General features: G+C 39.6%; 2 protein-coding genes across 2 annotated transcripts in view; one reads left to right on the forward strand and one right to left on the reverse strand.

Moving 5' to 3' along the window:
• Positions 1-33953: 33953 nt before the first annotated feature.
• On the reverse strand, positions 33954-52986 carry TMEM182 (transmembrane protein 182). The gene is made up of 5 exons (XM_064710409.1): positions 52846-52986; positions 52333-52432; positions 50858-50956; positions 42196-42333; positions 33954-34177 (listed from the first exon to the last, which is right to left on the reverse strand). The coding sequence occupies exons 1-5, from the start codon at positions 52984-52986 to the stop codon at positions 33954-33956; spliced, it is 702 nt and encodes a 233-aa protein (XP_064566479.1).
• Positions 52987-62870: 9884 nt separating this feature from the next.
• MFSD9 (major facilitator superfamily domain containing 9) overlaps positions 62871-70165 on the forward strand; it is a 10184-nt gene continuing 2889 nt past the window's right edge. The window contains exons 1-5 of the mRNA XM_064710395.1: positions 62871-63193; positions 65080-65167; positions 66442-66485; positions 69006-69135; positions 69508-69717. Of these exons, the coding sequence (XP_064566465.1) occupies positions 63089-63193; positions 65080-65167; positions 66442-66485; positions 69006-69135; positions 69508-69717 (577 nt within the window). The 5' untranslated portion in view covers positions 62871-63088. The remainder of the gene's footprint in view (positions 63194-65079; positions 65168-66441; positions 66486-69005; positions 69136-69507; positions 69718-70165) is intronic.

Raw genomic sequence — 70165 nt, forward strand, 5'->3', positions numbered from 1 at the left:
ATCCCAATAGCAGAGTTTCATTTGCAGCCGAAGCAGTGTTAATGACATGTTTAACAGCTGCTTGTTGAAGTTTGGAATCTGCATTAACCTGCAGAGCAGTGAACAGAGAAATGAGGGGAAGTATTGAAATCAAGCCCTCATTATGCCAGCAGCCCAGGGTAAGGGTAGCGAGGGGCTGGTGCAGCGGAGAGGCAGGGTCGGAGGGCTCGGCTGCAGACAGGGACACTGGAGGAGAGGGAGCATCCAGTCCGTGAACACAAAGGGCTGCACAAGGGAACTGGCGGGCTGAGGAAGGGGGAGATTTGACAGCTGGCATGAACAAAAAGGGAGAGGTGGAAAGAAGAGGACTGGCAATACAGCCTGTGAAGAGGTGAACCAACAGCACCATTCCTCGCAGGTTATCACAGTCCTCAGCCAGCCCCTTCCCCAGTCTGTAGCTGTTCTCTTTTAACCAGGGGCCTTTGTCTACCCTATAAAGGGGACTCATTTCACAGTTTTCAGTCTCCTGATAGCATTGCTTTAAAGATAGATGATATTCCCTAATGAAGAAACAAAGCCAAGACACTGAATGCCTTTCCCTGCCACACCGATACCCAGCAATCAGGAATTTAATATTCATCTGACTGCAATCCTCCTACACCAATGTACACCAGTGCACATGTTAAGAGCCTGATTTCACTTGAGCTGCCCATGGACTGCACTGTTCTACACCAATTCCCTCTTTCACACTGCTAATACTACTTTTCATACTGCTTTTCACAAAAGCAAAGGGCAAAGGCATGGAAGTGTCTGACTCCTATGTGCATGCTTCAAAATGTTGGCAGTGCCAGCAGGCATCTTTTGATGGACATGACAATACAGACATGTATACAGTACCTTCATAGGTCAAACAAAATGGCTCATTCTTATTCCAAGTATTGGATCAGCTATAGGGTTCCATTAAAAGTCATTTGAAGGCCTTCCCTCACACCAATTTTACTGAATTTTCTTGTCTGAGGCACTTCTTAGTCAGTGTTTTTCACTGGACTGGGATCCTCTCTGTTGCTTCCAGACAAGAGTGGAACACATTTAATCCTTTTAAAAATCATTTGATTTAGTCCATAAACTGTAGGTGAAAGGCACTGAACTTTCACCCAAGTCCCTAGATTGTCCTAGGCTTCCAAGTGTGTCAATTCAAGCACATTACAGCTTGAACTGAAGAGTTCCTTAAGCACCTGGCTTACTGTCTTCCCAAAGGCAGGCACGTGGAAAGATAGGTACATTCTTGGTAAAGTCTAGCTAGGCTAGACTTAGCAGACCCCTCAAAATACCTCTGATCTGCTACTACAGGAGCCCTTACCAAGTGACCAATCATGGGAACTGGAAAAGATTTTTGTCTTTAAGAATATTTGGAATTCAAAGCCAACACATTCCAAGGACGAGCAATGGCCAGGGAAAGCAAAAACAAAATTTAGAGGTGTGCAAGTCTGACACAAGTTCGGAGGTCACACTAGTGGCAAGGTCTACCATTCAAACCCCCCACAATTTTCTTATTGTGCCTGCGTATCCAGTATTTTGTTTTCTATCACTTTTTTATTTTTATTTCAAATGTCTTTGTCTCTAGTGAGGGTCAAAATCTCTGCTCTGGAACAACACTGTCTGGGAAGCAAGCCAAAACACAGTTGATGCTCTCTGAAAAAAAAACAGGAGAAAGCAGAACGACATTGAGCTGGCATGGTCCAGAGGCTAAAGCAGGAGTCAGGGACCTGTGTTATATAAATACCTTCACAGTGATTTACCATAGCACCAATGACAATATTTCTTGACATTCTTAGTCAGAAGAGGTTTTGTTTACAAAAAAATTTCAAAATTAGGCTTCTGTGGTCATTTTCTCTTGCCTGCTTGGTTTCATGTGGTGAATATATTTGACACCATTTTGTTTGCGAGTTTTTCCAATAAAATTTTTGCAGACAGCCTTCTAAAATCTTAAGGCACATAGCAACGCAAAAGCTGCATTAGAGCAAAACTGGAGGTAGATACATAAGGTAGACATACATATATGTCACTTCTGCCAGCTAAAATCTTCCACAACCTCAGAAAATGCATATGGCTTATCATTCTAGCCTCTTGTCCAGAAAAATCTTCAGATCCTGCAAAAAATTTCACTTACTTTCTTGATTGTTCTGTGGACTCAGGCATTAAAAATCAGATAAACTTTGGTAACATTTATTAATGTTTAAACAACCATTTTCTAACTCTGAATAATGTCAGATACTGCTTGTGGTTTTTGCCTTATGCATACCTGCTAGCTATTGCATTATCAAAGACTTAGATAGTATTGTTAATTTGTCCCCTAAAACATATGCGATGGATTTACACAGATCCTGATGGTTTTGACAGTAAAATCTACTCCTGGGACAGTCTTCTTAATCCGTGTTCCCAAACAAACCTCAGGGCAAAGACTGAATGATAGTAAGCTGTTGAACATGAAAATACCTAACAAACAAAAGGAAATGAGATATTTCTATGGAGCAATTTGGCAATGTGTTTAAACACTTCTGTTGTGATTTTCAGAGCTACTTTTTAAATAAAATTACTCTGTTAGATAAATAATTTTTTTCAGAAAGGGCTTAGGAAGCCTTATTTTTCTCAGCTCAGCCTTTAATTATGCAGTGGCCAGGAAGTTTATTACAAAGAATATAAGGTGAGAAGAAGGGTTAGTCTTTGAATATAAATACACAAAATTCAGTCACTAGAAGCAACTGAACCACATGTTCAGTTGCCACTTCATTCTCCTTCACAATATCAGAGGTCTGTAACTTCTGTTGAATTTTAGCATAATTTATGAATTTTAGTATTTTCTATAAGATAATAGTAATCACTGAGGGTGTTCCTAGCATTGTGTACTACTTGTGCTCTCCATATCTTACTTTGTCAAGTGCTTTATCTTCTCCCATTTGGCTTCTCTGCAATAACTACATTCTGGTGTTGCACTGCTAACAGTGAAAGCTCAATTTCATCTGGAAGGCAGAGTTTGGAAGGCAGGGATTTGCTACAGAGTTTGGAAGGCAGGGATTTGCTGAAACTTGGAGATGGAGTATGTAGGAGCCCCAAACTATGAGAGTTTCCTTGGAGATAAATATTTCCCACTGCAAGCAGTAGAACTTTGTTTGAGGATTACCTTTGGGAAACAATACCGCTGTTGCCATCTGCAGTGACCATGACTTTATACCAGGTCTAATTCATATTCTCCATTAATAGTATCCAGCTTTGCAAGTGCTTGAGAGAGACAGTAGAGTGCTTTAGTATCACAGTATCTGAAGCACGGAGAGTTGAAGGGACTCACCTGAAATCCCTCATCAGACCTTTTCCATCCCTCCGGTCACACAGCCTCCTTATGCAGAGTATTTTACAACCTGACAGTTGAACTAGCAAGTCTTTCAGCTTTGTAAAGGCAAGGTAAATAGTCAGCAGTGTTCCAGGAAACTGGGATAAACATGTAGAAATTATGAAGACACTGAATTGTCCACAAAGACAGCAGTTGGACTAAGATATGTATAATAAAGACATATTTTTGTTGGTTTTACTGACCAACGAATACCCTTACCAAAAACACCTTTGACACTAAAGATGCTTATCTGTGATTGTATTTAGGCTTCATCATGAAGAAGTGCCTCCACAGGCAGTAGGAACAACCCCTTACACAAGAAGGAATTGTGAAAACAGGGATTTCCCTGTAGGAAAATGGGTGTATGCACAAATAGAAAATATACTGATTTTCATTCTGTTTCAGTGTAAAAATATTACAATCATCCTGTGGCTTTTCTAAAGTTGTTTAAGTTGTTTAATTTCGGACCAAGAAAATTGAAATAAAATGAAAGGAAATGAAATTAAATTAAATGAAATAAAATAAAATATAAAATAAAATAAAATAATTCTTTTTTTAAGAGGAAAAACAGAAAAGAGACTCAGCTTTTGCCTACATACATGTACATTACACACTCACACACACACTAATTTGGTGTAAAGAAGCGAGAAGATTTTGACACCTTTTATTGGGAGCATATGCTATATTTGCCGTTAGCATTTCAGGACCTTTTTTTATAGCTGGATAAGAATGGGCTGGCAGAAACATAAATGAGAATCCAACTCCATACCTGTCTGAACAAATTTCTTGCACTAATGGGTTGAATTACAGGAGATGATCTTGTTGCCATATGTGCGTTTTGCTGCTCTTAACCATATGGCGTTACTGCTAAGCAAAATATTTCTAGATTTCTATTTTTTTCATCCTCAAGCTGGGACAAATGTCAGCTTTTTGAAATTTTTCCCACATTGAGAATCAAGGAAAAATTGTATTAAAGCAGTTAAAATATTTCCTTTATGTCTCAGACTTTCACAAAAGTTTACAGTAAATTACTCTAGCTTACTAAGCAATCAGTTATTTTGTGCTAGAAATAGTCACAGTTTTAATACAGATAAGTTCAGAACAGACTGATAATTTATCAGGTTTTTGAAAAATTTGAATGAATCAATATATTTAGCAAATAAGTGCCATTTCAGTTGAAAACTTTTTTGAGACATGTCAAATAAACATAATGCATGCTTCATGATTAGAAGGGAAGCCAATAAGCTTTTTCTTAGTGCAGGAAGTGACTTAGGGAAATATGAAAATGGGAGAGGGAAGGTAGCCAAAGGAAGATTTTTGTATAGGATCAGAGGTTTCAAACCAGGCATTGATCAGGACAAAATGAAAAAGCAAATAAAATGAGTGAACAAATCAGTAATGTCAAAGCAGAAAAACACTAAAGAAAAGGAACTTTGGTAAGGACTCTGACTTCACCTGTGGCTAAGAGAGAAAATATGAAGTCTTTACTTTGACACTAAGCTATTACTTAAGCAAATTGCTGCCCTTATTTTGGATTCCAGTCATAAACCATATGGTCATTAGAGAGCATTGTAAGGGCCCACATGGGTAGTAATGGCAACTAACTGCATACCTTGTGTGTCTCTCAGTTTAGTTTCAACCAAAAGGGTCCTTAGATCCTTAGTCTAGTCCCCCATGATTTGAGCCACACTGGTAAGAAGTGCCATGGACAGATCTGTTCCAGTAGCACACTTATGAACTGGGAGTGAAATGATGAAGCACCAATCCTTAACTATCTTTGTAGAGAATGATAGAAGCAGTCAGAGCATTTCCTCTTTGAAATTACTTCCTAAAAGGAGGGAGAAACAACAGAGAGCTAGATGGATGAGTGGCAGCCGTCTTTTAGCTTTTTCCCACCGATGTCCATCTCTCAACACAATAAGGAAATATAAGTGATCCTTCATCTTTCCCTTGATCATAGACAAAAAAAAAAGATCAAGACCACAGATTACCTGAAGGGGATGGTGAAAAAATGCAGAAATTATGTCCACCACATTGCAAGGCAGAAATACGGTTTCTCTAGCACATTTTGGGGCAGAGTGCAGCAAGAACTCCTCCTCTCCAGCGGCCATGGCTAGGAAGTATGTTCTCCAGCTACATGACCAAACACTGTGAACAATTTTCCTGATTTTTATTCCATGTTAAGATAGAAAACGCCTGGGATGCTCACTTTGCCAGAGCTAAAGCAGCAGAGAGGGCCTACTCCGTTTTTTAGCAAGTCTTACCTTTCCTGATAAGCCCTTAGACAACTCATAAAGAGACATCTTATTCTGCTTAAAAATGCAACATGGATCTAAAAGCAGATGGATTCTCTGGGAAGATATGGGCAATTATTGCTTATTTCATAAGCATTTTAGGCTTTAAGAAATCAATTAATGCAAAGCTAATGCACGTCTTCCCTGATGTTTTTAAAGGTCACCCACCCTTTTCTTTCAAAGATCAAAAGCATGAGCTAATACCATAGTAAATGTTCAAGCCTGCAAAGTGTCCCTCCTCCGTGACATGACTTAGGTGTTTGTTCCTTTCTGTGCTTTGATCTTTTCCCAGTAGCATGCAGGCACTGTAACCTTTAAGTCTGAATTGAACTTGCAAACTCCTAATGACTGAGCAGGTTCAAAACTGAACAGAAGTTGTCTTTTCCATTCATTGCTTCTAGGAATAGAGGAGTCTTTCAGACTTTACATTGTCAGCATGGAAGAAGTTGCCTATGAGAATTTACCTTCGAATTAAAGAGAATTTTCTACTGCTTCTGCTAAAGCTAAATTTTTCCCAGTATCATGATGAGGCTGCTCTCACAGAAAGCACAGTTTTAGTCAGTATCTGTCAGGAAAGAGAAATATTAGATGAATCCTTCAATGGCAACAGTAATTTACCCGCCTTTTTCTGCCTAGCATGGCAGTAAATATGCTCATGAAGCATCTCTTAAAAAAAGACCAGTGTTCTCCAAAACCATAAGCTAAGAATTTAGAGAAGAAATGAAAAGACATTTCTGGAGGCTAGGAGCTGATGCAATTTGGCCATTACTGCCTCTGCTGGATTTTGGAGCATTATAATCTCTAGTGAGGCTCTTGTGTCAGTCTGCTGCAATAGCACCAACCCCTGAATGCACAGCTGGTCTTCTTCTACACCAATTGACTCACACTGACCATTTGCTCACTACATACAAATCAAAATTTGTATTGGATGGAAAAAACCAAAACATTTATATTAGATGGTTTTTGCAAACAGCTGTATTTTCCTGCAGGGGTGGACTAAGATGTTTTACTCTTGCTTAGGATGAAAAATTACTGAATGATGACAACTTGAATGTCATTCTGCTCAAGTCATACTTTTAGTACGTGCTAAAGCCTGTTACAAACAGACCAGCAATTTCTCCTGGAATTTAGAAGTATGACATTACTTATGGTTCTGTGCAAAGACAGTGACTCAATTCCTAGGGTTTTTTTTATTATGTAGGTAGAAGGTTAGGTACTAAATATCCCCCTTTAAGTATAACATTACAGATTTAGTTAGTTAAGAGCAAAATAGTGAGCCACTAAAAAACCAGATTTCTCAGAGACTGGAATGAGCAGTAAATCACTGTTAAATTTAGCTTTCTTTTTCACAATTCTACCCATTATTAAAATCTCTTTTAAGTCTGTGAAGTGATTTGAAGCAGAACTCCGTGGATATCCGATATACTCTCTCCAGGGGAATTTAGAGATTGCAGCACGTTCTGAAAGAGCAATGAACTTACTGGCCTTTTCCATGATGTCAAAAGAAATTCCTGTCCTAGACAGATAGCAGCCATATCTCAGTAAGAGAAGAGATTGAGAACTGCTGTTTTGTTCTGGGATGGTTAATTTGGGTTTCTTATTCAATCTCCTTTTTAATGGAGATGAACTGTGCTCCTAGCCAAACTTTACAGACAAAAATTGGAAAAAAGCTTTTTATTTACTGCATGTATATTTCTGTACATAAAATCCACTTCTCATTAAATTTGTATATGTAATGTCAGACAAAAAGGACACTAAGACTGCAAGAATTGTTTTTTTTCTTGACACAAAATGAGTATGCAAGAAGTGCTTTTAGCATACTTCTTGCTTTGTTCAAATCTATTATGTTTTTGCATTTGTACTAATTATTTACCTCCAATATAAGAAATAGTAATTTTTTAAATAGTACTTTGCAAAGGGCACCAACATATGCAGAATTTACCGAGAAACAGTCTTACCAAAAGTGGCTGATAACCACAAATTGTTTTTCTGACTCTGAAGTATTATGGAAAAAATAACAGTCCTCCTGTTGCTCAGGCAGCCAGTGTGCTGCTCTAAAGCTAAAATATTACTTGAGGTTTGGTTATCAGAAAGGAGAAAACTTTGATTCTCAAAGTCAGGAGTAGATGAGTGCACATCATAACAATGTTATGACCATTTAATCGTTTTTCCATAGGAAAAGATTAAAATGCCTTAGTTATGCTAGATTAAATGCTCATTCAATAATTGCAATGGACAGTATGCTTTCAGAGTAGGAGAATTAAATTAAAAGAAAGACAACTACAGAAAATGTACTAGTGGTAGAATTAGACAATGTTTCATCAGTCCCTGATGTCTCTACAGTAATGAACCTGTCAAAAGATAATAATATTTTAGTGAAAGGTGTGATTGGATGAGTCACATTATTTATTAACTGTTACCCTAAAATATCACTTTTGTCTTATTATTAAAGAATGGTTAGAGGGCAGCAGGGATGCCTGACATAAAGCATTAAAACATGGATTATGGCTATAACAGGCCATGAAGTGTATATGCTGTGCTGTAAACTCTGTAGCACAACTGGCTAATACCTGATGCCTCAGAGCATTCCAGGAACCACAAACCAGCAGACTTTGTGCCAGGGCTTTGGATTGGTCTGCTAATTCAGCAGTGTATTTCGCTATCTTCCTGGAGCTACCTTTGTCAAAACATCCTAACCGTCCAGTGGACATGACCCTGGATTCTAGATTTGATTTTCAAGGAATTGCAATGAAACATTTTCTTCTTTTTTGTTTGGTTTGGGTTTTTTTAATTATGGAGGTAACAGTAGTAGGCAGGAGGGTGTTATGAAAAAAGGAACTACACAGCAGTAGCAAACTCAGCAGAAAGTCACTGGGCAGAGATCACAATAAGCTCTCTCGTACTCCCACACCACGTGCATTTTATTACAAATCCAGCCTAGGTCATCTACCAGTATGGTAAAGAGGGCATCTCTATAACTCCCCTATACTAGATAATTGAGAGGGAAAAATTCCACAATGGTATTATGGATGAGAGCAAAAGAGCTATTATGAGATGGGAAGGATGTGGCTCCCATAATGAGGAGGCCATTTCTAAATCACAGATAGTATGTACACTCAAAATTCTCCTTTCTTTGATTTTGTTAAAGCAACAGGAGTTGAGACTTCTGCAGCAATGCCTGACATTTTTACCAAAAAAAAGAAAAAAGGAAGGCAAAAATAATTTTGCCTTTTTTTAAATCCATATTTCCTTGACTCAACTCAGGATTAGCAATTACAAGTAAGATTCTGCCAAATCATATTGCCCTGTAGCAGTTGCTGGTTGCTCAGAATAGTCTTTCCTGTGGCTGTTAGACCCCATCACACAGATAAAATGCAAGACGTGGCATTGTATATAAAAGCAGCTTTTAAACACCAAATGCACAACCTTTAACTAAGCATATGAGCCTGCCTAAAACTGGGCCTCAACTTCATTCTCAAACAAAATGTATCTTGCTATTGGAATATGAGTCCCAATATAACCAGTTAGATTGTGCCTGGGTCAGTGTGACCCTCGCTGCTGAGCCAAAGGCGGCTTCTGTGGTGCTTTACCCCAGAGATACCTTGGCTGCCGGAGATTGCAGCGGGGCACTGGTGCAAGTCCAGGCTTGTCAGGAACTCCGTTTACCTCAGGGGAGAGAGCTTCTGGCGATAGTGAAGAGAAGAAGGAGAGGATTCTGCTGGAGGGTTGCCAGACGTTTATTCCATGGTTACAGAGGTCTGAACCGGGGCAACTGCTGCCAACAGAATGGAGGCCGCATGGTCTCATTAACCTTTTAAGCTCCGGGACAGGGGAAGGGGAGGGGACAGGTGAGCTACCAACCAGGTGAAAGGGGCAGGGTCTCAAGGGACTAGGGACACCTATCCAATGTCCCCCAGGCCTGAGGGACCAATCACACGACGCCTTGCTGGAATCTTAAGCCTGATTGACAGGACTCACTCAGCAAGGGGGTGAGGGGGAAGGGAGAGAGGCATAGGCACACCTGGGAAGGGACCCGGAAGTGTAAAACAGGACATTGCAACACACCGCAACATCTTGCACTTCCAGAAACTGTTCTGAGAGAAGACAAAAAGTTACCAATTATATACCAAGAAAAAGCTAGCCTTGTGGAAAGAGGAAAAGCTATTTAAAGTGAACCCATTCATTGATAAAAATGCAATTACCCCTGTTAGATGCAACCTGATCCAAAGTTAAGTGCAGGGTTAAATCCCTCATGTTCCTTGAAATACAAACCTTTCAATAAATCAGGGGCAGCAGCAAGGTTTTGACTTTGCCCATTACTGCCATAAGAACTTCTGTTAAATACATTAATTCGGAGCATAATAATGCAACAATAATGGACAACATCAAACTGGCAAAGTCCTGCAAGTACATCTCAATGTTTATGTTTTGCTAGAAAGGTCACTCATTAACAAACTAATGACACACTGGGCAGATACCAGGAGCGTGCACATCACCTGAGCTTCATCAGCATCATCGAACCTCAGCACACCCTCCTGCCAGCCTGCAGATGGGGCCTTCAGGGACATCTCCTAGAGACACACAGCACACGTGCATGCACATACACACCCATGTGGAGACATAAAATCCCACAGAGTGTATATTTACACACATAATTCTTATGCTTTAATTTTGAGCTAATTCCACAAGCTCTTTTGAAATGAATGTTATCAAGACCAAAGCAGATGCTGAGCTGCTGAGAAAACCCAAACACAGGAGCTAAAGCTACATCCTTTTTTGGTTAAATACACAAACCTTGTCCTGGTTTGCTTTGTGTGAAAAACTGAAATCCTGAAAGGATTCCTGAGCTGGTTCACACTTTTGAAATTGTAGCTGAATCAGTACCCTGGTACCAGGTTCCTGTCATACTCAGAATGATCGTGAAGATCTTTCCCATGACAAACCATTTCTCCATGCTGGAGAAATGATGTCAAATATTTTTTACTGTTTGACACTTTCAAGGATGATTACTGCCAACCTAATATGCAAATGTGAGTATCAGAAATATGCAGATTATACATATTTAAACTCTAATACAGGATTATATGAGAGCACTTACTGTTGCACTGTTTGCCATTGACACAACTTCATTGAGATAACTTGGCTGTAGCAACCAAGGACAACACTCCAGTTCCACAGGAGGGGAGGAGAATGGACACAAGCAAAGCAAATTTGTGATTTAATTGCAAAGCTGAATGAACTATTGTCCAGAACACACACCACAAAACACAAAGACAGTCAACATGCCCTGAGACGTCCCCAAATACACTGCAAATCACTCATGGCAGGAATTGGAGGTGTCTGAGGTGGTTTGTGCAAGGGCTGTTAAACACCTTATTTGCACCTTTATGGTTAGCAATTAGATGTTGTAAATATCTATTTAATACTGCCACACATACCTTTACACAATTACAAGAATGCTCTTGTCCCAAGGAAGACATGGACCACACAATATCCTTTGGAAACAGATGCTTCAATGGAAGAAAAGATAGCCCACTGTTCAGGTTTCTAGAAAAGCAGGTAAGAAAACAAGGCAGAGGAAAGATTTGTTTTCAGCTCACAATAGATGGACTATTTGTAAAATGGCAAAGCAAGAGTTAATCTAATTCCCTAAAGCTCCTTATAAAATGACAGCTCTTAAAAGGGTTGTACCTACACTTATAGCTAACCATGCAAGTTGCAAGGAAGTGAAGAATCAGGCCCACTTGAACTCTAATCCTACTGAGTAAAATATATATTTGTACATTAATCAGAGTGTGCACAGAAATACCTATATAACAATACATAAGGAAATGAACAGATTAAAGCACAGAAAACTCCAGATGCTGGAAAAGATTTTGCATCCTTATTTTTAGCAGTCAGCATCAGCAAGATTGTCTTTCAAAGGAAAAAGAGAAACTGACTTCACAAAGACACTTGCATTTCAGGTCAGGGGTACTTAGGCAGTATTTCTGTTCCCAGATGGCTTCCTGAGTATATTTATAAGATGCAGAAAAAAAGGACCTGCAAATATTTCCGCACTCACTGCATTTTAATCTGGACAAGGGATTAAAGGGAGGTGCTTCCCATTGCTTTTCCATTGCATAACAGTCCCTAACACGCTTCACATGCCCATGCCTGTCTGAACAATTTCCATTCCACAAGGACAGAAGATACTTGGCCCTTGAAGCCCTGCTACAGGAACCACAGAAAACCAAAGGATGCACATCAGTACTGAGGATCAGACACAAGTTATTGCCACTCGCTGTTATTTACTCCTGAAATTCTTTGCACAAGCAACAACAATGTACAATGATCTGATAAACAGTACTGCTTTTTTTTTCTTTCAAGGTCAGTTCCAAGAAACCCTTGCTAGAATCAGCTAATTAATTTCTGGCCTCTTTAACTACAGGGTATTTGAAGCCACATGTTATGAATCATTTTCAGTTGAGATATTAAAATCAGATTACAACAGAAAAGCCTTGTAAATATTTGCCTTCAAATGAGGCTAAGAATAAATATATATTCAGTAATTCATCCATATTTAGCAGATATTAAAGAGACAAAGCATAGCTTTAAATTCACTTATCATTTTATACAAAGAGGGGAAATATGAAACTTGGCTTGATTAGCTTGTTTCTTCCTATGCTTTGTAATACCTTATTAAAATTTGAACTTTGAAATTGATATTATCAGTCAAATAATGTCAGCAGAAATATTTAATCTGTGGTTAGAGCTTTATTAATAGAACTTTTATTTGAAGTGTTTTATATCCAAAGAGGAAAAAAAATAATAAAAGGAAAGCCTGAAATGGACTTGGATGGTTGATTTGACTTCACTGATCTCATTTGGAAACGCTACATAACTTCCTGCTAAAGAAAAATCTCTAAATCTAGCTTCCCTCATACACACACTTTAGACTTCCAAGACTACAGAGTCCTCACTGAGTGACCGGTTCCTTTTTGACTGGCAGGTATTCAGGTCTACATGTAACACAGGGTACAACTGGTCTTCCACACCAGGCAAAAAAAAAGACAGTTGAGCTCACTGGAAAGGACTCATAAAAGACATTTTCTCTCTTCCTCCCTCCTGATAATATTTTAACCATTAAAGAATGTCCATACAGTACAGAAGGGAAATAGGGAAATGATTACTTCTTGTCTGGTTTTGACAAATGAGTAGTATTAACTTATAAAATAAATTTTTAGACCTCTGATAGACCAAACCCCAAAATTAAATATAATTATTCTGACAAAAATGAGAATGACATTGCAGAGCCTCCAAGGGTGACATTAGAAATAAAAATCACTTCTGAATTTTGCTTATAGAGGAGCCACATTTATGGAAATCTGAGTGACTGTCATTCATAGTATTCCATTTTGTGCTATAGCAATGACATTGGAAATAGATTTCAGTTTCCCTGTAAAGTATCTTTTTATCTCCACTGACACATGCACCAAATACTGCAGAACACAACCTATAAAGAAACATATATGAGAAATAGAATCATTGAGTCTTGCTCTGTGTTATTGTTTTTCAGCAAATATTCTAGTTGTCAGCTCTGTCAGTTATAAATTTGCAAGGATGGGATTTATCTTGAAAATAGAGGAAAGAGAAAGGGACAGAGTGGAAAGGAAGAGAGAGGGAAAAAGAGAAGAGGAAGGAAAGATGAATGTGATAGGGAAGGAGAAGAAGGGGAAAGTGGAAAAGGGAAGGAAGGAAGGAAGGAAGGAAGGAAGGAAGGAAGGAAGGAAGGAAGGAAGGAAGGAAGGAAAGGAAGGAAGGAAGGAAGGAAGGAAGGAAGGAAGGAAGGAAGGAAGGAAGGAAGGAAGGAAGGAAGGAAGGAAGGAAGGAAGGAAGGAAGGAAGGAAGGAAGGAAGGAAGGAAGGAAGGAAGGAAGGAAAGGAAGGAAGGAAGAGGAAGGAAGGAAGAAGGAAGGAAGGAAGGAAGGAAGGAAGGAAGGAAGGAAGGAAGGAAGGAAGGAAGGAAGGAAGGAAGGAAGGAGAGGAAGGAAGGAAGGAAGGAAGAGAAGGAAGGAAGGAAGGAAGGAAGGAAGGAAGGAAGGAAGGAAGGAAGGAAGGAAGGAAGGAAGGAAGGAAGGAAGGAAGGAAGGAAGGATAGATAAAGGGACAGAAAAAGAAATCTGACTAACTAAACAAATTCTAATAGGACTCCCAGTATTTTCAGTATTTTGGTGAATATGGCAAGAAATAAATGTTGATTTCACAGGGAAATTTCAAAAGTATTCAATAATCTTAAACTAATAATTTGAAAAATGTAATCCCTCTATTCATTACTTTGTTACCACCAAAGTCTTCCTTATGTAAGCACAAAATAGAAGATTTGCGCATGCAGTCAAAAAGATCCCCAGTAATGTATCAGACTTTCTTTTTGTCACACATACATAGGTTCAGATATTTGATTCATACAAAAACTACAGGTCACAGCTCTTAGGAACAAAGAGGGAAAGATAATGCTCACTGCTTCATCATGGTTTTATCAAGTTGAGTACAAAGTCTAAAACCTAGAGGTACTTGCAAAGAGCTGATCATCCTTCGTCAAAACTAGACATAAAACAAAAAGCCTTTCATGTCTCTACCTCCCTGTTGATTTGTGAATGTCTGCCTTTGATAATGCTCCCTTATACCAGCAGAGGTTATGGCATTGTCCACTGTGAGCAGTTCATGAAGACAGATGCTAAAAAGAAGACTTTGAATTCTCTACTTGACATTTTCTTTCATAATGAAATTTATGAAATGTGTTAGAAATCACTCTGCAATAGCAGGGTGAAGCACATTGTTTCACTCCTGAAAACTTGACTAAAATCACAGAGCCACAATTGAATTTCTGTACATAGCAAAGGGCACTAAATAAATTGCTTTTCCAGGACTATGAAAGTAACAAGGAGAACAGGGAAGAAGGGAGCTTATTGCAAGCATGAGGTATTAAAAGAAGTTACATAAACACCAGAGTTTGTAACAGGGACTCTGCTGCTGGTGCTGTTTTACAACCTGTTTGCAGAAAATCATGTCCAATGCTCTCCCTGGCACTGCTCCTTTCACCCCTCAGCCTCATCCACAGGTGCTGAGTGCCATCCAAGACAGGAGGATCACATGCCATCTGTGGCAACCCTCAGGAGACCTCAGTAGATAATTGTTGGAATTCACATGGATTTTTATTTCAAGCAGCATTAACCCTTAGTCACTTTCCTAACTTTCCCACTCAGTGAAAAAAAATCTTTACTCAAGTATAGATAAAAAAATTTCAGAAACAATAAAAAAGATCCTGCCAACCAAATACTGGTCAGAGGCAGAAGTTTTGGGTCCTATGTGCTTCAATTTACAGAGAGAACTTTTCATGTCAAACAAGAAAAATAATAGAAAATTCAGGAGTGAAGGTTTCTGCTTTGTGCCCCTTCAGCCCCAGTCTGTTTTCTTTTTTTGGAGATTTCTTTTCCTTTTTGTAGCAACATTTTTTGGAGCATAACTGGTGCTACTCTTTGTAGCTTTTATCCTGAAGAGTTTTCTGTTTTCTTTGTCAAGAAAAAGTTAGCACTCACACTTTCTTAGGCATATGACATTACTGGTATACTAATGCAAGCTATGATATTTTAGTAGTTTTATAACTGAAAAAAATGCCATCAGATTTGACATTAGTCACAAACAAAAGGGCTGATAGCTGTTACATGGGATCAACTTTCTTTTAAAAGCATATATTACTAATAAATATAGCAGAAATATTTACATATTATTTGGTTTATATTAATGTTATCTTAACATATACAACTTACATTTTATTGTAGAATTTGAAAATAACAGTGGCATTAAATGTGAGATTGTGAGAGAGATCCATAGAATTTGTGTCACTAGTCTGCAGAAGAAGTTGTTCTCCAAAAATTAACAGGAATTTTTCAGAGTTCTGCATCAAATTGGCAGTAATATTAAATGGCAAGTGTTGCATGATTATATCAGCACTTCTTGCATTTTCTCTCCAGCACCCCCATATACTGAATTAATTCAATATTTCCCTTGGGTTGGAAGCAGAAAATAGCATCAAAAAATGCAAACTAACATGCCACCAATTTTGGGAGGGGATTTATTTGTGATGTTTTCTTTAGGACTGCAATCTCCTGAAGAGCCAAAGGGCACAGTTAGTTTAACAGGGTTTGTATGAGACAATGGCTCCAGTCTGCATCCTCTGGGCAAGTCCACAGGACATAGCAACCAGCTGGGATGATCAAGCTGAAATGTGCATAGACATCACCCCTGAAAAGTAGCTGTGGTCAGAAAAGCCCACTTTCTCAGGCACACAGGGCTGGCTGGGAATCATTTACTGCTGGCAGAGAAGCCGTAGCCGCATCATGGACCTGACCTGAGATTTACCTCCCTTCTCCTTCGCTGAGCCCATGGCAGGAGCCAGAGCAGACACACAGAGAACATGGTGCGAGCTGGAGATTTGGAAATGTGCAAGAAACGGCAGGGACAAATGAATTCTGAAGGAGACACGAGGCTGCTCAGGAAGGGAAGGAGGGAACGGCTCACCAGGCTGAGCCTTCCGTGCCGCAGGAGAGGAGCAGAGGAGGCTGCGTGTGTGCTCTTCCAGGAGGTATGCCAAGCATATGATTGCTGCTGATGGGGAAAGAGTTCCAGCGAACAAGCACATTCTTTGTAATGCAAAGGAGATGTTTCATCGCACACCGGCTGAGGAGTGTTACTCCGGCTCTGCGGGTGCGTGAAACGAGAGGCGGCATCCTGACCCAGATGGCGTGACCCAGCTGTCAGGGCACCACGGCTGCACGGGCCAGGAAGATGGTTTTCCAGGCAAAATACTGCACAGAGACAGTGTCTAAGTTTTTATATTTAAACCCTTGAATTTAAGTGTGTGGACACTCCCAGACGGAATATATCATACAGTTGCTCAGTGTGCAAGAATAGCTACGACCTCCGCATTTAAAACAATATCTGAAACATATCTTAGGCAAGAAAGTAGCAAAATCACTCACTTCAGTACATGGCTAAGACAAAAACACAGACTGGTGGTGTCTTTTTGCTTATAATGCCATCTACATGGCCACAATGCAAAATCTGCCCTGTTGAAACCCTGCAATGCAGGGTTAGAAATGTTGTTGAAAAATCTTTAAGTCCCCTGAGGGGACTTTTGTTTTTAACCAGTTTAAAATATTTCTATCCAGCATTTCTATCCAGTTCTGCAGTTTCCCCTCTAATGATTGAAATCAATGCGCAGGGCCCAACTTTTTTGCTGCTCTCCTACCATATGAAAATGATGCTGGTGTGTGCTTTGTGCTGGCTTTCCCCATCACCCAGTGGGTGAATTTTGTAGCCTGCCTTGTTAGTGGCACAGCAGGCCGCCAAAAGGAAACCGAGTTGTTTGTACGAGATGAGATGTTGGGCTGCCAACTGTTATAAATCTTGTGCTACTTACAGCTTCGGCTTTTCTTCAAGTCTACTCCACCCCCTGCTGTGGTTTCAACTGTTGGAGCAACATTAGGAGGCACAACTGAAAGCAGTAATATTGGCATTTGTGGGGAAAATAAGAGAAAAAGCGAGGCACAAATGTTTCATTGCAAGAACTATACGCATAAGACCTGCAGCCGTAGACATTCGGGCTGTGTGTCAGTGGAAAGGGGATTTGCCCCCTGCAATATTTACCTGTAGCTGTATTCATTGGCACCAGCTTGTTTTGTAAGTGTAAATGCTTGTAACCTTGCACGTGCTTCCCCACTGTCATATCATATTAAATGAGCTATAATTGTAGTCTATTAGAGTGCAATAACCTAAAAGTGATAGTGCATGACAGCACCTGTCAACACGTCATGGAGGATTGTACAGAATGCTGAATTATACCCATTTTATACCACATTAATGAGGCAGCTCATTCTTATCCGGTCATAAATAAACAGGTTTCAATTTCTTTATACCCCATGAGAAGCTGGTTGATTTTTTTTTCCCTTTTGCACAGAGAGCCAAAGAAGTCAAGATAGGGTGATCTATTGCCTTAAAAGGAACATTGGAGTGTGGTCATTAATGACAATGAGGAACTATTTTTATAATTATTAATTGTTTTATTCATCCATCTTGATGTGACTGTTTCTTTCCATTTTTTCTGGGAAAAAAAATAGAAACACATAACAAAAAGCAAGGGTTATTCCTAATAAACTTTTAATATGAAATAAATTGATTCAGCAGCACCCAAAGGACAGAGAGATACAGGCAGAAACCCAATCCCCTTAAGATCAATGGCTGTTCTGGGGTCTAGTTCTCCCTCACAAACTCTTTAAGTCAGGTTTGAACTGGGAATGGGAAGAGAAAAAAGGAAAATGACAGTAGGGAGAAGAAAGACAGAGAATGAGAGGCTTTCAGACAAATCAAAAGAAAAGCAAATGTATCAAAGCACATGTATAGTGCCCATTATTTTCTGTAACCTAACTAGATCACGGTGTCTTCATTTCGGAGAGCTGCTTAGGCTTCAGAGCCATAAATAACTGCCTGTGCTCTCCTGTGAGCCCACGTGAGGAGAGGTTGGTACAGTCCCTGTGAGCAAAGCTCTCACCCCCTGACCCAGACAGGGACCCTGGGCACCAAATATACACACCAGGTCAGTGATTCTGAGAGGTGGATGCGAGAAGGGTGGTCATGTTAGACAGCTTCCTGCCTTCTCTTGTTCAAAGTTACTCAGCTAATGTAAGAAGAAATGATTCATTCAGCAACTATTAAGTGTATACATAAAGTATATTGTGCAGAAATAAAGCACATTTAAGAGAGATAACCAATAAAGAGTAGATGGTATTTATAAGAGGGGAAATATTTTCAATGTAATGAATATTAAAGGACTGAAAGAAACTGGCTACCAAACAAAATGATCACTAAATTCTGATCCTTTGCCAGGCATCTCCCACAGGGTCTGTGTGATGGGTGTCTTTTGGCTCCTGGGAAACAGCTTCTGCTCCTTCTTTGATCTTTGAACTGTTGCAGGAAGAAGAGCAAGCTTGAAAGCACAGCCCACAGGAGGCATGCCAGCTTTTCCTTAGGAAGTGAGAAAGAGAGATCCAGCCTTGGGAGCTGACACCTGGGCAGTCAGCGTGACCAGACAATGATCTCACCCACCCTCAGCTCCACACAGCACCCCCAAACCACCCTCTGCACCTTGGGTAACCCCCAGCTTGCCACAGGAATGATGACTTTGGAACTAAAGGGAAAACCTGTGATGCTTATCTGAATACTCTGACACCACAGGCTATTTTATTCTTTTTTTTCCTCAGGACTGGTGATGGGTAATTTTGCCAGTAGTGAGTGTTATGGAATGCTTAAGTAAAAATTTCTTCATTTGTTAAGCCTTATTTAAATTTTTCATTTATTACTTAAAAATAAAAAACTAAATTATTTCTTCACTTGACTATTTTCTCTCTAATCTTAGCTTTGTAATAGAGAAACAGATTAAGAATTATGTTGTTGATGTACAGAAAAAGAAAGTTTAAAATCCTCATTTGAAAATCAAGCAATATTTTCCCTCAGAATCTATTTACAACCTATCTTCCAACAAATGCACTGTCCTATGAAAGAAGGGTTGAATGACAGAGGAAGCAATGTTGTTAGGTACTAGGCAAATAAATGAGGTCAAAATTGTTTCTGAAATTGGCTTGACTTGGATAATAATTTTGACTGAAAAGGACTGTGATTTCAAAAAAAAATTATTTTCATATTTTTCACAATATTTTTCACATATTCTCAAAAAATAATATTTTGTCAAAAAGTTATTTCTAAACTTCTCTAAATTTAAGATGCACTTAATGAGCACTTCAATCCCTCCAAATAAATGAATCGTTAACTTTGACTTCAGCCCCAAATAATTTTTCCTAACCTTTTTTTTTTAATTTTTCCGAGAAAGCCAATAAAATTTTATGCTTCAGGTCAATCCAAAATGAATGGCTTTTTTCTTCAGTTGGACCAGTGAACTGAAAAATCAATTATTCACACAACTCCTCTTTAAAATGGTTTGGAACCATCTAATTGTGCATGTAGGCAGCTACTTACTGTGTGATCTTATTACTGCTCTCCTAATTCTTGCTCTTTTCCCGCCTGGCTTTGTTGTGTTTTGTTCTGTGTCAGACCATAGGCTGTTGCAGTCAGACATTTTGCCTTCCTGACATCTGAGATGTGTGTGCAGGGCAATTATTGCTATGCCAGTGATACATAACCAGCACAGGGTATGTCCTTCATGTGTCCATCAGTTCTCACAGGTATCTGGGTGCCTTCCTTGTCGTTGAAAGTGACATCCCCAGCACACAGGATTCATGGTCTTCTATTTCCTCCTGAAAGTAATAATTCTGTTCTACAAATTAACCATTTAACCTTTCCTATCTTGCCTGCCCACTGCCATTTGAACTGGAAGCCAACTCAGGGAAGGGAACACAACAGAAGCCTTTCAAATGTCCATAGCAGAGGGAGAGCTAAGTGTTTGATTTCCCAGCTGGAAAGCAGGTGAGAAACAGCATATCATGGAGAAGGTTGGAAAAGTTTGGTTTCCACCTGCACAACAATGTCAGTAAAGCAAGAATAGATTAATGAATGAGTGGTTCTTGGTGTAGATATACCAGATCATTCAAGTATCTTCATCTTTCACTGTCTTTCCCTTTTTTTGTTGTTGTTGTTTGCTTTATTAGTTGATTTTTTTTTTATTTTCTTAAAGAAACATGTAGTAGTCCTTTCTGGTCTCTGCTTAGTCTGAGTGTATTTCAGTGGACTTACACCTTGTTTACGGTGTGGCAGTAAAGGTTTCTTTGTAATCTGAGAACAAAATTTTACCTGAGATGCACTGCAAAAATCCTTGAGTCCTCCTCAAAACAAAATGGATATTTCACCTTGACCCAGAAAAATGGCAGATGTTGTCAAACTCTTACTGTAGCAAGCAGAGACAGAGGAGAAAGCAAAATTTGCTCATACACTGGCCTCAAATGACTATCAATCATTCATAAATTACTCCTATGCTGGTTTAATTTTGTTTTTTCTTTAATGATATTTAGTGCCCTTATAAAGCACCAGTGCATCTCTCTTCATCCCAAACTAAAAAAATGCATTTCTAAAGAATCTTCCTTCAAACATGATACACAGTCTGGAAAACATGTTTCTCTCTGAAAGGGGACTCACTGGAAGCTTATAAAACAAGAACCTTTCTATTTTTAAAGTGTTTCCCATATATCCTCTGGACATATAAGTCATAGCTCTCTGCCTCTGTGAAAGACTGAAGCCAAGCAAGAATTTCTGCATTAGGCTGCTGTGTGTTTCAGTGCACTGAAAAAACACTGATGGGGATGACAGTGAGTGATCAGCAGGAAGCTTTCACAGAAATCCTGATGCTAGCCTGTTTTCCAGCAGCAGAGAACTACTATTTAAACCTTTGGGATCCTAGCTGAGAAGGCAAAAGATGCCAAAGATGGCCAAAGAAAAACCAACCAAAGTCCAGCCTCCCCAAGAGTTTAGTTCTAAAGAAGACTTTACATTTTTGGGGTTTCTCATGGCCTCCTGAACCTTAGGTGCAGGCCACAGTCTGGCACAGAGCAGAGAGAAGGAATGAGCACCTGACACCAGGACCCCAAGGGACAACTCTGGGAGCAGCAACTCACATCACTAGCACAAAACCACACACCAGTCTGCATGTAGGGTGCATACCATGGAATAAATTGTACCTACTCAATTAACTGCGCTTTGCAGTTCTATATTATTAGCTGCTGAGGGCAACTGGTGCCTTGGCAGTGCAGTCAGTGAGGACAGCACACACACACAGCCTGAACCTGCTAATTGAGCACTGTGAGTGAGTGCACACAGCAGCTCAGCTGGCTGATGGCCCGGGCTGCACCGCACAGCGAGCAGTGTCCTGGGCTCTGCTGCTGGACACCAGCACAATGATCTGTGCTAAAGCAGCACCACCTCTGTCACCTACACACCAGCAACAACTTGCCAAGCACTGGCTCGCTACATGAGAGCAAACTGACACCTGATTTGCAGGGGCTGTGCTGGGTACAGAAGGAGGCTTCCTTCTCCTCAGCTGCAGTTCTAAATGAATCTTTATCTGACAACCAAGTACCACCCACATTTGCCAGCTGACACCCTGCGTCAGGCTCTGCTCCCAGTTTTGTAAATTCCATGAAGACCCCAGGGACAGCCAAAGTGCAACAGCAAACAGATCTGGGGGCCTTGTTTTGGAGTTTGGTGGTGTTTTTTGTTAGTCTCCTATGCCAGTTGATTTTCAAAAGATTAGTACAAATGCTACAGACTTGTGTAAGGCTTGACATCGGATTCTTCAACTTCTGAGCTCTCTACAAAAGCAGGTTGCAGTTTCATTAGAATGGCTTACATCCAGCAACTCTATTCAGATTAAACAAAAATTAGAACATGGGGATATTTTCTTTCCTGAAAGTATCTCAAATAGGGAGAGGGGAGAATTTATTTACATTCATGCACTGTGAGTTTGTTTTAGAAGCATACTGCCAGGGCAGATACTTGTGGCTGGAGGCCAAGGGGAGACCCTGCAGGCTAAGTTAGAAGGGGTCCTTGTTGTCCAATGTGCTAGTGGGAAAAGGAGAGACTGATATTAGGCCTCTGCCCAGGACCCTTTTTTGTTATGTCCCAACATAACAAAATATATGTGAAGTCTGATTATCTTCATGGTTGATTTCCTACCTTTTGAACTGCTCTTGTTGAAGGTATCATGGGTAAATCCCATTAGCTTTGATCTGAGCCTTTCCCAACACCCCATAAAACACAGCTTTGCATACCAGGGCATGAACAACAGCAATAAGAGGGGTGCACTTAAGTGTAGGATTTTATGGGTCCATCTGCCAAGCATTTCTTCACCAGAGGAGAAACACATTATGAGTCTAAGCAGATGCCAGGTCTCACCAAACTGTTCATTGACAGCAAAACATCAGGCCATACCCATAATTGCCTGACCTGGTTGCTACCCATTGGAGATGAATCTGAAGAAATCACTGATGCACTGAGGGAACACTTCAGGGAATGGAGGTGTGAGGAGATGATACTGAGGACACCCAAGTCCTTTCTCTGTTTATCCTTGACCAAACATGCTCCTCACCAGCAGAAGTTTCTCTGAGGATGCAGAAGAGGGAAAGATGTACACAATATTTATAATCAGTTGAGATGTCACATTCACATTCCTGATCTCTGAGGATGGCAGAGCAGAACAGGCATTTCTTCTGCATAAAACTGGTAAATGGTATGCAGGAAAAATAAGGGCATTGTTCAAGGATATGGATAAGTAAATATGACCCCACATTAAGAGAATTACTGAGTTATTTTAGCTGGAAGGGACATTTGGAGGTCATCTGCTCTGATTACCTTCTCAAGATTGGTCCCACTGATGTTAGTAAGTCAGACCTAATGTAGTGAGGGGGTTCAACAGGTCATAAAGGACAGCATGGATTTTAGAGCCCTGGCAGCATCTTCTGACACCCTCAGTCCTCCTGAACACCCAGAAGTTGTCTGAGTCCCTGATGAGGAGCCAGGGAGGGACAAAGGGCCCATGCAGTGTTTGAGCTGCTGCATAGCACCCAGTGAGCCTTCCCACTGGGATGAAACTCTTAAGAACTGGGTCTACCCCCGTTTTCCCAGCAAGTGAGGCAATCCAAGCCACACCCAAGATTTACATCATCAGTGTGTTCAGAGCATGCCTGAGAGGAACTTTCTGTGAGATGGTGAATTCCCCTCTGCCTCTTCACATAGTCTGTGTTTGCTGCCACAGAAGACACACTGTACAAAGGTTCTCTGGTTCCCTGGGGTCAAGACACATGTGAAATATCTCCAGATGAGTGTCCTTCCCACTGTCTCCCACTCATTCTTTTCCTCTCTTCTCTCTTCCCACATCAGCTTTTGCTGATGAACAGACTCCCAGTATTGCTTGGGAGAGGTGACCATTCCACTTCTACCTTCCCAGGCCTCCAAACACCTTCCCAGCTGCAAACACAAGGGCAAAGCATGGGCAAGCACTTGCCAGAAGGGGCCATGCCCTTAGAGAGAGACATTTTATTTGCACAAACTAAAGCCCCCCCCGCACACCTAGGTGCTAGAAAAACCTGACCACCCAAATGTTTGTGCAAAGGGAATAAAAGGAGCAGGAACGTGATGAGATGGAATCACTAGCTAGCTTTAGCAAACATGGGCTCTAATTAATTTTTTCCTCCCATTGTTTACCCAGCTTTGTATGTAACTGAAAGCTGAACTGGGCTTATCAGTAATTACCAACAGTTCTGAAAACTTTACACATTATTGTGCTGCGTTACTACACAGGCTAGTGATCCATGAAGATGGGTGTCTCTGCATTCATTCCTAAGCAATGCCTTAAAAAAATCAAAATCTCCCCCAACCCGCTATTGTGGCTGCTGCGACGAAGGAGAAAAAAACGGAGGGGAGGCAGAGGGTGGCAGCGCGTCTGCTTCGGAGCTAATTATGAAAGTTTCCGGGACACGGTGGCGTGCTACCTCGGCAGCAGTGTCAGAGCAGGCTCCACCTGTTGCCAGACTCCTTTCCCAGTCCTGGAATTGCATTTCCCCATTCCACAGTGACACCTGCTGGGAGCAACTGAGCGGAGACTCCCCTGCTGCTCTGCTTGGCAAGGGGCTGAGCAGTGCAAAATGAAGGGTCTACGGCAATCAGGCAGATTGATTCCCCTCCTTTCCTTACAGATTGAGCCAGGCTCTTATCAGAGGGAAAACGGATGTCTGCAGCATGACTAATGCTCAGAAACACCCCACATGAGCAGCTCCTGAGACAAGACACTAGAGCATCGTCTGTAGGCCTGCAGGAGAAAGGAGTGAAGAACACCAGAGGGCTGTTTGCATGCAGAGGGCCGAATTCAGCCCATGTAGCAAGGAGGTGAAAGCAGGGTTGAATTTTTCTTCTTTGCAGGAGCTGAAAGGTCTTATGAAAGGAAAGGTCATGCTCCACTTGCTGTTTTCTGACAGTCTCTCTGTAAATATTGGGCAGTGTAGGAAGAAAAGATCTTGGGCCAGTACCTTGGTCTGATTCGATATGGTGATTGTGATGGCAGCCCAAACTGTGGCTTCTCTGTGCTTTCTATTCTCCTTTTCTTCTGAGGATTTCACTGTTCCTGCCCAGCATTTAGATTCTGTCATGCCTGGCATGTGGGCTGCAATGCATGCATGCAATAACTGGGCAAATGGAAAAATCTTGCCCTAACCCTGCACTTTCCTTTCCCCCTCTCGAAGCTGAAGGGAAAAGACAACTCAGGAGGAAAAGTGCCAAAATGTTTTAGAAATAAACGACAGACACCAGAGTCATCACACATTTTCCTAGGCAGGATAGTAATTTCTGTAATGTATTTTTAACCATGAGGAGTGATGGGAGGGAAGCCACTTAAATCTAATGCAAATGAAGGATTTGTCAGTTACGCAGTTCGTATAATGTCATACGTAGAAAATGTTATAAAAGTGGAGGGATTATGGTGAGGAGAGACATTTCTAAAATTGGAGGCCTCCTTTTAGGGCTTTAGCCCCCTCACTCTCAGATCACTGGGAACGTTTTCCTCCAAGGAAGGGCAGGAGTCTCTCTCAAAAACTGTGACAGCTCTCTAAGCTACATGTTACTTAAGAAACTTCAGTCTTCTCTTCCAGTTTTTGCCAACTGCTGCTTCTCCTTATTTCAGTTCTTCAGTGTTCCCCAACCACTTTAAGCACAGCAGGGCAGTTTCCAAATTCTTCCAGGCTATTTCCTTTCTCCCTTCAAGGCAATGGCAGCTTCTGTGACCAAAAACCTTATCTAATATGGAGGCTTTCCGCTGTTTTGGTTTTGATTCCAGATTGGATTAAAGGTGCTAGAAACAGGACCACTTGTCCGGCTGATGCCAAGTGACAGCATCAGTTTATGGGCACATCTGGAATTTCTTCGCAGCAGTGGCTCAATGGGGTTAATTGCACTGACCTCATTTATAAAGCACTTTGAGATCTTATGAATGAATATAAGTGTTCTTTAAAAAAACCAAAAAAAATGTATTATAGTTGTTAATATGTATTACTCTCATGGATAGTTATTTAAGCAAGAAATTATTGAAGCACCCATTTACCACAAAAAGTAGAGCAGCACCGCAGCCACAGGAGCCTGGCAGGCTGGAAAGAGCATTTAGCCCAGCATTTGGGGCCGTCCTGACCCACTAACGGCCTTGGTTGTTATTAAGGCCCTGTCGAAGGGTAAAACGTGCTTAAGCCTATTAGCCGCTACTCGGTGAAGGTTGACAGACGTGAGACCCTCAAAATAAACAGGGAGGCCGAGACACCTTTAAAAGGCTAACCCGTGAGCTAGCAGGGAACGCGGAGCGGCGGGAGCAGAGCAGCCGGGCTCTCATTAGCGCTAACAAGCCGCTTTCCCGGGAAGCGGCTCCCGGCAGAGCTCCTTTCGAGGGGAGATGAAGCCCCCCGGTGGCCGCCGGGCGCCTTGCAGGCCCCGCTCTCTCACCGCTCCCGCACCGCTCCCTCACGGCTGCCGGGACCCCGCTCCGCTCCCGCACCGCTGCCGGGACCCCGCATGGCTCCTGCACCGCTCCCGCACCGCTGCCGGGACCCCGCGGCTCCGCTGGCCATCCAGGGCTCGCCCTGGCCCGGCCGGCCCCACGGCGCACACAGCAGCACGGCCCCGGCCCACAAATCCATCCCCCCGCCAACAACCGGCCGCCGAATTTCCCCGGCCCGCAGCTGGTAAAAGCGGCCAAGGGAGAGGAAGCGCCTCCCAGCCGAGGGGGTTTGTGTCCTGTCTGCAGCAGGTTGCACAGGGGAGACGTGAACGTCACCCATGTTCCCTCTGAGGTAAACAACAAATAGAAATCTCAACAAACACGACGCAGATTCTCCCTTTCACAGAGGAGGGAATTGGCTGGCGTCCCAGTCTCATGAGGAGAGACGCCTCATGAGATGTTGGCAAATGGTTTTGCCAACCATTTGTCTTAACACTGGAGTAGTTCAGACGCTGACAACAGTACGAGTGTTCTTCCCAAACTTAAAAGCCACGCCTTTGGCGTTCTTCACTGACAGGATCCAAGTGCACTGAAAAGCTAGTGTGGGCCAAATGCTTTATGTTAAATTGCTCTCTTGAAGCCCTACCTTTTTCTGTTATTGAGAAGTTTTTAGACAGCTCTTGCTTCCACTGGTATTCCTGCATGTAGGCATCCAGGCAACAACTGAACAGGCAGTTTGTTTGTGCTGGAATAAGGATCTGACCAAATAACCCAAGCAAATGGCTGAGCAAGGAGTTTCAGATACCAAAATATAGGGCCTTAGCTTCTAAGTGGGGTTTCTACTTTGGACTGTCTAGTTCATTAATTTTTTTCTTACTCTGACTGCAGAAGCTCTCAGTTAAATTAAAAGGCCCATAGCTGATTCATGCAGAGTCTTCAATGGAGGTGCTTGTTTCACAGGAGCAGTGGAGATATGGACACAGATTACCAAGAGTGATCTGAAGAGTACTTCAATGCCATTGAAATATGCATTGAATTTGTTTGGGTTCCTTTCTGCCGAGCAAAAATTTCAGACATGCTTTTTTATAGTAATTCATAATTGGAATATAATTACTTAATATTCCCATACATCTGAATTACAAGTAACTCTTCTTATTGCAGAAAGGTTATCGAAATAGTCACTGTGTGAATCACCGGTTAGACTTACAAGAGGGTCTTACACAATAAAACCAACTGTCACCATCCTGTCTTTAAGTGTGTATGTCACCGCCTTGTGACAGATTTATTCAGGATCTTTTGTAGAATAAGGTACTCCTAGGTTTTCATTAGAGCTAGAAAAACTAATGTGATAGGAGTTTGGTTTTTTTAAATCAGGCTGGAACTTTTATTTTCTGATAGTAGAAGCAAGTGCCTCCCATGGATTGCATTCTCTGTAGATACAGAGAGTAGCTAGAAAAATCTTCCAAGGAAATATGAAACTGTGCATAGCTTTTCTATATTAGTGTATCAATCCAGCTAAAGAGCTACAACTTACACATACCCTATTTTGTTCTGAATCCCAGCAGTCTCATTTCCCCAGGCTCAGTCAACACTGGGGAAATCCACAAACTAATGGTGCATTGTGCAACTTCAAAAACATAACAGGCATTTGGAGCTACAGAGACAGGACCACAGCACTGGTACACTGGGCCTTTTTTCTGTGGGGAAGGCAGAGAGCAGAATCCAGGTTATTGCTTCTCCTCTCTCTTTGGCTCTCTCTTTGTCTTGCACACCACAAGCACAGCCACCAGAGTACTGAAGCTAACTTTTCTAAGCTATCTGTCCACATGCACTGCTGCATAGACACGTACGTAGACATGTCTTGGAGATTGCATTCTCAGCTGTCCCATGTGTGGGTCCTGCAGCAGCTCACCAAGCTCTTCAGGCTCCTCTCAGCACCAGGCACATGCAGGGCTGTTCTGTGCATGGTGCAGCACACCAGTGCCTCGAAGGCTGAGGTGCTTCAAGGGAAGCTTAACACTTCCCTCCCTAAAGCCTGCTTCTCAGGGAAGGCTGAAAGGGTGCTCTTGTCCTGGATTATGTGCTGTACATGCCAAAGAACCAAGATACTTAACACTAGTCCCAGAACATATAGGAATATGCTGTACATATTGCTTTGACTAGCAACTTGTTATTTAGAGTTCAGGGCAAAGATTTAAACCCTGAAAAGATTTTTTCATAATTGCAGGGGGGAGGGGAGGGGGAGGATGATGACGTACAAATGGGCAGGATGTCAGAAAATAGGAGTAAAAAAAGGATTACATTAAAAACTTCAGTTCCCTAATCAAGATTCACTGGAGCTTCTTTGAAAGCGGTATCCCATATTTCCTGAGAGAGGTTAAATGCAAGCTGATCACTTCAGCTCCTGAATTGATACATCTTTCAGAGTTCACAATGAGCTGGGCATGAGATCAGTCACTTTGTTTTCCATGGAAAATTATCCTGTTTTAGATTAATAGAATAACTAAATTCCCTACTAAATACAGTGTATTTATTGGTTAATTCTTCTTGGAACTAGCTTTTCTTGACTTTGTTCAATGTTTTGTAAAATTCAAGATTAGTCTTATGATATTAAGAGCAGGTTTCAAATCTATTTCAAATCTCATAAAGATATCCTCTCCTGCTTCAAAATCTCACCCTGGACTGAATGTGAGAAGACAAAATTAGTCGTTTCAAGACAGAATCATCAAAGATCAGTGCCCATCAAAGAGCTTTACTTGGAGGAATAAAGAAAGAGGCCAAATTTCAAGATAACGCAGACAGTCAGTGAGACTGGAGTGCTTGAAGCTGCTGGAATTTTTTTAAGTCATTCACAAATACTATATCTACCCTTGACAGGTCATTTCATTCTATTTAGCACTTTTTATTCTCTGTGGTTTATAAGCTCTTAAGCAAATGTAAGAGGGAGGAAAAGCTAACGTGTCTGATAATACACTATATCAGGCTGACAACCTAACTGAATTTCCCCTGTGGTGCTAGCAAAATGCTGTTCCAAAAAGTAATAATGCATACAACCAAAAAAAAAAGAGAGAGAGAAAAAGGGGGGAAAGGGATCATAGAGATCATGCCGTCACATTTAATTTCAGAGAACAAAACCTGAAGCTGATTTCTCTTTAGATCAGTTGTATACCAGTTGGAACATGGGTGCCTAGCACTGCGACAGAGTAATATGATCTGAGCTTTAAATAGCTGCCAAATAACCATGTGGTGGCTGGCAGCATTAAACGTGTTGCAACGAGAATGATCTGTTTCAAAGTAAAGCCACATAACAGAGGATTAGTCAATCTGATGTGGTATAGAAGAGGAGGGGGGAACGTTTTTCATTATCCTTCTGGGTTTCTTTCTGGTTTAAACGTCTTCCAACTCAAAGATGCATTAATTTAAGCTCTTTCTCTTAACTGGTTTAAAACCTGAACGATGTCCAGGTCATTTCAGATAACATCTCCTAAGGTACCCGGGTACAAGGTGGGGAGTAACAGTGTGACAAATGTGAGGTAACACCACTGAGACTGTTCCCTTGATTTAACCTAGTATAGAGTGGCTGCCTCTCTGTGTGAAAGGCACTTTCCCTGCACAGAGCTGCTCTCCACCATCCAACCCCCAATCCCACCACCATCCCCCCACCTCCCTAGTTTGTACCAAATGCATTCTTGCCAGATTTTAGGAATAGATAAGGAACCGATCTACAGCAAGTAACATGGGGTGATTTGTACTCCAAGCCCTTTCCTTACCCTCACAGCAAAATGTCAAGCCTTGCAGCACTCCATGGGGCCCTTCTGGGCTCTTTGGGACACAGGAGAGAATCAGCTGCAGTTTAGAGATGTCTAATGCCGGAGTTGCTGCCAGCCCTCCATTCCTTCTTACCTTCAAGTCAAATGGCTCTCCTGGCCACTATTGTAAATATGTCTCCTGAGTAGATAAGGCACGTAAGGACTGGAAAGACAGACCAGTTTTGGTCTTAAACTGGTAATGTGAGTGAGAGACACAGAGGGAAAAGTGGTGCTGTGAGTACTTGCGATTCTTCATCCATTCTGTCACTTTTGATTATAGATGACTGACTTCTGTTTTCAATTTGAGTGTCTCCCCCAACTTCAGCTGCATCAGTTCAGACTTACTGTACGTTAACAGCAGAATTTCATGTGAACATACTTTATCTAGCCTTCGCTGCCTGGGAATCACACTGCCAAAAGGACAAATAAGAACAGGAGAGCCAGAGGAGAGCCAGCTGCTGCATCAGAAGGTAAATAGCTCATTTAAGATGTTCAATATGACTTCATAAAAGATAATAAGCACAACATACTTCACAGCCAGGATTTTGCAGGAATGAAGACAGCTATAGACACTACCTACAACTGTTTTACTAGCAGTTTACTAGCACACTGCAGAGTACAGTCTCAACAGCAGCAGGTAGGCACTCTGAGGAGAAATAAAGCAGGCCTTTTTTTGCATTTCCTCAGAGAAGAACACTGTTTTACCTCATTAATGTAAATGCCAACAAACAGCCACAAATTTCATGAAGATCAGCTCCAGTGAAACCTACAGGAGCCATCCAAATGAGTTAAAAGAATAAATGGGGAAAATCCTTTTCTGACTGGTCTTGTCCGCAGCTGCCTTTGCCACATTGTGTTGGTGCATCCCCCAGGGATCAACAACAAGCTGCACAGGGGTCAGGCAGATGGCATCAACAGAGAGACACTCACCTGTCTTTTTCTCCCTCCTTTCTCACCTCCTTCTCCTTGTTTTCACACTGCCTCCTTTGCGGGCAGTCAGAGTCCTTCCCATGTTTGCACTGGGCAAATGGATGATTTACAGATTGAAAGTAATCAGAAAATGCTTCTTATTTACTCTTCTTCCTCACTCTTCCAAACACATTTCTTAAAAAATAAATCTCTTTTCTTCCAATATGATCACAGCCTATTAAGCCAGCTAGGAAATTATTAAGGGAAAAAAAAAAAACAACCAAACTCCTATGGATTTGTGAGGGGCACAGTTCTTTGACCAATTTCACAGAATATTTTGATTAGCGTATTTAATCCTCTTTACAATATTTTATTCTGCTCTCATGAAAATCCCTGCATCCCTGCCAAGGATTTTCTAGACAAAGCATATCTGGAAGAATGCCACAAAGCAAGTCTCCTTAACTGGCCTGTCTTCCCCAAGTTACAAACCCACTCCCCTGCACATAGCTCTTTAATGAAATGTGAAGAACAAGAGTTAAACTGTGCTTTTAGGCAATAATCATCCAGAAATGCCTCCCCTCCACCCTTAACACTATTCCTTGGTCTGCAGCAACTACTTATTACATATCACGTGTTTACCTACATACATTTTTTTGGAGGGAGCAAACAAACCCCACCATTTCAGAAGGAACCAGACTTTCAGTTCTGCCACTGAGAGGGAATCCAATTAAAGCAAATTGAGAGAGCTACAGACCGCTGCCAATGTATTAGTTTGAGTGAAAAATTTTATGAGGACTCAAGAAATTTCTGCTGTTGTTGGAAAGGCTTCCAGACATTTCTAAGGGAATCCACAGAAACACCTTGGATCTTGACGGCCATTATATCCACAGTCTGACCCAAAGGGTTGCCTCCAAGAGAGGATGTCTCACACACAAAAGTTTAACTAATTTAGCTGCTGCATAATGAAGAGAGTTCTGAAGATGCACATGGGCTGAATTAAGGGCGCCACGGAAGCCTTTGGCTCAATCCTTGCAGAGTTTATTAGTTGCTGCTGCACACATGGTTGGGTTAGCTGGAAGAGGTCCAGCTCTGAGGCACCTCTCAATTCCTCCAGCTTCCAAAAGCTGCAAGGAAGTGGCTCAAGCACATTGCTCCCTTAAGCTCTTGTAGAGAAGGACTCTCCCCTGCAGAGAAGCAGACAGGGTTTGGGATTGGGTACCTAGTCCATAACTCTTGATTATTGAGTTTACCTTCACAATTACCAGTGAGTGTCCTACACTATAAAGAGGGCAAAAACCAACAGAATGTATTATTTGAGAAACAGTATGTGATTGTGTAATTAAGGGCAGGAATATAATTTCAGCATTTCCTGACTAACCAACTGCATTATGGTGTAACCCTAATGTTCTCCGGATGGCTGTCATTTATGTGGTGTTCATATATATATATATGCTTATGAATACTTGGTTAAAATTCACCCATCATACTCTCTGACACAGTAATTAAAAACACCATGTTATTTGCCAATAAAAATATTTTTGTGAATTGGTAATTATTCTAAACCTCACAGTCCCAGTTTCCCTACCTCCTACTCTTGTTGTCTTCCTGTTCTATAATGTATAACACTAATCTTGATGAGGGAAAAATAAATAAGAAGCAGGAAAGGCTGGAAAGCTTCCAATCACAAAACCTCCCAAAATGGAATAACATCCAATCTGGTTCACCACATCTTCTCTGTGGGCATTCCTTTCCTGCCTTTTAGCAATGCTTTCAGTATTCATAACAGCTGTGGAATTAAGCATTATGAACAAGAACAAACCGACATGCAGCCTTTACTTTTCCCCATCAGCCCCAAACTATTCTGCATTGAGTTACAAAGTGAAAACCAGCACACACTCAGATGGATTTAATTTCTATTTCGGCCCAATGCCAGACAAAGTTTCCCCATTGTTAAAACTCAACGCCATCTTTTCCATACCATGCATGCAGTCTCATCTTTACCCCATCTTCCACACAGATGTGCATGCACACACACACACAGAACCAGCCACTCCTACAAAGCAGTACCAAATCCATCTCCCTGGCTGTCTTAGCCAGGCTCTTTGCTTTCCCTAGCAAGCCTAGTAGGCAAGTTGGATTTGGTCTATAATGCAGATTTTTAACATGTGGGAAAATGAAGGCTGCACAAGACACACATTTTCATGTCCTAAATATTGTCTTGATAATAAACCTTTTTTAATAAAAAATTAATTTTACACAACCATGAAAATATTTTTTAGAGGAGCCAGTTGTTCCACTTAAAAATAAAAGGGTTAAAACTTAATTAAAATATTAATGCTATAATTCAAAATACAATTTTGGCATAACTTCAGATAATGAAAGCATTTTGGCTTACAGGATCATGCAACACATTGATTTCAGAATACAGAAGTATACAGCTTTTAAATGCATACAGAAAAGAGAAATGGGTAATAGAACAGTTAAGCTTTTACACATTCATGGCAATTGTCTTCTCTCTTGTCCTCTTCCTATGGATGCTGCATGAACAACTGCACTCTATTTTTATAAAGTGCAGACATGTTTGCTGCCATTAAAGCTGAGGCAAGTAGTGGAAAACAGGAGAGGAGGTAGATTGAATTACTGTTTGAATGTTTGCCTTCTCCTCTACCTTATGCCATTCTCTATAAACAGAAGAACAGTATAAATGCTAAAAGATAAACGTATGAAATGTTGATTTGAGACAATTCATGTTCATATTTTCCTTGCAGAAAAATTTTGTCTTCTGTTTATTAACCTACAAAAATCCTGCTAATAGTACAATGTGAAGAACCACTTGTGTACTTTCTAAAGAATTAAAAACAACTAGTTGGGACTAAAGGTTGTTTCTTCCTGTACTGAGTTTTGTGTCCCTTACCCTTCAACAAGTAATAGAAGAACTTCCAGAAGTCTGCCTGCACATTTAAGATTGCCATAATGGTAAAAATGTACAAAATTGTGTTCCAGTTTTCACTTGTCACAAAGTTTCACAAGTGTTGCTGTATTCCCTTCAGCAGTGTCTGACTAGTCTGAGTGTAAATAAATGTAACGCCCTACCAACAAGAACAGCATTCCTGCTAATAAAGCAAAAAATACTCCTATAGGAGCCAGCATAAACGACCAGCCATAACGTACATAAACAGCAAAGTCTGGGCAATCCATCTTTTTCATGTTTGTGTAGTTTTCCAGATCAGCCATGGCCTGGACCCAGATGACATACATCACGACTACCAGTGAAAACAAGGCACCTGGAAAAGAAGCATCAGGTTTTAACAACAGAGTGTGAGACAGATGCTGGGTGCATTTAATGTGTTACCTAAAAAGCCACCAATGCCTGAGGTCCTGTCTGCATGGCACTGTCAGCCACCACTGGATAAGTTTTGCCTTTGGCTTCCTTTAACTAGCACTACCCCCATCTTGCTCCTGATCTGCACTGAAGGGCATGCTCCCATGACAAAGGTGATATCTGGTTCTGGTAGGCAGACTTTGGTGACAAAATTCATGCAGGTATTTACTGTTTTGAATTCAGGGGTCAAGGAGGGGGAAGGAGGGGGAATGGAATGGGACAGTCTGGGAAAAAAAAATGTACTTTTGCTTCCCAAACTCTGGAATTGTTTTTATTAGTTTTATGGATGAGATATAGAAAGGAGTGGGAAATCTTTCTATTATCTTCACCTCTCTGCATTTGCTTCTTTATTCTTTTGAAAAGGGCTGTGTTTGGAACACAAAATTTCAGAGTATTCTACTCAAATATTTTGCATAAAAATTCAAATGTATTTAATTCAAAATCATCCACCTTTTGAAAAGAAGCTCTTGGTAGAGGAAAAAACCCAACAATAATTAAATAATATCTATGAAGCAGGCTATTAGAAATAACCTCAAATTGGATACAACAGTTTCCTGAAATTAATCCACCACATAATTCACAGCCTTTTCCAAACCACTCCTCTGAAAGGCCTTAGAATTGTTTATACATGATAGTAATAGGAGCACATGTCCTTACAAACTTTGATAATCTCCTTGTTACTATACACCAGAAGGAGATATAAGAAGAAAGTGCTTTCCAGAGTATCAGTTGCATTCCTAATATTTCATTTCACTTTAGAGGAATGTGGACACTTGAGAAATGCAAGCCTGCAGAACAGATGCTCCAGAAGAAGATCTGCTGGAGGACTGAGGGCACGAGTCTAAATTTTTTGCATGCTTCAGCCTGTACCCATTTGCTCCCTGAGCTCCAGCTGTCACAGCAAAGTGGCAACAGCAGGACCATCTATTCCAGCAATCAAATACTTGAGGGGCACCACCCCATCACATTTTCATCCCAGAATGTTTAGGTGCCTCATTAAAACACAACTCAGTGCACAGTCCTGGGAACACTCACTGCCAAACTTGAGGTTACAGGCTGTAAGTCAAAGGTATTTGTGGTCTCTTCTCCATCCTGCTAAATACTTGCAATGCAACCTTGAACAAATGTGATATTTGTGGCAAAACCCACAAGTGCACTTTGGAAACACCCATGGCCAGGGATTTGCTTCCATATCCACATGTCCTGGTAACCTTTGATGGTTACCTTTCCCCATCCCCAATTTGAGATGCTGCCTTTCCATACACAACCTCCTTTCCCACCCTTTCTGCCCATTTACCAGGGAGCAGCTGTTCTCCTCATACCCTCACGTGATGCAGACAAAACCAGGCAGGTTAGATGGAGCAGCTTAACCTGGTGATCTTTCTGCTACTGCTTTATGGACAAAATATAACATCTTTATATACATCCTGAACATCTGACAGGTTAGAGCTCATGGCTCAATCCTTATAAACATTATCTTTTGAAGACCAACAAAAAAAGGGCTGAGGCATAATCAAAACATTCCCAAAGGATCTGCAATTTCTAGGAGGCTGAAATAATAGTAGAAAAACTAAATAAAGAAGGAGGCAGACACATTTCATGTCTATGAAATACACTTCCAGGATTACATTTTTGCTAAGGTTCAAATTCCTAACAAAGTTTGAAAAAACCCAACACTCAACTCTAAGAGGCATAAATTCAATTTTGAAAGTATTTTACCTAAGTAAAACTCAATTTTGATGGAATTTAGTACTGTGCTTGTATTAAACATAAAACCACTGAAACAATCAGAGAGAAGGATTGCCTTAGGGCCAGACAAGAAGAATAAGAAATTAAATTGAAAAACTCTTTAAATATAATTCAAATTGAGCAGAAGATTCCTATAACAGAACATCTAAAGATAACAGGTAATGTGGGCAACACAGGAAAATTAGAACAAAACAGAGCTAATAACTTTTGATTAAAAAAGTAGAAAGATTCTGGGACAAATTTATAAATGGAGTTATTAGATATCTGGATTTTGTTCAAGGTTTCAAAATTTGAACAAAAATTATAGCACTAAGATTTGGAAAGATACATTAATAATCTGGCAAAATCCACAAGGACATTGGAATTTACCTCTTTAACTGGCTGTGCCTATGCATTTTCAAACTAGTCCTCTATTTAATCTCTACATAGGGAAAACAGTCCAAAACAATAATAATTCCAAAAGTAGTGATGCATATTCCCTTACTATAGCAGCAGGTAAGTATAACCAGGCCTTGCACATCTGGAAAGCCCTCTGGCATCCTGGGTAGAGCAGAGTTATGTAGAGAAGTTAGTAAAAAGCATCTATCATTAAAACAAAACTGCATCAAAGGTGCTTTAATCTAGAAATGGGCACCCCTTGTTTTCAGACACTCTGAAGTAACACTTAGGTAGTTAAACTAGAATCAACACCATATAGGTGCAAAATAGCAAGCCACGGCTGCCAGTGGTGAAACAACTTCAGGGAATCTATCATCCATCGGGTGTGATTTCACAGCAAGCTGTTACACCTGTGAGTGGCAAATTGTCGGGTATGGAAATTTTCAGAAGAAATGTATGTCAAGCAGAGATAAATGTCCTTCCTTAAAAGGGAAGAAAAAGAAAGGAATAGCATGTAAACCCTCTTAATTAAGGCACTAAAGGAATATTTAAGGGTTCTCATCACCTGCTAATGGAGACTAATTAATACGTATATTACTTAGCATGTTCAATAAATATCTTGAACAATAGGATCAGGCTAAGTAAAAACTGACCATGTCCTGTTGCCATCATCAGTATTTCATTCATTAGCTCTCCTTTTGTCTAATTTTCACAGAGTTATGACTTCACGGGAGATAAGCTCTTAGACAGTTCACTGAATGTATATTTATCCTGAGAAATCTGCTCCTGCACTCTTGCACTGACAATCTATTGTAAATGTTGTGAACTCTCAAAGGCAAGCTCCAACACAAAATTACTGAGATTGAAAAAAACAAATCCACAATTTCTTGAAGCAAATATTTTTAAGAACAGTGTGTGCTGTGATATATTTCTACATTTTTGGCATTTAGACCTTTTTCATAGAGTGCAGGCATCCTTTTGCCTTTGCCTTTTAGTGAATAAAAAATAGAACAACAGTTGCATGAATCAATAATGATGAGGGAAATTATTCCTAGAACATGAAATATGTCTGAGAGAGATTAAGACAAATAAATACTTCTCTCCTACTCCTTTTTCTTTCTTTTTTTCCATTTTCCTTTTTTTTTATAAACACACATGTTTGAAATACAGCACTGTGCAGTGTGATAAGACACGGACTTCTCTGAGGTCACTCTTTTCTGTCTTTCACATTCATTCTTTTGAATTTCTTTCAAACAAATACTTGTGCATATTGTAGAGGAGAAAGAATACAGAACCTTTAGAAATGTCTGTGAATTCAAGAAGCAGTTTGCTGGCCTTTAGTACTGATTCTTCCCACGTAGAAATGCCTTTCACTTGTCAATGGTGAATGGCTGTTTATGGCATGAATCTTTTACTATGCAGACACGAAGACAACAGGTGCTGGAAAGAATGATGTGAGCTTTTTACTTATGCCTGGAAGTTTAGAACTCTTTATCTCACTTAAGGAAAACTTCTGTGTGTGTGTGTGTGTGTGTGTATTTTTTTTATTAAATGCATTTTCCTGTTCTTGTCCTTATTTCTGATTCTACCACCTACCTTGGCCTGTTGTGACCTTTATTTAAAAATAATGGTTGGCATTCTCTGCTGAAGTACATGCAGAGGATCCCATGCAAAAGTTATGGAAGTAGGTACATGCCTCTAAAAACAGATTTTTGTCCTCATGTAGATCTCAAACTAAAATGCCATCTTGTTTCACTCTTTTGGCAGGAAGCAGCAGTCATACTTCTAATCTTGTTTCTTCACCAGGATGTGTTTCTGTAATGCTCTGTGCACATCCTGGTATATTGCTTATTGGCATCAGTACAAGAGGACAGTTTTCACCACCACCAGGCAGAAAGAGGTACAAAGTAATTACGGACTTTATTGAAGGCTGCTCTAAGAGATCATTTTATGGCAGATTTCCCTTCTTTTCCTATAACCTTTGAAGCACCTATAAGGCTTCTTACAGTTTTCAGCACCATAGCTGCTATTGGACCATCCTCTGATGTTGCAGACATGGAGATGAGGCTGCAAAGGCAGGACCCAAGTCACTGACTGGGGTATCATTGAACTGATACTCACTTTTCCTCACAGGTCTTGCAGGTGTAATTTTAACTGTGCACTCAGGTGGTCAATAAGGTTACAAAGTTTTGCTACTCCCAATTAAGGAAAAATGGGTCAGGAAAATGATAGATGGTGTTTATTGTAGTTATGATGGCCACGGAATGGCAAAAGTTAATATCCTAGGAGGAATATGAAAGATAAGACCTAGAACTTACAAGAACACACTGCAATCTGTGCAGAGAACTGGTAGGCAAGATCCCAAGAGAGGTTGCCTTGAAGGGCAAAGGCTGCCTTAAAGGTTAAAGAGCCCAGAAGAATCTGCTGTTGCTCATAGACAATTTCCTTAAAGTACAAAAAAGTTCTTTTATGTGTAAAAGAATTAAAGCAGGACTTGCAAAAATTAAAATTAACCTCATACAAAGCTGCATTAGCAAGAACACCATCATTAGATTTGAAAATATTATTATCACCCTTTATTCAACACTCGTGATATCATATGTGCTAAGCTATGTCCAGTTTGGAGTCCCCATGTGAAACAGATGTACTGAAAAACTGAGGTGATGACCACCACAATGGTTAGGAGAATGGAGAACAAGTAGAGGCTGAATGAGCTGGGGAATTTTAGTCTAGAAAAGAATCCAGTCTTCATTTTTTTAAATGAAGTTATAGAAAAGATGGGGATAGATTTTCAGAGACCTACAGGCTTGACAAGATGAGAGGTAATAGCCACAAACTGCATCAAGGGCAATATCAGGTGAAAACAAGGAAAGAAAAAAACATTTCTCTCAATGAAGTTGGTCAAACTGGGACAAGCACCCAAAGATGTTGCAGAACATCAGTTCCTGGAGATTTTAAAAACTTGATTGAATAAGGCTCTGAGCTTCCTGATCTAACTTTGAATACAACCCTGCTCTAAATGGAATGTCAGGCTTGATTGCCACAAGAGGTCCTTTTCAACATAAATTAATTTGTGTCACTTGGGATCTCTTGAATGGGTCCCTCCAAAAGGCAAATCTATCTGCCTTAGCACAGAGAAGGTGAGGTGTCCATCTGAGGGTTTCTTACTGTTGAAAAAATAAATTTAAGCAGTTGGTTCATACAAAACAGCTTTCAGATGGCTGAACACTTGGCAAGAATCTCATTCCCAATAATATCTTCAGCTACTTCCTGAACCCTTAGAGGTCACAACAGATCATGCTACAAGCTGCACTCTTCAGTTGAGGGAGAGCTTTTATCTGCTGCTAATTTATAAGTTAAGATTGCAGAAGGATAAAGATACATCCAATAACAGGTACAAAATCATTTCATCTAACTTATTTTTAAGACAAGTAGGAAAATGACATTTTCTTCTTCTTAAAAGAAGAACTTCTTCCTAACTTCCAAAGAACAATCATCTTGTCTAACTTCCTTCTCAGAGGACTATTCTCTACAGTATAACATATACTTGAATTTTGTGGTAAGACATCATCCAGGCTCTTTCAAAACAATGTGCATAATTCCTTTTTTTTTTCTTCAAAACAACCTGCTGGTTTCTGTCTTAGAAGAACTCTTAACTTCAACAAATCTAAGTCACATTAATCTAAGTCACATTACATCTTTTCATTTTCCCATTAGGTCTGTGTTTAAGTAGATGCACACCCTGGCTGCATCCTGATCACATGTTTGAGAAGTGATAAATATGCCTCACTTCTCATCACTCTCCCCTTCCATGCCCTGCTTTGATTTGGCAGGCAGTTAAATGAACTCTCTAATCCTGAAGGAGACAGGAAGGGATCAGGGCAGCAGGGAGACAGTAGAGCACATCATCCTCTTCTGCATCAGATTCTATCTTATCTTGCTCTGCCTTGAGCAAACTGAATGGGTCCTATTTTCTCCTGCCACCACCACTTTTTTGACAAATGATAGCAGGATTTTGCTGCAGACTTTTGCTTTTCAACAACAGTAATGGTAATAGTAAAAATAACATAGCTTTTTTCTAAAGCCCTGATTGAGAACAGTCCTGAAGTTGAAACATGCTACATACAGAGAGAGTAAAAAATCAGGATTTCCCTTGAAGAACATTTCCTCTATAGGGACAAAGGGTAAAAGGGGCACAGACACAGACCCAAGGTCACACACTGGGATAATAAAGCTCACTTAACTTCACATACCTAAAGAAATAGTCTCTCTAGATTCTCTTAGTAAAGGAAAGAGAGGTGTAGGGTTCCTCGATAGCACATTCATCTGATCCAATTAGGCCCCTCTTTCAGTGTGAAATGAATCCCCAGCTGGGGGGACTTCTTACATGCCTACCGTTTTTACTGCCATTGAATGTTATTGCCTCTTGCAGGCCTCCTAGGGAAGCCAAGGGAGGCTAGCACAGGCTTGGGGATCTAACTTTCCCCTACCTAAATGAGGGCAATGAACTGACACAGAGTGGAGAACACAAGTGTCGCTTTGCACCTCTGCCAGTCAGTTCCACATCTTTCAAGTGCCTTTTTCCTCTCAAACAGCTTCTGCTACTTTCTAGTGACAGCTGAGGTTTTTCATGCATTACAAATGCAGAAAAAGAGCAAGACTCACATGGGCTCTTGCCCTGCAAATTAGTGACAAAAAGCATTGAAATATCTTAGAATCTCCGTCAGCCTATGAATATTTTTTGTATGGCTTTTAAAAGTGTGGAGGAGTAATTCTCAAGAGATGAAATGTAAGTATGCAGGATTTTCTTCAACTAAAATATTATAAAATACTTCCCACACTTCACTGAGAGTCCTTTGGAAGGGAATAATGATCACTAGCTGCATATGAAGAGCTTAGAGGTGCAGTGGGTAAGCAAGGTCAGGGGGTCAGTATGAGAAGCAAAAAGAGAGCCGAGGCCTTGTGGTCCTGACACAGGTGGCTCTGCCCTGTAACACAATATGTTCTCACAGGGCTGCCTCTCATCAGGCTTTAAACCAAGGAGAACAGAGATGGAGCACATACTATCATTTACATCCTATATAACTATATCTTACACACCAGTGTGACACCTTCACAGACTTTTCAAGGTTAAGCAAACAGTGTGCCAGTGAGCTGTCCATATCAGCTGAATCCTGGGAGGGTGAATCCTCCACTGTACATGTGGGTTATGAGGAAGGAGGGAATTCAGTTATTTGTTATCTTTCATTCGCAGAGGTTTAGAGCTCCAACTTACTCATACATGACAACTACTTTGTTTAGTCCCATCACATCCAAAGCATTTTCCTGTATTGGTCATGTATATGTGCTCTGTCTCCCAACTTCTTCAGAGTCCACTGTAATCATCTTTTGCATCACTGATAAAGGACTAAACCCTCTCCTTAGCTAAAGTCCTTGAGAATCCTATAAGGCAACATCCTTATTTATGCATTCTTTTTCCTGTTAAAAAAAGTAGATTGAAATTGTAGTGTAATTCCATTATTTGTCCTGGATGTGGGTTTTTTTTAACCCTAACCCAAAGCTTAATATAAGGTTTTTTTAACCTTAACCCAAAAATAGCTTTTGTAATAGCTTCATGACTAAATAACTGTGCAAAGAACCTGTGTCTAAGGCAAGCGTCCAGAAGCCAAAGGATTAGAAGCATATGCTTTCTCTTTCTTTTAACCATGATTGATACAATTTTTGCTTAAGGAAAATGGAAGAAACAACTCATCCTTTCTACTCTATAATTGACTGAGCAAACAGTATACCCACCAGCAATGATGAAAAAGCCTCCTCCTGCTTTGTATAAAATGTGACTGGCAAAAGGAGCTGCACAGATGATGAGGAAACTAGCCACCACAACAGTGAGTACTCCCAGGAGCATAAGAACTGTCCAGAAACCTCGATAAACTAGAGAAAAGGAAGACAGAAGAAAAATAATACAATGCTTTTTAGAACTTATCCAAGTGGGTAACAAATATTTTCCTTTCCCCTTCTCTTATCACTTGCCTTATTAACAAATGAAACACTAATTCTATTTTGCATATACATTATATATCATGTGGATCAAAATAGGTTTGATTACCAGCCCTTACCTGATGATCATGGAAAAAAGCATGTAAGTTATTGTGAATGAAATCTATCTGCTGAATATTAAGCAATACCGTGTAAGATAGCAACCTGACCAAACTGACACTCCTTAGAAAATGGTGCAGCAAAGCTATAGCAGTGATTCCTTGGGATAAATGATTGGACTGGCACAATTATTTTACCAAAATTGTGTGGAAGAAGCAGAGAGCAGCAACATCTTGACACTCCTACTGCCGAGACTGTATCACCAATAACAATCTGTAAGTTCTTTACAATTTATGGTTGGATAATGCTCCTTATATATGGCCATATTCAGCAGAAAGAAACTTAAGAAACAGGGAGAAACTAAGAAAATATAAACTGTATTTCTGAAAAACAGCTAAATGTCTTAAAGCAGCCTATTTCTGCTCTAAAGCTCTTTGTATTTTATTAAATTTAAAATGTGATGTTTCAGAAGCCCGTTAGGCAGTGCCAAGCAGTGCTGAATTAATGGATGCAGCTGGTGATAAATGAGCTGAGAGTTTTGTGACATACTCTGGCCAAAAGAGTCTTTCTAACAATTAGTTTTTAGCTGGTTAATTGCACATCCATTTAACAAAGTCATCATTTTACAAATGCTACAAGAGTGACATAAATTTCTCCCATGAATTTAAAAATTGGTACATTAACACAACCCATTAGTAAAATTATGAGTTGTAAAGATCTCCATCGTCAGATCTGAAAATCTTGAAGCACTGACAATTCAGTGAGTGAAAAACATTTCCACCCAACTGAGAGAAAGCATATAAGCCAGCTGGCAAGTCAGGAAAAGTGTATCACAAAAGAAACTGCCACTTATCATCTGACAGCACCTACTTACTGTTATGGAAAAACACAACCAAGCAACTATTATACTGGTTCATATCCTGGAAGATTCAAATTCATACAACTTGTTAGAGACAGCTATTCAGTAATAATTCAGGTTTGCTCTCATCTGAAATCTGAAGGCTCACAAGGCATTAGCAGCTCGTGTTTCCCACTAATGTATTCCAAAAGTCTATGGTTTTTAACTTGACCAGCTTAACACAAGTTAAAGAATACATCATCAGCCTTGTAAATGTATTAGCTAGATCATGCTCGCCACATTACATTAGCCACAATTTTTAAATAACACCCTTTTTAATCCAAGCAAACATTCAGAGACATAATTTTCCGCCACACTGATCAGCAGATTTGGGCATATAAAGGAGGAATGTGTCTGAAAATACCTGGCAGAAGGGTTAAAATTGTGGTTTGGTTCATATTCAAGTCTCCATTTCACATAAACAAAAAATTATTGGAGTAGTAGGTAAGAAATAAGGCTATGGCTCAGCAAAGCTGTTAAATGTGTGTGTTGCTTTAAGTGCTATACCTCTTATGGGATTTAGGCACCTGTTTAAAGTTAAACACATAGTTAAATGATTCACTTAATGCAAATGGACAGCAAATGGAGACCTAGAAAAGTAAATCTCTCAAGTGCTTCAGTCTTGGGTTTCTGAAGCAATTTCATATTATTTTACTCATGGGGCTACTTTGATAAGCTTCATTGCAGTCTCCAAGTCCATGGGACATTACTTCCTCGTTTAAAGCCTAATACCACTAAATCAATCTATAACCACCCAACTCTTTTACATGGGTGGCCCAAGGTACTTCAAAGTCATACTACATAATAGGACACATTGGCCAAAATGAAGCTTGAAAAAGCTTTCTTGTATATTATTATTGTCAGTCACCTAAGTCATGGAGCAGTGTTTCTATTTTCTCAGTGGAGGAGGACACAAGATTCTCCAGCATTACAAAACCAACATTCATTTTCATTATCCACTTTTCATACAGGAGGCTTTGAAGTCTGTTTTTAGTGAGATTTCCTGAGAAAAGCTTGATTTGATGCTCAAATATTCTTAGAAACAGAGCACAAAAGAAGTACAAATGTAACTGATGAAAATTTTTTCAACCTTTCTGTAACTATACAAGAGAAAAGCTGTTTCTCTGCTCCAGCACTGTAACTATTTTATGCAATATGTGGGAAATACTGATTTCACCTATCTATCCCCTGACAGAAGCTTCCATTCTATTTCTCCAAAATAGTTATTTACTCTAAAGAATCATGGATAAAGTCTGATTATCCTAATTCCTGTTTATTAAACTAATTTAGTCATTAAATATCAATTTAAAAATAGAGTGTAGTTGACAGGTACAAAGTCTGCTCACAAATCTGTGACTTTTCAAGTAAAATATTATCCCCTCTGACCTGCAAAGCAGAAAGTCATTTGGTTCATTTGTGGAACAGGTCTGAGGAAATACCCTACGAGCACTTAGACTTTTACTTTTGTAAGGGAATTAAAAAGCCATCATTTTCCTGCAAAGATGGCTTTGCTTATTTTATGATCTGATCATTTTTGCTTAGATCACATTTCCCATCATCTCTACCTAGATGGACAAGATCAATTTCTAAAGGGCTAGTCATTCAAAATAACAACTCAGGCCTACTGCTGTCATTTAGCTTAGCTGTCATCTATAGATGAACACAAAAGAGCTGGTTGAAATTAAATCTTTTAAGAGAATGAAATTACTCTTCAAGTCAAAGACTTTGCTGCTCTGAGGTTGAGGCACACAAGGACAGATAAAATGCAACAGAGAATGCTGCTTTGAATTACTCTTCTTTACATCCCATGAAAAGGGCTGACACTGTGATCCAAACAGTCTGTTTCAAGAAATAATGGTTCAGTGAACCCATAAAAAGTGTATCTATACAAAGTGTTAACAGAAGTTTGAACAATTTCAAGTCTCACTGAGGTATTTCATACGATAGCCCATGTTCTGGTCCAGATGACAAGGAGTACCCTTGCCTCTTCCAGATACTTCACAGATATGTTAGAGTTACCCACCTCAAGCACATTTATTATTCTGAGTGTTTCCTACAACAGAAGAAATAAAGTACAAGCGCTACTGCAGAGTGCAAAGTAAACATATCTGCAGTGTTTAAAATCTTAGATATCATTTCTCTGTGTTGCAAGAGTGCTAAACAGAAGGTTTTGTAACTCATCTTGGTAAGCCAGCCCTTTGTTGAGTACAACATTTGCCTAGGAAATGACAGGCAGGCCTAAAAATGAAAAAGACTTAGCGGAAAACTTAGGAGTACACACAACTGCACCATTGGGCCTGCATATGAACATTGTATTCCTCCAAAATTGGATGACCTGTAGTTTTCCCTTGCTACTTGTTTTTCTCACTAAAGATCCTAATTTAGGTCCCTCCAGAGACTTTCACATTATTTGAAAACTAGAAGTATCTCAGTTTGTGCAGTCCGAAATTTTGGAGAAAGGGAGGAAATTACCACAAGCTTTCTTTTTTAGTATAGTGGATCCCAGCATTGATCACTGAAAGTGAAGTAACACTGAAACTGAAGTAACAGATTCATATTTTAAGACATTACTGATACATGATTTGAAAGAGAAGCAATAATTAATTTGAAAAGTTACAGAGCTGTGTCCCCTACACTCACACTTGTGAAGCAGTCATGGACACCTCTGGAGCTCCATAATAGTTACTCAGGAACAGCCCAGCTAATGTCACAAAGCAACACCCTTCTGCTGTCGGAGATGTTAACATCAGCATCATGAAACCATACCAAGTATTTCACTGCCCTTGCTGACTCAAAGTGTTTTCAAAACACAGCCATCAGTCCATAAAAGTAGTGTGGTCTACCATAAAAACCCAGGCTACTTAATCTTAAATGTATGTCAATATGAATTATTAAGCACTATAAGGATGAAAAGCCTTTTGAAACATGTGTTAGTACAATGCCACATGAAAATTTCCAGGGGTAGGCAAAAGGTCTTAGAAAAGTTTCCTTGAACTATCATGGACAAGCTCACATCCAAAAGGGAGCATTTCCTGTGATCTGACAATGGATTGTATTTTAGAATGTGCAGTTTTTTACCTCTCTATTTAATGCAAGAGATATTGAAATGCTTTTGACAAGAGTTTTGCCACACACAGTGCCAATACAGTGAAAGGCAAAGTGCCAGAACTGCTCTCAACCAGGACTATTTTCTCTGCAGATAAGCAGCTGTAAATGAAATCACCTATCTCAGCAGCAGTACAGGAGACACAGTGGGAAGCACAGTAAACTTTGCAAGACTTTTCTCAGCTTCATTCAGCACCCTTTACTATCCCGTAGTAATAATTATTTTTTTCAAAAATAGCTTTAACACTACTAAAAATACAATATTCACAAATACAAATATTCACAAAATGGATACACTGCTTTTTTAAAATGCTTCTTACTTTTTAGCTGCTTGGGGGGCTACAGAGATCACATTTAAAAATGTACTGTATTACAATCTCTCATGGGCAATTATATGACTATTACAAAAGAGCATTTTTTCCCCTAGAAATAGACTACTGCTAACATTTCACTGGTACAACTTCTATTTTCAGATTTCATGGCTGATATTTTCCAGATTACTTTAGGTTAATTTCAACCCATTAACAAACCTGCCAATAAATTTGATCTCACCATTTTAGATTAAACAGTTGTTAAATCAGATTTTTGCTTCAGTTCTATAAACATTGTGTATTATCCATTAGGCATTACTTAAAATGCTGGCAATGTGCCCATTACTGGACAAAATAAGATACCAATAGTCAGGAAAAAAATACTGGCAGCTACAAATCAGAGTATTAAACTAATATGCCAGTGCTGTCCCACTAAAATGCTCCCACTTCAGCTTCAAAAGGTGTTGGGGTGATTTACAACAGTTAGGGCACTATTGTGTATTTCCAAATTAAGCTGAAAAAAATCCCCTTAAAAATAAAAATAATGAATTAGTGACTAAGTATTAGATTTTTCACTTCTTTTTCTCACAAATAATCTCACTATGGCCAATGGGACTATTTCCATGAGTAAGAACTTTGCACATTTTCCAAAAACAGGCCTAGTATTGTCCTATAGTAAAAGAACTTTAGGAAAGTGTGATAGCCCTTGAACATCAGTTTTAAGTAACCTAATGACATGATATTATGCATGAATCTAGCTAGCATTGAATTAATATTAAAAATACTATGTTTTTATGCTTTCAGAATAGCCTGATGGGGCAACTAATCTCTTTATGATTATGCAATAATATGTCTATTTTAAAATATATAGGTTGCTGCTGTGGTATTTCTATTGCATGATCTAATTTAATTTTTTTATTCCTAGGTTGTAGTTTACTGCACTTATATATGTGAATCATCATTAAAATGAATGTCCTAGCAACACAAGGTGCTAAGTCAACTTGAGAGCTGCACACTATAAAAGTTGTCACTCTAAACCTCTGTACCATTACAGAAAGTCACTGGAGACAGGCTTCCCCTGAGTTCATTTAGAACCTGTTTCAGGTTAAGATAAATGACATGGCCTATGAATTTCTTAAAATACATTAACCATAAATGATGGATCACACAGCTTTTGATGATACCTTACACTACAGCTAGGGGAAGTCCTTCCCACTCTGTTAAGATTATTTAACAAAACCAATGAACACACAGAAACATTATAACCATGATTAAAAGATATGGCAAACTGCAATTTCAAAGCAGTGCTATCTAGCCCTATGAAGCTGGTCATGCATCTACAGTAATGATTAAATGACTGGATACATTAAAGTATGCATTCAAACCTCCAATATAAGCACCCCATAAGCTTTTCTGCCTTTACATTTCCATCTAAGGCTGTAGTCCTTGACACCAAGAGTTCATAGTCCAGGTTTGTAAACCAGAATGAACCCAGCCTTTGGTCTAAAGCTTTGTAAGGCAGACTGAAACACTAAAGTTATCCATTCTCAGTGCTTTAAGATTTTTGGGAACTATAACACAAAAGCAAGCTCAACATACAAAAAGATGTAAATAAACTAAGAGAGGATAGGTGAGCCTGTTTTGAATTCTAGCCCAGAAAAGTTCTGAACGCCATTGCTACTAAAGTCAAAGGAGTTATGTCAACAGAGAACTTGGTCCAGACACTGCACTCAAAAAGCATCAGAGATTTCATGTTCCTCAGGCAACTTATCTTTGTCTGAGCTCTTCTAGCCGGATGGCGACACAGCACTCCAACAAACCACACTTGTGTCTCCACACAAGTGACTGCACAAGGGGCTAAAGTTAAATTCAAATTCCTCTAACATTCAAAAGTTTCTTGAGTCAAATAGTCTGTAAAAAAGTCACATGCCTAGACTTGTTCAGCAACTAATAATGCTCTGAACAGAAAGTTATAAACCTTTAGAAAATATATTGTATACATGTTTGATTTTTCTAATGAAGTTTAAAGCTTTTTATTCAGCTGTTTCTTTTTCTATGAAAGAGCAAATGAAGATGACAGAAAAATTCTCATTATCTTGTTATATTTTGTTAAAATAGAACTTGATTGACTCACTAAAAATACAATTATAAACCTGGGGAGAAAATTTGAGCTTTTTATCATCCCCAAAAGAGAATATGTCGAGAAAGCTATGAGCCGTGAAAATGATAATATTTTATCAAGAAACAGTAGCAGAACCAAAAAAGGGGACAATAATCTCAAATTATTTTATTCTATGTTTTGTTAATGTAAAGTATTAGATGCAGACAACTGCATATACAAATCATAAATGAAATCTTGATCTTCAGAGAACCAAACTGAAGACTTTTGCCACTGGCTTTATAGAGAACCACTTCCTGCACTGGGAGCCAGGAAAAAGAGGATAACCTTGTAGCATTTCTTAATTTAGCAACTCCAGATGAAGCAAGGTTTTTAAAACCTGTTTGCCAAATATCCTGGGCATGACTGTCAAACTAGAATAAAGGAGAAACAAGTTTTGAACTAACAGAAGAGATGATGACATAACCTTCTTCATAAAAAGTTGTGAAAGACTCTTGAGCAATCATAACTGTTCTAATAAATAACTCAGCTTGGATGCTGAAAATGAAATGTAGGCATAAAAAACCCCAAACCGTCTTCAGTTTTAATGAGCTCGAAAGCAATCCAACTGTATCTATTTATATAGCAGGAATGGCTCTGAATATACTCTACCTGGGCCAGCATCTATAGTACAGTTCTGCCTACTTTTAATCTCCTAATATGAAATATAGATAGGAAAATTATATTTGAGCAGTGGTTCTTTTGGCAAACATTAACTAAAATTAATTAAACTTTTGATGATATTCCTTCTCCTTTTCTTTTTCTTTGTTTGTCCACTTCTGTGTAATCATGCAATATAATTTGAGGAACCTTTGTGAATGTATGAGTGAATGGTGGAATACAAACTCTGTCTAGGCTATTACAAGCTGATGACTCTGTCACTTTCAAATGGAAAGATAAACTGTTCTAGATGTGCTGTGAAGTTACAGATTAGATCTCTGAATGGTGAGGTCTGAATTCTTCCTGGACAAACAGTTCATAATTTCTAAAGATTAACAGAACCATTATAATTCTAGTTTATTTTCTTTTTCGTGTCTGCAGCATAAAAATTGGATTCTAAAGACACTTCAAGGTTAGCAAAAGCATAATTACAGCTTCAGGACAGGAAGGGATCACTTAAGTCCCTTAGTCAGCAAGCTCAGAGACATGTAGCATGCACACATCACAGGTTGTTTAAAAAGTCATGTGAAACAGATATCAGAAGTTATTTACTTCAAATATGTTTGTGCAAAGCTCTTAATATGAATAAACGTTCCTGGTATTTTTAAGTCTGTCCTAAGTGTTGTAAAGACAGATCTTTCTAGGCACTATTCAAACATAAAATTTCTTTTAATGTTTATCTTTCACATGTATATAAATATATACTTACATGTATTTCTGTTGCAGTGCAAGAGTTTCTCAGTGAAGTATATCTGAGTCAGTTAAATAAACTCAGATAGCTTTAAGGTTCTGCTCCTACTTCCACATAAAGTAAAAATGCAGTAGATTTCCATACGTGTTTATTTATTTAATAAAAACAAAACCCCCGGAAAAAAAAACAAACCAAACCAAACCAAAACAAAAATTCCAACCAAAAACAAATACATGACAATAAGTACTTGCTTAACGTGTTCAGCCCAAGGAAGATAATTATGATGTTGGAGAAAAAAAAGCACTAAACAAGAAAGCTCTCTGGTTTTTTTGTTGGTTTTTTTTTTAGCTAAGCATTATTTATGTGCTTTGTTGAACAGTGGCTTAAATATGCATGTTGTAAAACTATGAGAAGTATGAAATAACAAAATATGTTAATTAAACAGTGTGGGTGATAAGGCTGTTTTATTTTGAAGCATCCAAATTGTTTTCTTGAAACTATGGGCATTGTATTCATTTGCACGAAACAATACTTACTGATTGCAGAGTCATAGGAGGTGGAGTTGTGTTCATCTCGGAGAAGAGGAAATGGGGACAGGTAAGCATGTGTACAATTCTTAGAAGGTGACTGGTTGGCTAAAAATGAAAGAAAGCTAAAGATTAATATTTTACTGCCTTAACAATATTGTGTATCTGCTCTTCAAGTGGGCAAACTGAACTTCATAGGTCAAGATTTCAGGTCTTTTCCTAGGCAATAGCTTACAGTGAATTTGGTTTGGTAAGAGATACAAGCATTGTTACCCAGACAAGAATATTCCTTAAAGAGCAATACAGATTTGTACTCTGAGACAGTAAACGAGCCCTGCTGAAAGCACACTGCAATTTATATGTGATGCATATGTATATCTTTGCATGCATATGTACCTTTCTCATTTGAGGGCTAGTTATATTCTTCTCGTTATTACATGTGCAGAAAAAAAAAACAAACAAATAAACAAAATCCAAAATTACTTTTTCTTTTGTGAAAGAACAATGAAAATATCAAGCATCTTCAGAGAGTTTACAATGGCCACATGTAAGAGTCTAGTCTATGGAATGAATATCCTCCAGAAAAGAATAATTTCACCCTTTATACCAAAAACTTCTCAAAATATAAACTTCTTCCTGCAAAAGACAAAGGTTGACTATAACTTAAACCCCATCTAAGTTTCAGATTCCCGACCACATAATTTTCCAAATAAATAACAAGGGGAAATTAACTACAATGAATATTACATTTTCCACCCAAGACAAAGCAATATATTTAGCAAAATATGGGTTATTGAAGTCAAATTTGTATGATGACACCTGCTTTTCACAAGGATTATAGAAATCTTTCAATAAGGTGAGGGAGCTCCCTACCTCAGAGGGAGGGCCAAAGACAGGAGAAGAAATTTTGCTTGACTTCTAAATAGGAGGTTTTGGTTGTAATTCTATCTATCTTAGAATCCTGGATGTAGTGAAAGAAAGCAACAGGTAATCTGTGAATGTAATAAAGAAAATCTTCTGGAGATGGTGTATCCTACACCATTTTCACTGTGGAGTTGCCCATTCCCTTCCTGACCCACTTGTAGTCCGTAAAGAACAGATGGAGAAACTCCCCAAGCAAAAATTCATGGACCAGGCTAACCACTAAGCTCTTTTTTCCTTACTTAACAGAAATAAACCAACTGTTTAGCAGTAAGTGGTAAAAGACTTTGTAGCTAAGAATGGACTCAGGTTAGCAGGGCATCCATAACAATCACAGTGTAATCTGATAGCTAAACTTGTATCATTTTGTCCTGGGGTTTCCTATAGATTACAGAAGTGTGTGTCAAGAATTTATTTTAGGGTAGCTGAAGAACCTGATCACCAAAGACGCCATATGAAATCTAATGATTCATAAGACAGAAGGGAAAACAAAAAGCACACCAAACCCCAACAATTATGAGAACAAACTACTGTAGATAAAGTAAAAGGAAAAAATTACTTACTATACCAAAACTTCCACATGCTGCCATTATTATCTCCTACATTTCCACTAAACCAGCACCTCCAGAAGAAACCTTCATGATGGAAAGTGGCCTTCTCTTCCTACAGAGGAAGAAATAAAAGAAAAAGAAAGCTATTATCATACAATTTTTGAATGACTGAAAGAATTAAATTCAATTAGATGCTGATGTAAAAAATACCGCCATCATAATGACACACAACCTGTCTGAATTTAGGTCAGCTAGAACATTTAAAAACAGTCCTTCTTCTTTTGAAAGAATATCATATTGCAAAAGCAGTATAAAAAAATAAAAATTAATTTTAAAGTGATTATAAAAGGTTTTGAGGCAGGCTTGTAAGCCTCCAGAAGGTCAAAATTAGTATATTCAAAAGTATATACAGAAGTAAATTCTTAGAAAATAAAAAAAATTAGTATATTTAAAAGTTTACAAAATAATCACATCCAAGAAGTCTGCATATATAATTTGCATTATAAAGAAAAAGTTCATACTAACCCCAGCACCTTCAGGTGCTTCTGAGCAAGTTCCTATTTCTGTAGCAAGAAGCCAATAATCTGTTCCAAATGCCACCAAAAAAAGCAAAACCCCCAGAGCTGCAAAGAAGCCTCCAAAAAATATCCCCACGCTCAGTTTCATTATTGAAGTTATTAGGAAAAAAGCAAACAAAAAAAAAAAAAAAAAAAAAAAAACAAAAAAAAAAAAACAAAAAAAAAAACAAAAACAAAAACAAAAACAAAAAAAACCCCTTAATTACTTAAAAGGTTAGCAGTAAAATAAATTTAAAACAAATGATTGGTAAAGTAACTAAAAAACTGTATGGAGAAAACAGCTCATATCTGAAGAAGTTTCTCTTCACTTGACTTTCTGCCTGTGCCCTTCTTCCCAATGCCCTGTGAGTCGATTTGTGTCTCCAAATTTGTGTTCCATGAGGCTGACTCAAGTCTGACAGATGAAAAGGGCCTTCTATTTTAGGACACTGATGGCAGAGCTTTGCTCTGTTTCGCTGTCCGGGTGAGGCCAGTCAGAAATAGCTGACCTTCCCCTAACTAATCAGGGATTGACTTGAAATATTATTGCAGCTGGTGCACCATCACCGATGGAGATGGAGTTGCAATGGCTCTGTCCATCTACGTGAGCAGCGTTACACAGCACGCAGTAGTAGCAAGGACTTCCAAAGTTCAGGCCTGGTGGTGAAGGTTTCCTTAGCTGCTAGCATGAAAGGAAACACCTTTCAAAGCAAAGAAGTTACTCCAAGTCATGTTACAAAAAGAAGGCTGAGAATTTTTTATAGAATTTTAAAATATGGTAGCCGAAATGAAGAAATGCCTCTGAAAAATCCTATATAATAAAAATACAGTTATCTTTAAAAATTTACATCCTAAGTTTAAAGTAATAACTTTAGCAATATTAAACACAAAAACACCTAAATGCTTTATTTGTTCAGATGCATCTTTTTTGCATGTATCAAAAATTTATGCAGTTAAAAATTCCTTCAAGCATCTGATAAAAATCTTCAATCTTTTTAAAACAAGAAGACACTTTCCCAAGAAAATGTTTTGGCTATTTTGGAAAGTGATGAGGTAAAACATTTAAATTACAAGTACTCACTGTACAAGAAAAAGGCTTTTTCCACAACTTCATTTCATGCCAAGCAGGCCTTCCCAGTCATCTCTCATGGATTACAGAAATGTGAAGAGTTTGTAACATGCACCAGATCCTACATTCCTTACCCAATAAAATTTCATTGGAATTATTTATCACCAGAATAGAATTTTCCATTGATAATGCATACTGGGAAGCACTGGGCTCAAGAGAAGAATTAAGCCAGTTTACTCCAGAAAACATTTGTCACAACAATTTATGGCAATAAACTTAGGACTCCAGAGAGACTCCTACGTTCACTATGCCAGTATTGGTTTGGACAGCGCATCAGCCTGCTTGAGGACAGCAAGGAAAATGCTGTTTCTACCATCTCCCTTCATTTCTACACTGATGAACTGGTGTTGTGTCCTCAGTGGTTTTATACCGCTATACAGTCTGCCCAACATCATATTCACATTTGTTATTAACCATATTTTATTCAAACCTGATACCATACTAATTTCATACACAAGCACATTTAATATTCTGTGGCCTTTTTGCACTTCAGAGTTTCAGTGTATGCAGAGCAGCAAATGAATATTCAAACAGACTCTTTTTGTCATATTTGCTTTTCCTGACAGCCACTGATGCAGTTCATTTTGATACAGCAGAAGAGAGGTGTTTAGAAACCTAATTTTGGAAAGGGATGTTTTACTGTTCATTATTAAAGAAAACAAAAAAAATCAAGACAAGGAAGAACACACTTCTTATAGAATGCACTATAAAATAAAATAAAAATAGTTACTTGCAATTTGGAATAATACTTCAACTTTTGGTCAGCCCTGAAGTGGTCAGGCAGGTGGATTAGATAATTATGTAGGTCCCCTCTAGCAAATATTGTATTTTGTTCTGTTCTGTTCTGTTCAATTCTATAATAATGTGTCAAAAAAAAAAAAAAAAAAAAAAAAAGTAGGATTCAGTTCAGCACTAACATGCCCAAATTGAGACAATTTCATATAAGCTAAATGTCTTTCCATCATAATCAATAGTGATGACACTCAGTGGAGCCAGAGAGCAGCTCATCACAACCTAGATTTGACTCCCAGGGCTCTGCGCAGTCACTTGGGTAGGTACCTAGCTCTAGCCAGTTCCAGAGTATCCTGCTGGCTCCCAGCTGCAATACCAGAAGGGTGTATTTCCCTCTCTGTTTTAAAACACCTGCTAGCCCCACATGGGATCTTACATGCCCCCTCTCCCTTGGATGGCACTAGGACCCTACAAGGGGGTGACTGAATCACATCTGGAAGGAGTGACATGGTGGCCTTGCTGTCATCTCCCACAGCCGGGTGCCCCAGGATGTCTAAGGCACCTACACTGGGCACGCAGGTGCCACAAGGGACTTAGAGGAGGCCAACGCCTTTCCTGAGTGACAGCCACAGCCAGGTTCACACCACCTGTGCCATCCAGGCCACCTCTGAAGCCAGGCTCCGTCAGCTTCTCAGACCATCCTGGAGGCACTGCTGAGTGTTTTAGCCAGATTCAATCAACTCTGACCGCAGCAAAGATCTGTATTTCACATGGAGATGGCTGAATTCAAAGGCCTTAATCTGCAACCGAATCCTGCTCAGTGAACTGGAGTTCCCAACTATTTTGCTGGTGTATGGGTGGCCTTAGAAAGCACTGGCCCAAAGTTCATGAATTTCATACAGTGAAATTCAAAGATACAGATAGTCACAGCATAAACAAAATCCATTTTATTAAGTTCTTCATGATATCTATTAAAAATTAATTCTAATGCACTGTTTAACACTATGCCACTTACCTCATAATAAATAATCGGATGTCTTATAATGTCACAACAGTGAACTTTTCCAGCATTAAATTAGAAGATAAAGGAGAACTCCAGACCCCAGTCTCAGCCACTGAACCACAATTAATAAAACAACCAAAAAATATCAAATGGCTAATTCCATTCATGTTGCACCTACCTGTCCTCAGGACAGAAATATGTCAGTGACTCTGTGAGCCTGTTTCTGCATGAAAGTAACCTATTCTTGTGAGTAGCTTCACTGAAATCAGTTTGCATGGAAAGTTTTGCTGAATTCAAATGACAGCTGAATTACTGCCTGTGCAGTGCAAGTATTTATTTTTAATATACTGTACATGCATTCTGGTCTCAGTTTAGCATGTTCATCCTGAGAGGATCTAATTTAATTATTCTCTTTTATATTTATGGCACATTCTCTGGCAGTGTTATCTTCCAAATACTCTAACATCACCAGTATTATGCCCGTCTATATCAAGAATGAAGCAGAAGCCATGTTAAGACGTGTTATGTCAGCTTAAAAATTCATGTTATCCACCACTTGAATACTCAAAGAAAGTCTCAGGGCCTTTTTCTTTTTAATTAAATTAAATTCTGAAGGTTCCTCAATAGAAGAGAGAAAGTTTTAAGGGAGAGAAAACAGAGCCAAGCTTATCAAGGCAAAACAATCATTATTTTGAATCTTAAACAAAGTCATTCCCTAACTCCTTTCAAAACTCCTAAACTTCTGCAGAAATACTGTCATTTTAAACCAAAATGACTTAGCCAAATTTATCCCTACTATAATGACAATTAAATAATTAAATCAGCTTTAATATTCAATTAATTTGGCAAATTAAGCCAAACATTCATGGATTTTGTTGACTCATAGTGTGAAGATTGAAGGACCCACATAATAGATGGATTCCAGTCTCATTTAACAAAGCTGCAAAAGTTTTTTGATTTTATTTCTGTTTATTCACCAGATAGATAGGGCTAAACTAAGTCCTGAATCTGCATATTTTATTTATGCATATAATAGTGCCAGCTTCAACATAGTATCTGAGCCCCTCCTTGTATTTAAAAATAGAAAAGAAAAAAAAAATAAAAAAAACAATAGCAGGCTGTTTCTTTTTTTTCCTTTTCTATCTGAAGGGGGAAAAAAGATATTTATGGGAAGGGGATGTTGTTTATTTTCTTGTTTATGTTTGTGTGTGATTGAGTAAGTGACGGGTGCGCGTATGTTTGGAATTGGCAGGCAGCTCCTTATCTGTGCTGACAGATATGCCCATGATCTAAAAACAGCCTTTTAGAACTGGCTGCATGTCTCACTATATACCAAGAAACAATTTCAGCAACTGCCTCAGAGCTGAGTCCTTCTGAGACCTCAATGCTCACTTACTGTTCTAAACAGTAATGGGAGTATCTCATCCACTGATTCCAATCCTCCTCCTGTCCATGTGTCCCAGCATTGACACGATTACTCGTCAGGAGAGTACTAGGCAGACAAACAGCCAGACACCTACACAGCATATCCTGCACACACCTTGTCCATTAAATGTGTGTCTGAAGTTGATCTTTAAGCTGGTCACATCAGGTTTCCTCTACAGTCATATGTCACTTTTACAGCACAGTCCATCTGACCTTTTTTAGGACAACCACCTAAATGTGCAAGAAACCGTGCCCTAAAAGTACAACTACTTTGGTTGGTTGGTTGGTTGGTTGGTTGGTTGGTTATTGGTTTGGTTTGGTTTGTTCACTGACCAAGAGCAGGTCTGGAATAACCAGTTTGAGATATGACCACTTTTTTCTTAACACTACCGTAAATCAGACCCCAAGTCACACAATCACAGAGTGACTGAGGTTGGAAGGGACCCCTAGAGGTCATCCAGTCTAACCTCCCTGCTCAAGCAGGACCACCTAGAAATGATTGCCCAGGACCATGTCCAGGTGGCTTTTGAATATCTCTGAGGCTGGATACTCCAGAACCTCCTTGTGTGAGCAAACACCTGCCAGTGTTTGGTCACCTTCACAATAAAAAGTGTTTCCTGAGGTTCCAAGTGACCCTCTGGTGTTTCAGCTTGTCCCCACTGTCTCTGGTCCTGTCAATGGACATCACTGTAAAGAGCCTGGCTCTTTATATAAAACTCCCTCTAAGCCTTCTCTTTTCTAGGCAGAACAGTCCCAGTTTTCTCAGCTTTTCCTCATAGGAGAGATGCTCTGATCCCTTCATCACCTCAGTTGTCCCTCATTTGACTCCCTCCAGAGTGTTCATGTGTCTCTTGTACTGCAAAGCCCAGAACTGGACACAGCACTCCAAGTGTGGCTTCACCAGTCGACCCACTGTTAGCCACCTGCAGGAACACTTGACAGACTTGCAATCACCCTGATGAACAAAGCTCCAGGGTGTACATCCCATTTGGACCCTGCCTTATACCCTCTCTGTGTTCAATACTTTGACACTACAAAGCAACACAGATTTATTCAGCCACAGAAAGGAAGAAAAACTTTAGTATGACTGAGTGGATCACTCTGTTTCATATATCCCATTCTAAATCCCATTCCCATCCCATTCTATTCCTAATCTTGCATTAAATCTACATTAGATAAAATAGGTTAAAAAGATAGCAAAGCACAGTTTCTTTTTTAATTGTGTCATAACACTGAATCAAGATTTGATGAATCCATGTCCCTGAAAATTGGGCAAGATAACTAGAATTATCAGAAGTACAAGAAGTGCTTTCCTTTATCACATTACCATCGTGAGTGCTCTGAATATTTCATACAGTTATAGGAAAGCCAGGCCAATGCCATTAATGTTTCCCACAATACTTTCAAGTCATGACACATCACATGTGCAATTTTCAGAGAAATGAATGAGTTGCCTAATTCTAGGAAGTATTCCAGGAAGTTTCCTATGAAAGTAGTTATGCACAAATAGTCAGAAATTAAAAGTTGGAGTCTTCTTCACCATTCTTGTTGCTGCCTTACACAAGTCCTTCCACAGCAGGATGCTATTATGAATCTCACTCTGAGGCTGTAACACCTTCCATTTACTCCACAAACACCTTCTGATATATATATTTTTGGATTTATTCAGGAAGTCTGAGCAACTAGCCTTTAGGTCTTTCTGTGCCCTTCCAGCTTCTACAGAGCCACTGACCTTAAAATAAATAATTAAATAAATCAAATCATAGACTCGGTGAGGGATTGGGGGGTCCAGCATGGAGAGTGGGGAATGATGTGTGTGATTGTAAGAGTACTCTACTATATAAGAAAAGAGATTGAGGTCAACAGGAGTCATCCTGGCCACCTTCTGCTCCAGAGAAGGATCAATAGTATCTAAACCATTCCAAATGTATTTGTTTTATCTGTTAAACATTAATTGAAAGAAACACAAAAAGCCATGTGGCCTTAGTTATGCTGCCATGAAAAACTCCAAAAGGGAAAAAGTAGACCCAATGCCTGAAATAATTCCTTCCTTTAACAAGCTGTTTTATAAATGCTTTCTAAGTCTCTCTGACATACCAGTGTGATTCATTTACAGCTTTGAGGATGGCATCAATTAAAAGGTTTCTTTCCACATTCCTTAAATTTGCAGATCTTTTCAGACAGATTACACTTTAAATGTCTTTAACATTAACAGATTCCAAATTCAAGTTCATTTACAAGTACCTCTTAAAATGTTCTAGACCACTGGATTGTAACTTTTTCTACTTCACTCAATTTGTATATGAAAAGTTGAAATGACTGTTGAAGTTACCGTAACGATCTGAAACAGTAAACCAGAATGAAATAAGTCATTGTTAGATTCACTAAATTTGATGACAAATTGCACATTTGGGGTACTTGACCTTACCTGTTTGTAATGCAGGAATTCAATAATATATTCTATTACTGAAATAAATCAGTGTAGTTGTCTTAGACCTGTCTCACAGAAGTATTTTCAAATTTTTTTAAGTATTTATAAGGTTTAAAATTTTCTCCACTATTGAAGTAATGTGAGGATCTTTTTGAAAAGAATTTTATTGGATTCCAGATGACTTCATCAATGCTTTCATGTCCGGGCTTGAAGCACACATAGCCATATCTGCAGACTGCCTCAACCTCTTGCTCGGCAGGTGACACCAAATATTTACAGTAGATGTTTTCACTAAAAGGCTGAAGATTCCTCCCCCTTCTCCTCACGAGCAAATTGAATCTCAGACATTCTCCCACAGACTAGTTCTCCTCTCATTCAAAATTTGAGGCAAGAATAGCCCAACAAGGCTGCGAATAATCTGATCTCTGGCAGCCCAATGCTAGAAGAATTGTTCCTTCTGCCATTGAAATCTCTCTCACCCTCTCTCCTTCTTTTTTTTTTAAACCCTCTCTATTTATTCAAAATTGATCATCCATTAGGACAGCAGACCTAGACACAATGTTGCATTAGTATACAAACTAAAACACTGGTCCAAATGTAAGCTTTCTTTCTTTTTAAATTCTGGTTCCTCTATTTCTTGTCAAAAGATGAGCACTTTTTTGTAACAATAAAAAAACTTACTGTTGCTGGCTGAGTACTATAACTACCAATTTCATCTCATAATCACTGTCTCAACAGAGGTGCAGCTCCTCATGCTTTGTTTCTAGCATGATGCACCTCACACTTACGTTACTTACATATAATGAAAACAGAGTACTTTGATTGTGTAGTGGCAGTAGTCTGCATCTTCTTCCTGGTTCTAGCATTATCCATAAAATCATTAATTTTCATTCAATTGCTACTACCATGTCACAGGAGAAAAAAATAGAAATAAGAGGATCATCTAGGCATTTCTGAACACACATGCTGCTGGCCACTTCTGAGTACCTATTCTGTACTTATTTTTAAGAATCATCCAGTAACAAGTCAAACACCTTAACGTAATGTAAGTGAACTATATTGATAATATCATTTTAATCAACCTACTATGTAATTCTGCTCCCAAATACAGTAGACTAGGTCTATTTTCCTTAGGGCTCTGATAAGTGGTCTTCATTGTATTTCATTCCTTTAATTGCTAGTCAATTCCCTTATCAGTCATAAAACCACTTTATTTGAGAACATTGACCTTAAGATTTATTTATCTGGGAGACTTTATCTTAAATTTTGTAATTGCAATTAAAGAACATGAATGGGAACCTTGAGGCAGCTGAAATAATCTGCCTTCAGTTCAAAAGTAACAGAGATATTTGTCAATTACCATATATTAATGCCTCTTTCTTATATATTATGTAAATTATGCAAACATGTAAGATGCACAATTCTTTAGCAATATGATCAAGTTCACCAGGGAAAAAGTTGTAAGAGATCTGTTAAAGGAAGAGACACCAATGTGTTCTCTAAATGCTTGAAGTTTTTTCCATGAACAGTTTGCATAGATGTCATAAAGTCTGGTTATTCTCTGCTTTACAAGTCATTGTGCATGGTGATAGCTTGAAACAATATACAAAACATAAGCCAGGAAATTTTTTCATTGCCAGGAAATTCAATATTCCTGCCTGCAATACTTTCTCCCCATCATATTTAATCATTCTGATCTTCAGAACCTGAGAAAAATACAGACTAGCTAACTGGTTTCAGAGACTTATGGCAGACACTAACAAAAAAACCTTAAAAATTTCAGTTGGGCTCAGTATTTGCATAGAAGTCAATGTCCCCTAGACCCCAGGAAAAGTACCTAAACCTTTGCAACACCTTTTAATCATCCACCTCTTTAATACTTTCTTCTAATAAATTTTCAGGCACTTTCCATTTCTTCTATCAGTTAAAATGACCACAGATAGAATTAGCACAATATTGAGCAGACAATGTAGCAGCAATTCCCAGGATGCTCCAATATTTCAGCATCTTGTCACCATTTTGTCGATTTCAGAGAAATTGTGTGCAACTGATCTCCACTAGTGTTGTATCTAGAATTTTAAAAACCTCACTGAGAGAATTTGTTATTCAAAGTGGCTTCAAAGAGAAAAATTAATAGGATATATTGGTTAAGCCAACACGAAAACATCACAGTCACTGGGATATTAAACAACTGAGTAATTATTTTCTGGACTCTGATAACATCTTTGTCCCTATGCAGAAACTAAGTTTTGCCTTGGTATCTTATAAATAAGCTCCATATATATAAATATGTCATTCTTTACAGTTTTAGTATTTTGAGGGTTTTTTTAGCTTAATTTTTAATAATCATGGGAAAATCACATTCCCCTCCCCTTTTCTTTTTTGTGACCTAAATCTGTAAATGATCCTCAACCTTGTGATATTTATTTCTTCTGGAAACATGAAAAGAGAATTGAAGTTATGCTATTGTCAGTTATTGAATGATCTTCCTCAAACTTAATAACTCATGCTAACTTTTAAAGTGTAAGAGTCATCAACATTTTACAAAAGCTTCTTCTTACTGATAATTAAAAGCATCTCCCGTTCCCTTGTGCATTTTTAAAAGTATTTAAAACTGCAGCAGTTTTACTGATCCCTGGCCAAGCAACTAAATAAAAGAGTGAACCTCTGACTCCAACATAAAGCTGGGCGGTCACATTTTGCATGTGACAATCCTTTCCACCAGTGCTTCTGAGAGATTTATGAAGTTTCACTGGTTTGGATACAAATGCATTGTAACATAACATAACTAGTCGTCAACAATTCCAGTTATCCCTGACTTTTAACAAAAGCACAGCACAGCAGTGAAGTACTAAGCAGGAAGAGGGATGCCCTTCCTCCTTGGCTCAGTACCACCATGATAAGCCACGAACCAGGCAGGAAAACACTTTGGCGCCAGAAACACTTGATACAGGCACCGGGCTGAGCCCGAGAGATGGCCGAGGAACAGCAGCAGCGCTGGGGCACGGGCGCTTTCCATATGGGTCGGTAGGATCGGAGGTGCAAGGGCCAAAACGCCATTTTTCTACAGCCACCACAAGAACTGTGCAGGGGATCCATCACCATGCTCCTATGGCATATTTGTTTCCCTATATTTGTTTCTCCATATTTGGAGCCCCTTGGCTCCACTGGGCTCCTCCTGAACGCCCAAAAGCCTCAGGCCTCGACGGGCCGGGTTGCAAAATGTTCCCCGTACAAACACGCAAGAGGCAGGAAGGGCAAAGTGCTACAGAGGTGTGTGTGGGAGGGTGCAGGCAGGGATCCCGACGGCTCCCGAGGTCGGCAGGGTGCCTTATTCGTCCTCATCTTCTCCCGAGAAAGAGGACACACTTAGGATACCGCGCCAAACGAAACAACAGCGAGAGTCTCCCCCGCCGGTGCCGGTGCCGGCGCCGCCGCCTCTCGTTTCCGCCGCGCTGCGGGCACTGCGCAGGCCCTGCGCCGCCGCCCGCATGGACGAAGAGGAGGAGGATGAGGGTGGCGGCGGCCGGGCGGCCACGGCGAGCCCGCCCGCGTCCGCCCGCTTCGTGCGGTGCCTCTACGCGGTGGGATTCCTGGTAAGCGGCGGCCCCGGGGCCTGCGGCGGGCGGCCGCGGCCGGGAGCGGGAAGCGGCTCCTCTGCAGGCCGTGGCTGCCGGGGTGCAGCGCTGCAGCAGCCCCTTGGGAACGGCAGGGCTTGTGGCGCTGGTGGTGTGCAGCGGCTGGGATCTTTTACCCCTGCAAACAGCCACGCAGTTCGGCACAAAGGTCGGATTTTTATGCTGTGAATGCCATGGAATAGTGTAGCACCCGAAAAGCTGAGTCTTGCCTTGGTGCTTATAACAGAGCTGCTTCCTGTTCTTGAAATACCCGTGGTTCCTGTAAATTTACCCCCCCCAAAAACCTAAAAATATGTTTCTCTCAAAAAGAAAAATAGAAGTTTCCTGTTGAAAGAACAGACTTTTTAAAAGGTTCATACTCTGTAGTGATTCCTGAGCCTCAGGAAAGTGCCGTTTAATTAATTTGAAATTTAAAAGCGACGATTTGGAAAATGAGTACAAAATGAGTATCAGTTTGCACTGTGAAATGTCAGGATAACTGTCTTACCTACTTTCAGGTTGGGCGATAGAAAGACCCAGCTGGTTTATGTCCTGGAGCAAATATTATAGCGAACTCTGCTCCTTTTAACTGACTTTTAAAGGCTGTGGTTCTCCAGCCCTGAATAGCTTATTGACACTGAACTGGAGCACACAAGAAAATCAACCAAGTGAGTGTCCTTTTAGAGGATGTGGTGATGCAGACTTCCTGTAGGCAGACAAATAAATACAGCACATTTGTCACTCTACAGAAGGAATTAGACAGTGGAATGAGATGTAACTACTCATCAAAGGATGGGGCTTGCTCCACCTGCATGTCACAGTCCAGTACTGCCAGGGTATAGTCTGAGACTTGTACTTCTTAATATCTCCATTGATGACCTGGACAAGGTCACTGAACCTTTCTTCAGATTCACATATGACAGCTAAGATTGTGTTACTGAGGATGTTTGTAAGTGGTGTGCTCTGTTTGTCCATGCTAATGTGTTTAATGATTCTAACCTTGTAAGCCTCAATTTCAACCATCAAAAAATAATTAATGACAGACTGTGAGAATTCACTTAGTGACTCACATTGTTACAGTTAATCAGTCCTTGAGGTAGTCTAGTTCAGTTCAAGCAGTCAGTGATGAAAGGTGATGGTGCTCCAATAGATCTCCTAGGGACACTGGATGCTGTGCCAGATTGTAGTAGTACTGAAAGAACTGCTGGGTCAAAGTGGTGAGCTTAACAAAAAGTAATAAAGCAAAAGGAACAAGTAGGAGATCCTTGTACTTCTCAGGATGGGCAGTGTCCTTTACCCTCCTCTTACAAAATGTTTTTCAATTATACTTTGCCTTTATTTTTTTTTTTTCAAGTTTCTGTCTTGTCACTACACAAAGGCAGTCTGTTAGTAGGTTTAGATCTATTGTAGCTTCTTCCCCATTGTAGTTTGGTGAAAGTACCGTTTTTCAAAATATATGTTCTTTGCACAAAAAAAAGCATGTTTAGGCGATTGAAAGTAGACCACTTTGAATTTAAAGGGCTAGTACAAAGTACTTTTCTTGTTAAACAGGTAAAGTTTAATATATTTAAAGGAATATTTAATGTTTAAATATATATCTTCAGAAGGATTGCATCTAGAGTGGGGGAAGAAAATTGATGTTTTCATAGGTTTAACTCCTCTGTGAGGCAATCCTTTATCTTTCAGTTTATGGGTTTTGTGAAACACATAAAATATGAAAAAAAAAGAAAAATTTTCTTTTGACCTTGTGTTGATATGGTGATAATTTACTTTTTTTTAATTTAGTTTTCTAATGATGACTGTTATTAAGCCAGGTTGCTATTGTCTTTGTGAAAGTTACTAAAAATATCCTACTTTCTTTTCAGGATTTATTCGGGGTGAGCATGGTGGTTCCTTTAATGAATCTTCATATCAAATCTCTAGGAGCAAGTCATACAGTTGCTGGAATCATAGGTGAGTTGCAGTACTTGATTTATGAAAGAGTAAGATAAGGCCTGGATTTTGCCTTGCTGTAAATTGGACATTGGAACACAATTCTTCCTTGCTAATAGCATAATAACAGATAAAGACAATTTCCATGTGTAACTTCTAAGGGCAGCCCTACTGTGTTAGACCCAGAGACCTGTCCAAACTCGTGCACAGACAGTAGCCAAAAGCACGTGCTTGGGAAAGAGCGCAACTGGAAAGAACAAGGAAGTCTTGCAGTAGCATTTGTACAGTACTTTCCAGCCTCCAAGAATTCACAGCTTAGCAATTTAGAGAGCCAGAGGTGTTGCTTGTAGTTTTATTGTTATTTACACTTTGCAAATGGTGCTTCTGCAGCTGGTTCTCCAAAACTTTCCAATGTCCATGACTTTTCCCAGTTTGATTAGAATCCTTACAAGTGTCTTGGCAAAATATTTACTCACTTTTACGAGTATTTACAAATAAATTCTGAAGATTTGGAATTTTTTCTTAAAGTATTTAGTGTTTAGGTATGGTTTGTGTCTTTAAAGTACCTTTTGTGGTATTGTTTATGGTTTGGAGTGATACAGTATTTTCTTTATTCCCAGACATGGGAGCTGTTACTCAGTTTTATTATTTTGCATTCTTATTTAACACTTCGTATGAAATAATTGTGCTTCTGCGCTGAGTTGAAAGTATTATTTTAAGCAGAAACTAGTCAGACATATTTTTTCATTTCAACAATCTGCTTTGATTTTTAACATTAGAAAAAAAATAGGTTTGGGGTGTATTCTTATATATTAGAGTCCAACAGATGTTTCTCTATGCTTCTCTTTACTCCTTCTCTTCTGTCACTAAATGCTGCTAATCTCTTAGCCTCCAAAATGAGAAAGTAGGGTCTGAGTTTTCTTCAGGGCTTCTGTGGTGCCTTGTAGTAGACTTAAGCACCAAGTGGAAAGTCCAATCCAGTAGAGAAATTCTCTCCTGATTCTGAGAAAGCAGTTATAAATGCTGAGATTGTTTTATACACCATACAAAGCAACATCATTTTACCTTATATAGTTTTACAACTTTTCAGCATTTTTTTCTTTTTTATTTTGTCATTCCCTGAAACTATTTCCTTTATTAAGTGCTAAACTCCACGCTTGGTTTGTCCTGCTCCCTCTTCCCATTCTTCTAGTAAACTATTCCAATGATTTCCCATTTTTCACAATTTAAAATTTTGTGCAGTTTTCATTAAAAAAAAAAAAGAATTTTTAACACTGGTATTTTGTTTGTTTTAGGATCTCTCTATGGTATAATGCAGCTATTTACCAGCACATTTGTGGTGAGTTCTAACACTACATTCCAGAGCATATTGGTATTTCTATGAATTGTAGGGGAGAAAAGGGTGGGGTTAATAATAGCATTTCTTGTTGTCATGGTTTGACCCGGAAGGAGTGGGAATTCTGGGAAGCTGTGGTCAAACCAATGAAGGTTTTGGGTTTCATACTGACACCTGGTGTAGCCAGTGGGGTTTGGACACACCTCCGAGAATACACAGGGGTTAAAAGCAGGGCACTGCCCTGGCACTTTCTCTTTGGACCTCGTCGGCCGAGGAGTTCAGATCTCTCCCCCGCCCGGCCCGCTGCTGCTGGGCGGGGGAGGGGCCAGCCATGCGGTAAGGCCTGGGGCCTGGACAGAGATGGTGTTGAGGGGGCTTCGAGGATGGAAGGGTGGGGGAGCCCCAAGAGACATCGGGCAGCCAGCCACCCCCCCCCCTTCCCCCCCAGGAGAGCAGCCAGCGAGAAGGGGGAGGAAGACTGCCCGGCCGCAGCGGCAGCGTGTGGGCAGCATGCGTGGGAGCCGTTCCGGGACCGACAGACAGAGACTGAAAACTTTTAACCCTTTCTTGCATGATTGGGGCCTTGCAAAAATGCTAATCCTCCTCGAAGCTGAATAAGAAGGGAGATAAGAGATGAGATAAGATAAGGACCTCGCCCGGAGATTGTGGAGATGATTGGATGGGGAGAGATGATTTGGAGTGGCCTTTTGGCTGGACTTTTTCTTGTAGCCATGGACTCAGTTGTTCCTGTGACACAGACTGCATTTAGGGGGAGGCAGTGCCTCAAAACCAGGAGGGTTCATTTGTGAGGACCCCCCGGCCCCAGGGGGTTGGAAATATATGGGGGGGACAGTTGTCCCAAAAGCAGAGACTGTGCCTTTTTGGAGTGAGACAAGGCATCCTTGAAAGACCACCCTAAAAGCAGCTCTGTCCATGTCTCGGTGGTGAGAGCACTGAGCATGGAAGGAACATGTCACAAGCGGCAAATGGACTTTCCGGGCGGTGCCGAAGTGACAAGGAAGCATCCGAGTGTGTTTTCCAGAAGCCTATGGAACAAGAAGGACTCCTTTTCCTCTTCATGAACTGCAGTTTGAGTATACTAAAGTGTCGTGCCGGGCTGGGCAGTTGGTATTTTTGAGAGAATGTATTGGATTGGGAAAGTCAGGGAGTGGGGAGGAGGAAAAGTGGTTTTTGTAAGGTTTTCAATTTTTTTTTTTTTCTTTTCTTTCTTTTCCTTATAGTCTTTCCTATTTTTTCCTGTAGTTTTAGGTAATAAAGTGTTATTTATGTTTAAGTTGGAGCCTGTTTTGCTTATTCCTGGTCACATCTCACAGCAGACACCAGGGTGAGGCATTTTCATGGGGGCACTGGCTCTGTGCCAGGCTCAAACCATGACACTTGTCATTTTGAAAATGCATAAAATGTTCATACAAGCATTTTGGTTGGAGGAACCAGTTTTCAGTTTGCATGAGAAATGGCAGTTTTCTTTATGGGGAATTGCCAGGTTTTTCAGGCCCAAAGAGAATACAGTTTTTAGACAAAAAACTAGAATACAGATTTGGGCTCAGATACATTACTGAGCAGGTCACAGTTGCACAGGTTTATCTGCTCTAGTGTTGGTGCTAGTAGAGCAGTTTCCTGCAGTGCAGTAGCCTGTCCAGAAAACAGTCTCATGAGTCAGTTTTTCATAGCCTGTGATCTAGTTTGCTTTCCCTGCTTTATGAGCAGCAGTGTCTTGTAATTCACTGTATGGTCTAAATTAATCATTGCATCTTTGATATTTGTTTGGTTTGGTTTTCTATTAGCTATTGATTTTTATATCCTGATATTACCTTGGTACTAGTTTTCTAGTGTTGAAGAGAACAGATTATGAGAGTGTCTCATAAAAGAACTGGTTCAGGGTTTGTTATGCAGTACACCTGGGATAATTTCCTGCTGTAATTTTGTGGCATGTTCTTGGAAGTGCAAGACCATTGTCTACTTTCTTAAAAAGCTATTTCCTCTTGGAAATAAAGCTGAATTAAAAGCATGATAAATGCAAGTTTTCTGTTTGCCCTCTGCAAACTACTTCTTACCTGTCTGTGCTCAGATAACACACTCTTCATAGCCAAGATCATTCCTTTTATGATGTTCAACAAGTGTCTTGATACATAGCAGCCTGAGTAATGCAAGCAAATATTTGTGACTGATTATGGTAATATTTTCAGAAGGCTTCTACTGGTAATATTTTGTGGTGTTTATTGCAGGACTGTCTTTTTAAAAGGGTGACTTTTTTATTAAAAAAATTCTGTATACACAACATTAAATGAAATTATAATTTTGGCAGGTAGCCTGCCAGCAGGGCAGAGCTCTCCTTGTGATTTCCAAATTTTGAGCACTTAGGAATGTTGTGTAATAAGCTTATTAGGCTTTCATTGACAGTCCTTTGATGTCTTTTCTCAATTTAATGTAGAAGTATTGATTGATCACTGCACATAGTTTAATGTTATAGAAAGCTAATCTTTCTTTCCTGCTTTGTGAAAGGGCTGCTGGAGTGATATAGTAGGAAGACGGTATTCCCTGCTTGCATGTATTCTTCTCAGTGCACTGGGTTACTTCCTTCTTGGAAATTCCACCACAGTGTTCCTGTTTGCTATTTCTAGAATCCTTGTAGGTGAGTAAACACTTGGCATTTTGCAGTTTCAATTCCCTGTAGTCTCAGGCTGAGAATTACTACAGAAGAAATCATGGTGTATGGATGGCTGCATAGCATCACCACCCAGTAGCACCAACTGAACCTTAGTATTGAAAAGTCTCTACAAATGAAGCATTCTCTTTTTTTTTTTCCCTGAAAATAATTTGAAATGTTGAGGCCTAACCCACCAGGCATCTAAACCCCACAAAGCTGCTTAGTCCAGCACTGAAGAATTTGTGATTAATTGAATTTTAAAAATACAAATCATACAAATTTGGACCTGAGATAGAGTCTGTCTGTTTTTTGGACCGAGAGATACATGTTTATTGATTTGTTTGTATTTTGTTGCAGGTATTTTCAAACACACACTGTCCATCTCTAAAGCCCTGCTGTCTGACCTGGTCTCGGAGAGGGATCGCCCTTTAGTGATGGGGCGCTTCAATGCAGCCTCCGGTGTGGGCTTCATTCTGGGACCTGTTGTTGGTGGCTACCTTGCAGAGTTCAAAGGTGGCTTTTACCAAACAGCCTTCATCTGTGCCTCCATCTTCCTTCTGAATGGTGGTAAGTTGATGTCACATCCTGCATCTTGGGTCCCTTTATTCCTCATTTTGTCCTTTTAAGCCATCTGTAATACCTTGAATGCACAGTGTGTTTATCATCTATGACATAATCATTGTGTATGCCAATAATACTGTTTGAATTTTAACTTATGTGGAAGGGTGGGAATTTTGAAACAGTTATCCCCCAGATGCTTTTCCTTTGTTCTGCCTATGTCCTCTTTACATTCAGACACAAATGGGAGTTTTTGATGTGCCCAAAGATGGAGACTAGAAATCAGAATTTTAGCTTTAGCCATTAGATTAGTTTATATCGTGTGAGTGTGGCATTTCAGTGCTTTCCTTTCTTGCTTTCACTGCATTTAAAATTGAACCAATACTATGAATAACACTAGACTTAATATTTGCAAATTTTTTAAGAGCAAGTACTGTTGAAGTATTTTTTTAATTGT

The sequence above is a fragment of the Zonotrichia leucophrys genome, chromosome 1 (genome assembly GCF_028769735.1).
Source record: "Zonotrichia leucophrys gambelii isolate GWCS_2022_RI chromosome 1, RI_Zleu_2.0, whole genome shotgun sequence".
Lineage (NCBI taxonomy): Eukaryota > Metazoa > Chordata > Aves > Passeriformes > Passerellidae > Zonotrichia > Zonotrichia leucophrys.

Coding starts and splice junctions, on each gene's coding strand:
- TMEM182 (XM_064710409.1), bottom strand. CDS start 52,986: ATGAAACTGAGCGTGGGGATATTTTTTGGAGGCTTCTTTGCAGCTCTG. Junction 52,433..52,845: donor AAGCACCTGAAGGTGCTGGG/GTTAGTATGAAC, acceptor CTTCCTCTGTAG/GAAGAGAAGGCCACTTTCCA. Junction 50,957..52,332: donor CATGTGGAAGTTTTGGTATA/GTAAGTAATTTT, acceptor TTTCATTTTTAG/CCAACCAGTCACCTTCTAAG.